This window comes from Mustela nivalis (assembly GCF_964662115.1).
Source record: "Mustela nivalis genome assembly, chromosome: 8".
Classification (NCBI taxonomy): Eukaryota; Metazoa; Chordata; class Mammalia; order Carnivora; family Mustelidae; genus Mustela; species Mustela nivalis.
In genome coordinates, this window is record NC_139027.1 from 29782876 (window position 1) to 29854964 (window position 72089).

General features: G+C 39.5%; 1 long non-coding RNA gene across 1 annotated transcript; it reads left to right on the forward strand.

The window, feature by feature from the left end:
- Positions 1-37071: 37071 nt before the first annotated feature.
- On the forward strand, positions 37072-38088 carry LOC309871068. The gene is made up of 2 exons (XR_014315005.1): positions 37072-37132; positions 37639-38088. It is a non-coding gene; the product is annotated as an uncharacterized lncRNA (long non-coding RNA).
- The last annotated feature ends 34001 nt before the right edge of the window (positions 38089-72089 follow it).

A 72089-nucleotide genomic window follows, 5' to 3' on the forward strand; every position in this document is an offset into this window, starting at 1 on the left:
GAAAGCTTCTCAAATGATTGGAGCATGGGGCCAAGGATGGAAATCGGACACCTTCCCTCTGCTCTGCTTTTGAAGGTGTGGGACATACACCACGACTCTCACGTTTCTGACAACCTGGTCTATTTCAGTGCTCTCCAGACCTGTGGGGTGGACAGGTAGCATGACCTTAAAGATGTAAACCTGGGAGTATCTGTGGCCTGTGAGTGGGAAGACTTCAGTTGGCCAGCAGGAGGCACAGGTAGAAAGAATAGCCAGCCTTCCTATGAAGAAATCAGGAAGGAATGATTCTCAGTTTCCTGACTGGCTTGGACAGACACGTTTCATTCACTTATTCACTGAACAAATATTTGCTGAACATCCATTCTGCGCCAGGGGCTATTCTGGGGGCTGGATTAAGAGCTAGCCCTTGGCACGTGGCAGGGGCTGGTGATGGAAGCAGAGGCAGAGCGTTACCCCTCCAAGGGCCCAGCCTTGAGCAGTGGCTTTTTGGAGATGTGTGCATTGTCAAAGCACTGAGGACCTAGAAAAGGTGCTGCCAGACGTGGTTTTCTTTGCCCACATGACTCACACACGGAAAGAATGAAACTAATTTGTTTTTCCCTTTAAAATTAAACCTAGCCAGCATCTGTAATCCTGTTGGGATGAAGGTTTACAAACTATAGAAAAGGGTAATCATGGCAGATTTTTTTAACTATGGCTTGGCGATCGGGAAGAGAGAAACAGCTCTAGATGCATGTGTTCTACTCTGGCAAAACTGGCCGCTCGGATGCCCACAGAGGTCCGTCCCTCTCTGCGCAGAGACATTCCACGAAAGAAAGCCAGTGGATAGCTCGCATTCTGAGGATTTTTTGAATAGCATTACTAGCATTTTCCATTGTTTTGTTTTAATTCAAGTGGGTTTTTATTTAAGATGTAGAGGTCATAAGTTTTATGTCCTTAGGCTTGATTTAAAACCTAGCCATTGACAGAGAGTAAACAGTGGTCTCATTTTCTTGTAACAATAGTTCATGACATTGTGGTAAGAAACTAAACTTGGCAGCTGAACATAACCAAGTGTACGGTCTTTAGAGCTGGATAAACCCAAATAAGAGTCCTGATTCTGTCATTTGTATCATTGAGATCCAAGACAAGTCACTCAACCATTTTGTGCCTCTGTTTCTTCATCTTTAAAAGGGGGAGAGCCATGTGATAAAATAAACACATGCCCAAACAGCATCTAATACGGAACTGGTTTTTTTGATAAATAGTATTCTTTCTTTTTGTCATGACAGGATGGTACCACCTCAGGGCCCAGGTTCAAGGAGGCATAGAACACACAAACGATCTTGGTTGATAAACATGTATGGGAGACAAATGGCATGTTTCTTATGTGTGTAAGTTACATTTGATTTTTTTTTTTTTTTTTTTGGTGAACAATTGAATGGTAGGCAGACACATGGCTTTATGTTGAAATAATAAGGAAAATAATCATCCCTGTCCATAGAGCCTTAACTATGTGCCAGGTACTTTCCACGTGTTATCTTAACCTCATAATTCTCAAAGAGAGGTGTTACAATCTCTATTATTAAATAAGGAAACTAGAGAATAGACTAAGGGATAGACAGTCTTTCCCAAAGACCCACAGTGAGTGGCAGAGTTGGGATTCCAAGTCGAGGGTGTCAAAAAGTCATTGAAAATGGCAGCTGTTATACCAAGAATATTATTTCTTTTTTTAAAAAAAATTTATTTATTTATTTGACAGAGAGAGAGATCACAAGTAGGCAGGAAGGCAGGCAGAGAGAGAGGAGGAAGTAGGCTCTCCGCAGATGCTCTCCGATGTGGGGCTTGATCCCAGGATCCTGGGATCATGACCTGAGCTGAAGGCAAAGGCTTTAACCCACTGGGCCACCCAGGAGCCCCAAGAAGATCATTTCTTGACTAAACTCAATCATGAGGTTGGTGTTCCAGCACCAATATACTGGAACTTGCGGAACAAATCACTAAGTGGAATTAGTTCTTGCAACTCAGGAGTGCTTAACTGTACGAGAGGGTTATTTCCTAACTGAGGCTTAAGCTGAGTGAGTGGAGCAATGTCTCCTAAAGGACCCAGGGTTCTTGGGGACAGTGACATCTGTGATGCAAAGACTGATTCTACACTAATAATTTTAATGTTGGCCTTACGGTTCGTTGATTGGATTGACAAGTGTTTCCTTAATTATTTTGCCTTTGTTGGACATTTTGGTTGAGTATGATTTTTTCATATTATCAATGGACTCTTTTGGATACTTTCCTGAATACTTACCCATTTTGGTTTCTTAAATGGTTTTTGCAAGTGTGTCTTTTGGGTGACAGGTACTTGATATTTATGTTCTAATGACACCTAAAGGCCTTAAGACTTACAGTAAGGCTAAGATTAACCAGTGAATACATTGAGCAACAACAGAACATGTACTTTGTAATGATAAAAAGTCTTAATCATTTTTGTGGTCAGTCTAATGGTTTCAACTAATCATTAATATACATAAGCCTAATTCCTATTAAGAGAAGAAAGTTTGGATTCCTTTCAGGTTTCCCTTCATACTTATCTTCAATAATTTAATCTTTGAGTATCAGTCTGTAGTTGGTATGCTTTCTCCATTTATATGCATTTATCCGGGTCAAAATGTGGTTAAAGTGATGACATACAAAGGCAATTCAGGACTCTTGACCCAGAGCCAGAGGCCTGAATAAACATTCCTGTGTCTGAGATTTTGGGGTTGGAGAAGGTCTTTGGACCTGTCCCCTCAAAATGTCAGAAGCTTATTGCATTTCCAAAAAAGGAGGATGCCTAGAAGTATAGCATTTGGTGATAAAAAAATACCTAGTGATCCTTACATGGATATTTAAGATATCTGGCTTTTAAAAAATTAGGCAGATGAAGGTAAAAAGTTGGTGGTGGCATTGATGACCAAGAGTGGTTGGTGAGTAAGATCTAAACAATAGTCCTTCGTGGAGGCAAGTAAACAAAATCCAAAAGACAGTATTGGGGCAGATACTATTAAAAGCATAACAGCACACAATTCACAGGGCTCAACACAAATATAGCCCAAACCAGGCTCCAGCCCTACTTACATAATTCTAGAAAAGACCCGGTAAGGGGATTAATTGGCTATAGAAGGTGTCCATGGCCAAGAGGAACTGACAGGGTCAAAATGTCCAGGACTCCTCAGATTTCTGGTTTCCTATTTGATTTTATCCCTTGTTGCAAGCAGTAGGATCTGGCAAGATGGACACAACAGACTCTGAGAGTCAACTTTCAAAAGAACTGCAGAAAAAGCAAGGCCTCTCTGTTAATAATCCTCTGTGTTTTAGACCACAGTGTGAGGCTTTGGAAGTAGGAGAGCAGGAGGAGGCTACATCAGGAATCTTGGCCTAAGATCAGTTTTAGGGAGTTTTGCATAAAAGTATTTACTTTTGGAAGATAATATTAGCTCACCCATTTCCTATGGAAACTGAAAAATAAACACCTACTTAAAAATAAATGCATGTACATACTTAATTTCTACTTGTACTCTTTCCTTGCCTCGTGAGTGAGAAAGGTGTGTGTGTCTGTGCATGCACGTGTGTGCTTCTTTGTGGCTGTTTCAACTTATTTCATGCCGACCGCCAAGTAGACACAGATGGGTGGATTTTGATCAGGGTAAAGGCAGTCTGCCCATTATCTGCCAGTGTGGGACTCGCGCCTTCTAGTGGGTAGGCCTCCCTGAAGTTCGGCAATGTCTGTCAGCATTCCGACGAAGCAAGATTGATGTGTTTTGAGGTGGAATTATTTTTCAAAGTCTGTTGGGGCTAGCTCCTGGTCTAGTGCCATGTCTTACATAATATTGTATATCATGAACCTTCACTGAGAAAGAAACGATAGGCCCATGCTTCCGAAGTGCTCTTCGGCTTAGGACAAGCCCGATTACCCAGGCACCGATGATAAGATTCTTTTTCCAGTAGCCTTAGCGTGGGTCCACGGTGCAGAAAAGAGGAATGTGTTGTGCTTGTGGGTTTAGCAGTTTGTCTGTCACCGCTCCTGTGCAAGAGCCAGGCTGTCTCACTGGTGATTAATTCAATGCCACTCTTCTAGGGCAGTGGGGAGTCACTTACTGCTTGTGGTTTAGTCGGTCTCTGAAGTAAAGGAAGGTGTGCTGATTTCTAGATAGGAGCAGTGAGCCCTGCCCTCTCCAAAAGGGAAGAGTTCTAGGGTTATTAAAAAGAACAATAGTATCCCAGCTCCTTCTTCCATTGACTTTTTTTTAGACAGTTTTAGGCTTATAGAAAATTGAGCAGATAGTACAGAGAATTTCCATCTTCCTCTCTCCGTCCACGGATTTTGAGCACTGTATTAAGTGTGGTATTGCCAGGGGGTGTTGTACTGTTTCTTGTACAGCGCATCAAATCACTCCACAGTTTCTGTGGGTCAGAAATTTGGGAAGGGCAATGGTAGGTGGTTCTGGTGTGGGTCTCATAAGTGACCGTAATCAGACAGTGGCTAGAGCTGGACCAGTAGGCATCTCTAGGAGCTAGAGTCCGGCTGAGCATCTCTCTCTTTCTTTCCACATAGTCTCAGGGTTTCTCCATGTGGTCTCTCCACCTGGGATAATTTAGGCTTCCTCACAGCCCAGTGGCCTCGGGGAGTTGGACTGCTCAGGGCTCTAATGCAAGTGTTCTAATGAGCCAGGGGCAAGTCGCCTCACCCTTTCAAACTAAGCTTGGCAAATCATGCAGCGTCACTTCTGCCACATTTCTGTTGGCTCCAAAGTTGGTCACAAGTGAACTGAGAAATAAGGGGAGGGAACACAGACCTCACCTTTTGATGGGAGGAGTATCAAGGTCATTTTATAGTATAGTGTGTGGGATGCTGCCATGTTTGGAAAATATAATTTGTCATTGATACAGCACTGCTCAAGACAAAAGAATTACAAGAAGGACAATGCAACTGGCAATTGGCCATTTAGGAAGCTCTAGGATCTCAAAATCTTATAAACCAGTTTGAATGGTAAAATATCCTTGGGTCATTCTGCGACATCTAATTTTTTTCATATTTAGAATAGAATAAGTTTTATTGAAGTATAATTTACATTCAATAAAATGTACCTATTTTAAGTATATAGGTCAATAAATTTTGATAAATGTATACAGCTGTGTGACAACCACCCTAGTCAAGAAACAGAATATTTCTATAGCATCCCCCAATTCCTCATTCTTTTGCAATGAATTCCTGCCATCCTTGGCCCTAGGCAAAAAACTGACCTGGCTTTCTCCTACTATCAAATTAGTTTTATGTGTTCTAGAGTCTCATGAAATCTTTTTTATTCCCCTGTTTTTTAAAAAATTAACATATAATGTATTACTTGCTTCAAGGGCACAGGTCTGTGAATCATCAGTCTTACACAATTCACAGCACTCACCATGCACATACTCTCCTCAGTGTCCATAACCCAGTCACTGTATCCTTCCCCTTCTTACCCTCAAGCAACCCTCAGTTTGTTTCCTGAGATTAAGAGTCTCATATGGTTTGTCTCCCTCCCCAGTCCAATCTTGTTTCATTTTTCCCTCCCTACCCTCCATGACCCCCCACCCTGTCTCAAATTCCTCATATCAGAAAGATCATATCTCATGAAATCTTATATAATCCTTTGTCAGCATATTTTTGAGATTCATCCATTTTGTTGTCTGTATCAACATAATTGCTACATTATTACTCCATTGTATGTATATTCTACAATTTGTTCATTCATTTTCTAGTTGGTAGACATTTGAGTTGTTTACCGTTATGGGTTATAATGAATAAAGATGCTATGAACATCCATGTACAAAGTTTTTTTTTTAAAGTTTTTTTTTTAAAATACTTTATTTAATTTATTTGACAGAGAGATCACAAGTAGGCAGAGAGGCAGGCAGAGAGAGAGGAAGAGAAGCAGGCCCCCCGCAGAGCAGAGAACCCAACGTGGGGCTTGATCCCAGGACTCTGGGATCATGACCTGATTCAAAGGCAGAGGTTTTAACCCACTGAGCCACCCAGGAGCCCCTCCATGTACAAATTTTTGAGTGGACATACATTTTTATTTCTCTTGGGTTAATACCTAGGAGTGAAATTGCTGGGTCATATGGGAAGTTTATTATAAGTTGAACTTTATAAAAACTGCCATTCTGTTTTCCAAAGTGGTTGTTTCATTCTTTCAAACAATTTATGAGAGTCCCAGTGGCTCCAGATCCTTACCAAACTTGATGCTGTCCATCTTTAGTTTTAGATAATTTAGTGGTGTGCAGAGGCTTAAATATGCATTTTCCTGATGATGATCAAAGATATAGAGCATCATTTGGTGCATTTAGTGGACATTTGTATATTTTCTTTGTAAACTGTCTGTCCATTTAAAAAAATTATCTTGGTCTTCTTCCTAATTGTAGGTGTTTTAAAAATATTCTTGATACAGGATCTTCAGGAGGTATGTGTATTGTGAATATTTTCTTCCAATCTGGATTATCTTTTTATTCCTGAATGGAATTCTTGGACTAGAAATCTTTAATTTTGATAAAGTTTAATTTATGTTTTTTCTTCTTTTGTGCTTTTTGTCTGCTCTAAAAGAATCTTTACTTAGCTACAAGAAAATAAGGATTTTCTCAATATGTCCTTCTCTGTAAGTTTTATGTTTTAGCTTCTATTTCTATGATTAGTTTTTTTTTTTTTTTAAGATTTTATTTATTTATTTGACAGACAGAGATCACAAGTAGGCAGAGAGGTAAGGCAGAGAGAGAGGAGGAAGCAGGCTCCCCAGCGACCAGAGACCCCGATGTGGGGCTCGATCCCAGGACTCTGGGATCATGACCTGAGCCGAAGGCAGAAGCTTAACCCACTAAGCCACCTAGGCACCCCTCTATGCTTAGTTTTGAGTTAATTTTTAGGTATTGTGTGAATTTCCATCTGTTATCATTTTCCTTCAGCCTGAAAAGTTTCTTTTTACATTTATTTAGTGTAGGTCTGCTGTTCTTAAATCTTCCTAGCCTGTGTTTATCTCAAAATTACTTCATTTTGCTTTTAGTTTTGAATAATACTTTTGATAGTGTAGAATTATAGATTTACTTTTTTTCTTCCTTTCCATACTTTTAAGAATGTCATTCAACTGTCTTTTTGGCTTACTTTGTTTCTGATATGAAGTCAGTGACTTCCTTATCTTCATCTTTCTGTATCAAATGTGTCTTTTATTCCCCTCTGGCTACTTTTAGTATTTTCTATTTCCAATTTTCAGTAATTGTAATACGAGGTACCTTAATATGTTTTTCTTTTTCTTTGTGTTTATACTGTGTGAGCTGTGTTGATACTCTTGAATGTGTAGATTTATATTTTTCATCAAATTCAGAGAACTTTTGGCCATTATTTCATATAGTTTCTATTTGCATGTCTTCACATTAACTGATCTTTTCTGGTGTTTAAGCTGCTGTTAACCACATTCAGAACAATTTTCATTTCAGATAATGTATTTCTCAGCTCTAGAAGCTGCATTGGTTCTCTTTTATACATTCAGTTTCTCTGTTTTTCTGTGTTTATATTTTTCTTTAAATCTTTGAACATACGCAAATATCACTTTAAAAAGTTAGTGAATTCTGTCACCTCTGTAATTTCTGTGTATGTTTCTATTGAGTGATTTTTTTTTTTTTTCTGGCTACAGGGCCCATTTTCTTGCTTCTTAACAGTTATTTTTGATAAGCTACTAGACATTGTGAATATCACATTGTTGAGTGGATTTTGGTATCTTCTTTTAAAGATTGTTGGACTTTGTTTTGGCAGACAGTTAAGCTACCTATATACCAGCGTTGATACTTTTGAAGTTTGTTGAAGCTTTTGAAGTGTGTTTTTAGTGCAGGTCTATAGTGGCCTCACTCAAGTTTAGCCCTAATGCCTCCAGTGTCTCCTCTAAATGCCTGTTTGTTCAATGAAATTTCTCCACCACAGCTGGTTAGAACTTGGATGACTCCCAGCCCCATATGAGTTCTGGGAATTATTCAGTTTACAGCTCCTTCTTAGTTGTTCTTTCACTCGTAGTTATTCTTTGCCTGGTTTCGTGGTGTCTTACCACACATATGCAGAACTGGATATTCTGCCAAAGACTCAAAAGGGCCACCTATGCAGATTTCTGGAACTTTTTCTCTGTGTAACTCTCTCCTCTCTGGTACTGGGCTTTGCAAATTCAAGTTGCCTTAGCTTCTCCAAATTCTGATACTATTTCTGATTTGATGGGGTTGTGAGTTCTACTTTTACACATTCTAGTCTCCAGGTAGAAAGCCAGGGTGTTTTTAGGGCTTATTTGCTTCCCTTCTTTCAGGGATCAAGTCCTGTGCCATCTGCAAGTCATGTTTGAAAAGAGTTATTTTATATATTTTGCCCTTTCAAAAAGGTAGTTTCTAGTGGGAAGGCAAGTGTATTTCCAGTTACTATATGATATACTGGAAGTAGAAGTTATGAAACTGGATTTTGAGGCAAAATGGAATAATCTTTTTCCATGACTTTTTGTAAGCATACGTAATTTTATCTGATGACTGGTTGACTGAAAAACAATCCTCTTAGCTCAATGTTTAGAAAATAAAAATTTCCAATGGGAGAACTAGACTCTTAGAGTTGAATTAATTTGATGTATACTTTGCCTACCGGATAGGAGTTTGAAATGATTTGGTAGGAAACTTGGCTTCATTCTCTTTTAACAAATACCAAATATTCTTCATTTTCTCAGTCACTGTGTTCTTGTCTTTAGAAAATGAATTCAAAAGAGCTGGAGAAGAGGCTTATTAGGTCAGGAGAGATTGTGCTTCTCTGAACTGCCCGTTACAGTACACAAAACACATTGCATACATATTTAGACACCCACTAGTGTGGTACAGGAGGAAGGTCTCTCATAGCTATCTTGGCTAACATTGTGGTTTTATGTTCCCAGAGTTTGGAAGCTGTGACTTGGGAAAAGCCACGGTACCTGGCTGACAAACTAATTGACATAAATGTGCTAACCATATACTGGCAGGTGGCCTGGTCTACTAGCTGGCTTCTGGGAACTGATAAACACAGAGGCCTCACAGACAGATCACCACTATCTCCAGCCTCTGAATGTTCTGGAATCAGAATCTGGAGCAAGTTCATTGCTCTCTGTTTTTACTGGAAGGGGACCAAAGAAACTGCCAAAAGCTTTTTCTGTGTCTAATACCCACTATACAATGCAACACTGTTTGTCAGGCTGTTGGGCTCTTTATCTGGGTGGGCCTTGAAAGTTAAATATACATATATACATTATCTACTATCTGAATATATACATGCTATAGGTATATATATTACCTTTTTAGTTTATATAATGTTTTAATATACAGATGAAGTTAGTGGAAGATAGTTTCTCAATTTCCTATAATATAGAGATAATATTAATTCTTGCTGCAAGGGATAGAATGATACAATGGATTAATGCATGTAAATAACTTAGTGTGAGTATGTAGTACAATATGCTTTTACTACTGTTATTATGTATTATAGGTGCAAACTAATGCTCTTGGTTACCCTAAAACTTTATAGAGCTTGGCCCTTCTCTGGCCTTACTTTAGCTTTTTTTGTGGTATTTATCTGAAAACTCTATTTAGCATATATTTTAGGAAACACATTTTGATGGTTGAGGTCACAGATCTACCTGAGTGTTCAGATTTATCTGCCAACACCAAGAAGAGAACTGAGGTAAGAGAATTCAAGTTAAATTGTGGTCATTTATAGGCATTGGGTAGAGAAGCAGACTTTTCATTTTGTAGGTGTAATTCTCTTGTCTGAGACTGGGATCCACATGTGAGAGGTAAGAGCGGAACTGTAAAATGTTGAGTGAGAAAGACATGAAAACAGAAAGGCATTGTAAAAGACAACAAGTCTATTTTAAATGGAACTGAGAAATATACCAGTATCATGCTTATCACTTGACTATTGAGTCTGAGCCCCAAATCCACAATTCTATATTGTGTTCTCTGCTGCTGAGGTTCAAGCTCTGCCAAATAGCCATCCCAGACTCTGGCCAGTTGACTTCTATTGGGTTCTATTAATAGCTTTCACCAGAGGGAGAATGGAAGTTATGAGTTGAGGAATAAAGACCTTGTTTCAATTGGTCTTGTCAGTGTTGCCTTGACTCTGGAAGTTTACTCTTGTCTTTGGCTTTGGGCTTTGTCAGAACTAGCCATATCTTACCTGCTCAGAGATATCATTGGTGGCCAGGTGTTCCCCTTTTCCCAGTGCCATGGAATCCTCTGATCTTTGAGAATCTCTCAGGAGCTGAGAAGTACTCCTCCTTCAGAGGACTAAGCCCTATTTTAATGAGTATCCCTCTTCTGAATCGCAGGTTTTAATAATCCCAACCTCCTCCCTTTTTCTTCAACTATTCATAAATGTTGTAGATTCTTCCTTTAGTTACCCCATCTAGGTTCTCAGGTCTTGCTTTTATTCTTTCATTTCTCCAATAACTGTGAAATCAATTCCATACATTAAACATCTCATGTAATTCTTTCTTTCTTTCCTTCTTCCTTCTTTCCTTCCTTCCTTCCTTCCTTCCTTCCTTCCTTCCTTCCTTCCTTCCATGGATAGACCGTTTCTAATAGGAATAGTCCTATTAAACAAACTATAAATGGTGGAATTCTTGGATGGTTGTTTGGTTTTGACCTTGGTCTTGAATGTAGCACTGACCTCTTTTCCAAAGAAAAATGGGATACTCTTAATCCACTGCTTTCAGTGGCAAAAATCCCTAAATTATTAACTATGGTCACTTGGGATAAAGTTCCCATTCAAGTTCCTTGGGGGAGAAAGTGACTGCTACACTTGACTGTTACATTGTACTAATAATGACTACAAGGACTGTTGCATGAGATGGCTTTTTCAGTCTACACTGCAGGAATAACAAAAAGAAATTTACAAGCTCAGGATCAAAAATCTCAGTCTAAGTCTCAGTCAGAGAACCAGAAAAATTCTATGGTTGTCCTGTAAAAGACCATTATATTTATTATAGTTGTGGAACAAATACTATTGAAAACCAAATCCCAAATTTAATTGTGTGGATTGCAGAATTACAATGTCAGTTAAAATTAGACTCACCAAATTTCTTATGTGAAAGTTAGGGATGTGGTTGGGAAGCAGTTTGGGCCCTGAGATTTGGAATGAAGATGTTCTAGGTGAACTCAGAAAAAGCTGAAGTTTTTGAATCCCTCTCTAGTGTCCTTGACTCTATCTTGCTAGCAGAATGGGCTCTTTCCCCCAAGTTTGAATTGATCTCTCCTTTGCTTGAAAACTCTGTTTAATCTCACTTAAATCCTGTTGCTCAAGATCCACTTTTCATTGTTTCTAGACTTACAGTTAGAGTCAGAGCCCATCATATATAGGAATACAAGTGTGAATCTTATCTGGGAAGATATAGCCTTACTCCAGAATGCATGATCTGGTTAATTTATATCATCTAGAACCTGGGGAGTATGGTGTATGTGGGAATAAATTCTTGGTGTATTAAATCAAGGAGAACAGAATATAATGGGTGGTCAGGCTGAATTTATTGAAATGGATGAGTTTACCAGAGATTCTGGCTTTACAGTATTCACTAACTAAAGAGTGTGCTTAACTGACTGACAGAAATTTGGACTAAACATACATTCTATGAGGTTGAGAAGAACTGTGGCATAGTGTAGGGCAGGGGTCAATGGATTGTGGTCCATAGGGCAAATCTGTAAGCCAAGAATGATATATATATATATATATATATATATATATATATATATATATATTAAAGATTTTATTTATTTAGTCAGAGAGAGAGGGGGAAGCAGCCTCCCTGACGAGTGGAGAGCCCGATGCGGGGCTCAATCCCACAACCCTGAGATCATGGCCTGAGCAGAAGGCAGAGGCTTTAACCCACTGAGCCACCCAGGTGCCCCAATATTTTGAAGGGTTATAAATAGAAGAAGGGTTGTAAGTAGAGGAAGAAGGGGTCAGGAGGAGAGTGGAGGGAGTGGATCAGGAGAGAGAACATACACAGCTTGCAATGCCTAAAACATGTGCTGTCTGGACTTTTGCAGGAAAAGTTCAGGACAGCTGACATGGAGAAAGGAATCAGTGCTTTAAGGTGGAAGGGATAATGGCGTAGTTTTAACATGTACAAACTCATTTTGACATCGTCTTGGTGTCAAATAGTAATGGTGTCAATAGTAATGGTGTATGTGGGCTCAGGCCAAACATAACTGGGGAGAAGTTGGTTCCCTTTACTCCTCAGTGTTTGTGTGGAAGGGAGAAGAATGATATACAAGACTCCTCCTAGCCCATACCCTTGGTCGTTGGTATGCTTTGGAAGATGGGAGACATGGGATGTTAAAAACCAGTGAGCCTTCGGATAAGGACTGGTTATCTTTTGGGTCTTTTCTTCCTTTAGGAGACCTGCTTCCTGGGAGGCTAGGGGAAAGATTCAGATGTTACTGGGACCCATCCTTCAAAATATCTTGTACAGACTGAACTAAAATTTCCCAAGATAAAGGCATTATGCATGCTTCTGTACACCTCCTTAATTAATAGTGGGGCTGACAAAGTGATTGCTCATTGGGTGCCTGGTTTCCATGGTTCCCACAGATTCTTTTTGAGAGAAATTCCATTCCTTTTCTAGCTTACCTTTTCCAACTCACACACTGTTAAAAAAGCAATGTTTGTAGTTCCTGCCACTCCAGTGTCAACGAAAGAATTTATTTTATTATGTGTATGAACTGGCAGCTTCTCCAGGTTGGGGGGGGGGTGGGAAGCATTGTTGTCAGAATGAAGTCATCTGTTTGGTGAGCAAAACCTCAAGTATCATTCAAGGGGCGGGAACCCAGTGCCCTCTGTACGCTCAGCCCTTTGGCATACAGAGCCATTGTCAAAACCTGTTTCCAAAGCAACTGGATTCTCTTCTGAAATTACTTGGCAGTTCCTTGCCCTAAGGGTCTGGAGTTACTCCTTTCAAGGGCTTTATTTTAAGGCAGCTTGTCCCTAATGGAAACCAAGATCACTGCCAGCTAAAGAATTTAGCAATACCCTAAAGTGGGCTCACCTAATAAATTTTTATAGTCTACAGGCTAAGGTGTATGTTCGGGGATTGGGCTCTATTCGATGCCCCTATCATCTCAGAAATATGCTGATGGTCAAAACAGCACCTGGCCTTTGGGTTATTTTCAGAATAATATTGTATCTGGATATAAAATGCTGAGAAGATAGTGTTTGAGGGTAGTCCTACCAGGCATTCACCCAAACCGAATGTGAAACGATGCATTGTATACTCTGTTTTCTGACTGGCACAGCCGGGTTTGGGGAAAGAGAAAGCTAGGTCTCTCTTGACTTCTTAAGTCTTTACTTTTTGAAAAAAAATTCTTTAAAAAAAAATACCCACAATAAAAGCTTAATTTAAAAACGGATGTCTAGGCTGAAGTGCTGGGTCAAAACTAACAAAAGTGGAATTTAATATAAGTGTAAAAATCCTGCGATTAGGTTAAAAAAATCAGTTTCCTAAATAACTACCAGGTGGAGAAGCTCTCGGTTTTACAGTCATAGGGAATCTTTTTTTATTAAAGAAAACCGACTTGCATACCCCTTCTTCTACTGACTTCCCCCCTGACCACCCCTGCCCCAAGCATCTCTTGGGCTATGTGCAAAGAATAATTTAAATCTCATTAAAAAAAAAGGATTAAACAGAATCCTTCATTGTTGAATGGTATCCATTAATTAAAAGCAAAAGAGTAAGAGCATTTTAACCATACAGCTGAACTAACAAAATTTGATATTTAGGCTATTAAAACTTAAAATCCAGGTCAGTCATTGAAAATAAAATTGGACATATACATAAAGTAAAACACCACTGAGAAAAGGCAACTGGCTATCCTGAGAAAAGAAGGCATGGGGGACCCACGGACAATCCTCTATGTGCTGAGGATGTTGGATAAACTTAGGTCTCCTGATTAAACCCAGGCTGGATTGGGCTTCTGTGGGGGAGGAACGGGGAACATGGGTTCCATTAGGTTACGGGACAAGGGCTGCAGCTGATCAAAAGTAAGAGCCATCAGAGAGGCAGTGCCTGACGGATCTAGAAGGGGCCTTTCAAGGGCGGTAGTACACTCCAGCTTCAAAGCACCTTCACCTTCATTGCCTCTCTGGCTCCTTCTGTTGTACACCTATGGTCACTGAAGGACTGAGTGAAGGAAGTGCTTTGAGTCCCAGAGCCAGTGAGCCTCGGGGCGAGGGCTGCTCTCCTCTACCCTTTGCGATTTTGTATCAGTGCTCTTCCCTACGAGACTGCATCCTTCAAGAGATTAGTATTTTATCTGGCAGATGTTAGCCCTAACTTAACATTTTATGTGCCATCATTCCACCTTGAATTAAACTTGACTGTGGGTCTAAAAGGGCGTTCAGCGTCTCCCTCTACAGTCTCTCTTCTTCTCCGGGTTGCTCTGTGAGTGGCCCATTATGTCTCTGAGTCTCTGATTCTTGCTTCTTTGCAGTTCCTCTTGTTTGCAGATAGGCTGGGAGTTGGCAGCATGGGCTGGTGTTTTGGGATTGTTGAGGCTTTGTTGCTCCTTGTTGAACGATTGGAGCCTGGGATACTCTTTCTAGAAAGCAAGGGGACCCACAGAAGCTGTCACTTTGCAGCAAAAGGCCCCAGTCTTTCCAGACAGCAGAAATTCTCATGGGTACTGAGCGTGGGGGACCTTTGCCTTTTTAACTCCTTTTCCTTTCTTCTAATAATCACCCCTCTTTCCCTGTCATCGCTCACAAGTCTGACTAATCCAGAATATTCTCTCATCTTTGTATACTTGGCAGCACTGGCTTATTAAGGAATCCTTGTACTCCAGCTTTTGAGGTGGGTTTGGGGTTCTCAGCCATATATCCTCACCACTGGTCTTGATGCGGATTCCCATGATGTCATCTCTGGCCCCTGCTGGGGCAAATCTCAGCCTGTCAAACCAGTCCTGCTGGGTCCCAGTCTCCTTTACCTAATTACTCCCTTCAACACTGAGCTTCACTCCCACCTCTCCCCACTTTGGCCATGTGTCCTTCCATATCTCTGGGTTGCAGAAACTTAACAGCAGGGCTGAAATTGCATGGATTCAGTTTACTCAATCATACAGTACTAACATGTATTTGTTAAGGGCCTTGTTGAGTCTAGTGGTATGTACATAAAGGGGCCTGATTTAATGATGTGAAAATAATAATCCCTTATGTTTTATGACAGTTAATGCTGTCCTACCCATGATCTCTTTTAACACAACCACTCCAGCCATTTATGACTCAGAACATGTGCGAGACCTGGGAGACCGAGGACCTTGCCTGCAAGGGGAACACCTAAGTCTTCTGGGCAAAGAAACTACACAGAGGACCTCAGGGACCAAATGAAAGGCGTTTGGCATTTTCTTTGCCTCTGAATTTGAGTTAAAACACCATTGGAAGGAACTGGGGGTTGGAGGACAAAAGTAAGAGTGGTCCCCTCCCCCAATTTAGGATGACGAGAAGGTGACTTTGAGGAAGAGGAACAAGTATGGCATGGTTTAAAGCATTGTTTAACGTTCCAGGGTTGGTCCTATGTCAAGTAGCCAAAGAGTCAAACACTTAGACTCTTGCTACACTCAAAAAACCATCTTACTCAAAAAAAGGATCTTACTCATTAGTGAGATGTTAATAAGAAAGACACAACAAAGAGGCATCCAGGGTCAAAAGAATTTAGGAAGTGAGATATCCTTGACACACATTAGCATACCAAAAGCTCTTTGAAGTCCTGTGAAGGAAACTCTTTAAACCTCGTTTGAACCAGGGTTTCCCAAAAGTACTAGATCTTGGAACCTCTTTGGGAAGGAGTGCCTGTGGACACTTGTGTACCACCGGTAGAGTTCTCTCAAACTCATCTTGAGAAGTGCTGAGTTTTGACTAAGTTTTGTAACAGAGGGAGATGTAATAATGAAAGAAACAGTCTTAGGGATGAGGAGGAAATAAGATAGTGCCTGTGAGGAGAGGCAGAAGGACTGGACTGGACAAGGTAGTCAAGGTCTTGCTGTTGTTGGCGGTGGGGAGGATCTCACGGTCCTTGTCTCACTGTGAGTCTTTGGGGAAAGGTCGATTGTTTTTTTCTTCTGGTCAAACCACCTTCATTTTAGGGGGAATGTCAGAAGGTTCGAGGGTTGTTTCCTGGTACAGTTTGAATCTGGGATCTCTGGGATTTCTTTGCTGCACAGATAGCCAGGAAACAGATACTCGTTACAATTTACATTGTTGACCCTTTGCCTACTTTTAGGAATCCTTTTCCAATTTTTGCATGATTTTCTCTGGAGGAGGTTTGGGATCAGGCTGCTGCCAACCTACCCATGACATGTACCTAGAGCTGCTATTTCTGGAATTTCTTGACCATATAAAAATATGTGAAATGTTTTTTTCCTTGTCAAAATATAAGACCTGGTCTTAGTGAGATTTTAATCATAAACTGATTTTGCTTGGAAAGGCCCCAATATTTGCTCTGTTTTTAAGGACAGACTTTAAGGTTCAGTTCTCTTGAACCTTAAGGCTTTAGCACATGTTCTTCAACAAATAACTTGATGTATTTGAATGGTGCTCCTAAATTTCTGAAACAGCACTAAAGGATGTTATTTTTTGGTGTGGCTGGGAATGAAAATACCCTGTTAAACTTTTGAACCATCTGTCCCTGTGCCTAACTAGCTGGGCAGATCAGGAGAGAGAATGCCGTCTTTTTCTTCTTCTTTTTTTTTGGAAGGGGATGGTACCAAGTGAAGTATTTTCTCAACAGAGTTTTGCTTTATTTGAAGAAGTTTATTAGACAAGACTACTCTTTAGGCAATAATAAAGATTCTTTAAGGACCAAATATTTACACTTTGAACTAGCTGTAGAAATATTTACTGATTTCTGTGACTTTAGCTTAGATCCTCTTACTCATTGTATTCAAGTCATGCTTTTGCTCATAGGAATGAAGTTTGAGGCAATTTATGAAATATATAAATAACTAATGTGATGGGAAATATTTTTACATTGTGAGACAGTTTTTCTATTAAGAAAGGGATAACTTAAATCTGAGGCTGGTTTTAAACTTCAGACTAAATTTTGGGGGGTAAGAAAGATACTTTAAAAAATATGCTTTCATTGAATTATCTCTGTGACTCTTTAGATAAAGGTTAGGACTTCAAGGAAGGATTCTGGAACATTTAACAGCTGAGGTCTATTTTCATTATCTTTGATTTGAACTCATTGCTTTGAGTTTGCCAGTTTTTTGCTGTTGTTTTTACATGGGTAAATGAAGGGCATTCTAGCCCTCAGTGTTTTGACATTTTTATTAGATAAATTTGAAAATCACTTATTTATGCCAATCCCATATCCTCTGGAGCTTTGAATGAAAGTCTGCAATATCCCAGTCATACAACACCTCAAGAAGGACTTATATTTATATAAAGAAGGAAGTTTCATTTGGAGTATGTTTGGCTGACATATTGCAGTTCTGAAAACTTGTATGGACGAGCATTTTGAAAAGATTACTCCACCAATTTAAAAGTGATTCTATAAGATCTGGGAACTCAGTGTACATTTCAAGAAAAATACTGCTGGCTTTGTCCTCATGCTCAAGTCACACGTTAAGCCATGAAACCCAGAGATGTCCTCCTGAGCTGTCACTATTGATTCTTCAACTGTCCCATCTCTCTTTTATGTTTCAGGGCAATGATGGCATATGAATGAAATTAGAATTTCATGTAGTATAGGTTTTAATGAAAAAATATAATAACATTCTTCTAATCTCTTTTTGTCCAAGTATCAATATCTTTGGTTGGGTTCCTTCAAAACCAGAATTCCCAAATCTTCAGTACAATTATACATTAAAAACAAAAGGGGACCTAGGTGGTGTAGTTGGTGAAGCGTCTGACTCTTAATTTCAGCTCAGGTTATGATCTCAGGGTTGTGAGATCGAGCCCCATGTTGGGTGTAGAGGGGGAACTGGTGCTCAATGGGAGTCTGCTTGAGATTTTCTCTCTCCTTTTGCTCCTCCCCCACCCAGCACATGTGCTCTCTCTCTCTCTCTCAAATAAATATTAAGACAAAACAAAACAAAACAACAAAACAAAAAGCAAAGTGATCTCGGAGTCCTTCAAATTCATCCTACTTTGGATAATTTTATAAACTGTCTCAGACTGTTATTTTATGGAATGATTTTCTGATATAGCAGTAATTGGGCGGAATTTCAGGGTTTATAGACTACTGTTGATGTATGTCATTAAGACAACAACAACAAACAGGTTGCTCTGTAGGTAATTAGAAAAATTCCTGGTTAGGAAGGGTGTAGGGTGATCCGTTGTGAAGTAGAAACATAGTTCTGGGCCCTCTTTGTTTTGAAAGAACAAATGAGGGGCACCTGGGTGGTGGTTGGTTAAGCATCTACTTTCCGTTCATGTCGTGATCCTGGGGTCCTGGGGTCCTGGGATCAAGTCCCACATGGGGCTCCCTGCTCAGCCGAGCGAGTGCTTCTCCCTCTCCTTCTGCCACTCTCCCTACTTTTGCTCCCTCTCTCTCAAAAATAAATAAATGAAATCTTAAAAAAAAAAAAAAAAAGAAAAAGAAAAGAAAGAAAGAACAAATGAACAGGTAGGAAGCTAACCAAAAGCTTCCCTCTGACAGAGCCAAGCTATGGAGACACTTATTTAAACTCTATAAATGTAAATTTGAAGAGAACCAGTCCTGTTATTTTGTCATATACAACACATTTCTGTGTCTTAATGTCCTCTTTCTTTCACCCTCCCTTAATCCAGACCCTCATTACCTCGTACCAAAGCCACTAGTACACCTTCCTAGCTGGTCTCCTGTCTCTAGTCCCATGTATATCCCAGTCCAGTGGCTCTGGCTGGCTAAGAAATATTCCTAAAATGTCAGGTTCATCCTGTAAATCCTTTTGCAAGGATCTGCAGTGGTGCCCCACTGTTGCCCTCATCAAACTGGAATACCTTATCCTATGCAGCAGCATGAGGCTCTTAGGTAGATCAGCTGACCATGGCCCTGGGATCTTCTCATGCTCCCCCCCCACACACCCTTTGTTTTGGTTAACATTTTTAAAAATATTTTATTTATTTATTTGATTGAGAGAGAGAGCGCACATGTGCAAAAGAGAGCATGAACAGGGTGCGGGTGGGAGGGTGGAGAAGATAGAGAGAGAGGGAGAAGCAGAACCCGCTGAGCAGGGAGTCTGATAAGGGGTTTGATCTCAGATCCTGAGATCATGACCTGAGCCAAAGGCAGATGCTAAATTAACCGAGCCACCGAGGTGCTCCTGTTTTGGTTGAATTTTAACCCACCAAGCAATTTGACAGTATGTACTGGGTCTTAAAATTTTTCCCATTCTTCTGGAAATAATTCTTCATATAGAAAAATGTTTAATATGAAAAGATGGCCATTATAGTTATTTATATAATTACCAGTTAGAACCTAAATGTTCAGTAAGGGAGGAAAAAGTAGGGCACATTTGTAAGATATAGAAAATAAAAATGAAGTGTACAGATATGTTAACATAAGCAAATACTTATCGGGGTGCTTGGGTGGCTCAGTGGGTTAAACATCCAACTCTTGATTTCATCTCGGGTCATGATCTCAGGGTCCTGGGCTTGAACCCTGAGATGGGCTCTGCGCTGAGTATGGAGCCTGCTTAAGATTGTTTCTCTCCCTTTGCCTCTCCCTCTGCCCTTCCCATCCTGCCCTCTGTGTGCATCCATGCATGTGCTTACTCTCTTTCTCAAAAAACAAAAAGAAAAAAAAGGAAAATACTTATGTTTCAATAAAAGAGAAAAAAAAAAACCCTAAAATCTATGTCCAGTATGAACTCAGCTATTTAAAAAAATATATTTTTTTAAAAAAGCTTCCTAGAAATCCATATTCCAAAACTGTCAAGAGAGGTTATGAATGGTGAATTGAGGACTACTTTTAATTTTTTTTAAACTTCTTTTGTGTTGTCAATATTTTAATAAAAAAATTCACTCATTTAAAAATTTTTGTGTCTTCATTGATTTTTCCGATAATGTAGGTATAAACCATACCCACTGTTAAAATTTCAGACAATACAAAAGTATATCCATTTTTTAAAAAGATTTTATTTATTTATTTGACAGAGAGAAATCACAAGTAGGCAGAGAGGCAGGCAGAGAGAGGGGGAAGCAGGCTCCCTGCTGAGCAGAGAGCCTGATGCCGGGCTCCATCCCAGGACCCTGAGATCATGACCTGAGCTGAAGGCAGTGGCTTAACCCACTGAGCCACCCAGGTGCCCCAGTATATCCATTTCTGAGAAAGTGAAAATCACCTATAGTTTCAGTAAAAAACCAAAAAACAAAAAACCCAAAAAACCCCAAAACAACAACAACAAAAAAAACCCCACCACGCAATAACTACTATATTTCTCAGGTTTGCTCTGGTGACAACTGACACCCAATCACGGTGGCTTAGCCAGCAAACATATTTTTCCTCGCAGGTTACAGGAAGGCTGTGGTCAGCCGTCACATGCCCCCAGGTTCTGGGATGTGTTCCACATGTCATCTCATCCCAGATCTCTGGCTAAAGAAGCAGCCGCGCTCTGGGATGTCCTTGTCCTCACAGCAGAGGGGAAGAGCGAGAGGTTGAACCAAAACCATAGCGTCACACTTAAAGCATTAGCTTGGACTAAGGGCGCGTGCCCTCATATTTCATTGTTTAGCACAAGTCCCTTGGCCAAACCCAACATTACTGTGGCAGGGACGTGCCCTCCACCCAGAGCAGGAGAGAAGACTTATCTACCTTTGCCTCCAGCAACATTTTGCTGTACACATCCTTTCTGACTTTTCAATAGACAAGGGCTTGTGTGTGCACATATATAATTTCTAAAAATGGGATGATTCATGCTCTAAAATTACTTGCCTAAATTCTTTTTTTTTTTTTTTTTTTTTTTGATGGACGGCTTTCTAAGTCAATATATGTATTCTTACATCTGCATTTTGTTTGGCTACATAATATTCCACTTTATAGCTCTGCATGGACATCTGTGTTCATAGATCTTTGAACATATCATTAAGATCCATTAGTACAAGTAGCATCACTGGGCCATTTGGATCTCACATCCTCAAGGCTTTTGGTGAAAGTTTCAGTCTACACTCCTGCTAAAAGTGACAATCTTCACTTAAAAACGTATGGACTCTTCAAGACCAAGCTTAACTTCAACTTTTTCAGAACTTGTTTTCCTAGTAACTCCAGCTAGAATTAATGTAATGCCTTGAATTTTGTATTTAATATGCACAGTTGTGTGTGTTTGTGTTGTAATCTCAATGACAGTATAAATTTTGGAAGGGCAAGGACTAGACCTTGGATTATTTTAATTCCTCAAAATAATGAGGAATTATTATCCTCACCCCCGTCCTACCTCAGTCCTTTGGGTTCTGGTCCCTCTATCTCCCCACTCCGTGCTCAGGCAGGTCGGGTAATTCACATTCCCACAGACCAGGTGCAGGGGAGGGGATGGGGATGGTAACACACAGGCAGAAAGAGGACAAGCCTTTCTCGATTTTGTTCTTAAAATTCTAAAGCCTAGAGATGAGAGAGGATTTGCAAGCCTAAAAGCAGCAAAGGAGAGAGTGGGATTTCTTTCCCAATTTAGGGAATGATTCCTTGGACCAGAGAGGGCAGTGTAGGGAGCCCTCTGGGGGTTGTCCCCTGCCGCCAGAAAGCAGTGCGGGGAGGGGCCTCACTCAGGCAGCCGCGGGCAGAAACGGCCCTCAGACGGTCTTTGTTTCCTGTATGCTTTTACATTTTTATTGATTTATTTTATTTTAAAGAATTCATCAGCATTTAGAGCCCTGCGGATTTACTGGGCGACATTCCTACGTGGAAACTCTCTATAGGGTTGGGACAGTCCCATTCCCTTCAGAGGGGGCCCGCGTGATCCCGCCCACTACAGTTGCCTTGGCTCTGGAACGTCCTCTGTCACCTGACTTGGCGGTTAGGCCAGGTCTACGCAGCATCTCAGAAACATCCTGTGTCCCAAGCGTGGATTAGAAACAGCAGAGCTCTCCTGGGCAGCTCAGCGCCCTGTGTTGGGACTGTTCTTGTAATGATCGGAAGTCTCTCTCATAGCTCTTGGCTGAACCCTGGGGAGGAGGCGGGACCCAGAGCTGATGGGGGCTGGTTCCTGTCAGCTCTTTGAGGCTGTTTTGGAAAGATGAGCTCTGTCATCTCATGCATGGTTGAGCTTGTACATCAAGCTTCATACCTTGTTCACACTTTAAAAATTCATTAAATGTTTAGTGCATGCTTACTATGAACAGGCACTGATAATAGGTACTTCCACCATAGCTGAGAATAAGAGACTCCTCTCCTTGTGGAGTTTATGTCCCCCCAGAAAGACAGCCCTCATCTCACTTGACTTATCAAAAGCATTTGATAAAGTTAATGGTTCCCTTTTTCTTTTTCTTTTCTTAAAAAATTAATTTAATTTAGAGAGAGAGCGAGAGAGAGCATGAGCAGGTAAGGGTAAGGGGCAGAGGGAGAGAGAGGGGAAACAGACTCCCTGTTAAGCCAGGTTTGATCTGAGAACCCTGAGATGATGACCTGAGCTGAAACCAAGAGTCGGTGGCTTAACCAACTGAACCACGCAGGTGCCCCATTGGTTCCCTCTTTCCTTTTTCTTTTCTTTCTTTTTTTTTTTTTTTAATTCTTTTTTTTGGTTCCCTCTTTCTTAGAACACTTTCTCTATTTGGCTTCCAGAACATACACACTCCTGGTTATCCTCTCATCGGCGGCTCCTTCTTGTCTTCTTCACTGGTTTCACCTAGTCTTTCTCACCTCCTACCTTTGGAGAACCCAGAACACAGTTCTCCATGCCTCTTTCCTCTTATTATACCTACTTTCTTTGGGTTATTCTTTAGTCTCCTAATTATAAATACCACCTGAATGCTAATGACGTTCACATTTGTATCTTTAGCCCAGATTACTGCACTGACGTCGAGATTTTGGTTGTCTCCTCAGCCTCATCACCGGGCTGTCTAATGAGCATCTCCAGCTTGCTGTGACCCTGGTCTTCTCTAGAAGACTGGCTTGTCCTGAAGACTTTCTTGTCTCAACTAGAGACACTCCATCGCCTCAGTTGCTCAGACTAAATAACATGGAGTCATTCTTGAAGACCTTCTTAAAATTCCATGTCCAACCTTTCTACAAATGTTTAGACTCTACTATCCCAGAGCTACCAGTGTGGCCCAAGCTACTGTTGGCTCTTACCTGGACTCTGAGAATAGCCTCCAGCTTCTCTTCCTGCTTTTGTCCTTGTCTCTCTACACCCTGTTCTCCATACAGTCCTCAGAGTGATGCTGTTACCACGTAACTTATATCAATGACTGAGACCTCAATGGCTTTTTATTTATCTCAGAGTAATTGCTGAGGGATGACCCTTGTGGTCCTGTATTATCTGGCCCCAAGTTACCTCTGATCTCATGACTGGTCACTCCCCTTCCCTCACCTACTCTCACATAAGGGCTCCCTGCCCTTCTGCAGGACCTTACCTTGGTTGTCCTTTTGCCTGAAATCCTCTTCCCTCACATATAGTACCTTCTCAGGGAGGCCTCCCTTGACTACCATATTTATAATTGGGATAACCCACTCCACACAACCACCTATATCCCCTCCTTGACTGGTGTTTCCTGCAGCACTTAATGATACCTAAATCCCAGTATTTTACTTACTTATTTTATTAATTATCTGACTCCCTCCACTAAAATGTGAGCTTCCTGAGGAAGAATTGTTGTTTTTGTTTCTTCTGCATTCCCAGTACCCACATTGTGCTCAATAAATATTTGTTGAATGAATAAATAAGTGGGTGACTCTCAGTGCTGTACCTGAATTGAAAAGTCAGTGATAGAGAGGAGGTATTTTTGTTTATTTCACACTCATTTATTGAGGTTTTGCTATCCATGGGGCACTGAGATCATTACTGGGGAAATAAGAAAATATAAGACCGTCCTTCCTTCATTCCAAGTCCATGTGGGGCCACGGCCCTGATTATTCAGAATTGGGTCTAGAGGTCAAGCCCGGTTTATCTAGGTTATGATGCTGTGGGACAAGTTTTTCCATCTTTTTCCCTTTGAAAATGTCAGGAACTGTGTCAAGGGTTTTTGGAAGCTATTTTCCAAAACCAGATTTCATGGAAATTTTCCATCTACCTAAGGAAGCTAGAGATCAGAAATGAGAAAGAGACAAACGTTTAATAAACCAATTTTACTCTCAGAATGTTATATAACCGCTTTGTTGCCTAAACTTAAGAATGAAGTTTGGGGATTATTTTTTGACATAAATGTCATAAATCCTTATGAGCTCATTTCTCTGTCTCTGGGATAATAGAGATGTGGCTAAATTGTATTTTTTGGTAAGGGGCAGGCCAGGTGTATTCAAATTTGAAATGTAAAAGGAACCTCCTACTCTCACGACAGCTCTGAGTCAAACGTAGCATTGGGTAGCTGTAAAATGGTTGACTAAGAATTATTGGGTTCAAATATGTTTCTCAATATAGGTTTAAAGGAATCTGGGAAAAGCCAGAAAACTGACAGGGAAAATAGAGAACTCATCCAGATTCACAAGGGACTTCGTCAATAGTGAGATCAAGGTTCTCAGTCAGATAAAAATTGTGTCCTGGGAGGCCCATAATATTTATGAAAATGACACAGTGTCCTAAACACCTTTCTAGGATGTTGAAAGGGTCACGTCATAAACTGCATGGTGCCGAAAGCATTGCATGATAGCATGAGTAGCATGGAGAAATGTACTTTTTGACAGGAAACGAGACAGCTATTGCAGGAGGAGAAAGAGGGTTCTTATGTCCATCTTCTATGCTAAGAAACTTGAGATGAGGATTTTGCATAAACATAACAAACAAATCAGAGACACACAGAAAAGAAACACAGTTTTCTCTCTCTCCATCCCTCCCTTCTGCTTTCTCTTTTTGGGGTGAGCCACTGGCACTCGCCTTTTCCATAATTGTATACCAAAGATTCTTTGGCATTTAACAGGAAAATAGAAAGCTTCAGAAGACCCAGGTAGAGGTTTGGTGGAAAAGACTAACAAAGGCTTTAATCTTAGACCCTGGGAGGTGTCTCGCCTCTGTAAGTAGAAGCAGATTTGATATGATTCCTTTAATTAAAACCATCTGATGCACAAAAGCCCTTCTCAGTTGCCCTGAATAACTTATTTTCCAACTCTGTCTTCAAACAGTTTGTCTTCCAATAAAGCATGTTATCGTTTGTTCAGAAGACTGATAACCCAAGAGTCGTGAATAATGGAAAAATGACAAAACTTGCTCATACAGTCAGTTGGCAAAGGAAGGAGAAATAACAGCTGCCCCACTGTGGTAACATATATTTTTAAACTGATTTGTAAGTCAGGATGGATGCCAAGTCACAGATTTTCTTCAATAATCTCAAGATGGCTCAAGGCCATGCAGATAAGAGTTCGTTGGTGGCTTTCTTCTGCCCCACAGTCTTTGACTTTGGAAAGATACTGGGCAGGGGAAAGGGTGCTTCTAGAACTAACGTTGCTGAGGGTCCCGGACCCTTCTATGTAAATGCCACTGGAACCAGACAGTGATGTTATTACAAATTTTTGATGTTATTACACATTTTTGTCAGCTATCCAGCGTCAACCTCTGATTTTAGGTAGGCACCGATTTATGGGGAGCAAAAAACCAATGGTATCTTAAGAAGTTGACTTGTCAAATTTTGGTAAATCAGAACAAATATTCAATGCAGTAATAGAACTTACTCTTTACAAGACTCTGGATAATCATTTTGCAAGATAAGGAATTTTTTGGAGGAGCATCTTGGTGCAGGAGTCTCAGTTCTCCTTTCTGGCACTGTGAGGGTTGATAAGGGGTTTAAACTTGAGGAACCTGTATTCTCGTCTATAAAATAAACACCATACAGTCTTATTAGGGAGGGTCTATCAAAATGAGATCATGGATATATAAGTGATTTGTTGATTTTGTTTGTTTTTATTAAAGTTACAAAGTTGAAAAATACAGAGACTAACCTGAGATATCCATGTATCAACCACTAGATTTAAAAATCTATCTATCTATCTATCTATCTATCTATCTATTTGTTTATTTAAAAAGTCAGGGGGAGGGGCAGAGGGAGAGAGAGAATCTCAAGCAGACTCCATGCTGAGCCCAACCTGGGGCTTGATCTCACATCCTTGATATAACGACCTGAGCCAAAATCAAGAACCCGACGTTTAACTGACTGAACCACCCAGATGCTCCCCAACCACAAGATTTAAAAAATTAGTAACATTTGCCCAATTTTTCTCTTTTCTTTTTTTAGAAACCAAATATTAGCAATGCACATGATGGTTCCTTATCACTTTTGTTACCTTCCTTCACAGAGTTAACCGCTATCCTGAAATTGGCATGTATTCTTCCCATCTGTACTCTTTATATTTATTCTCTATGTATGTGTTCCTCAACAATATAAAGTATATTTTTACAAACTTCACATATTTATAAATCAGCTAGTTTTACATCTTTCTGCAATCACCTTTCACGGAATATTGATTCTGAGATTCAGCCATGTTGAAACATGCACAGGTAGTTTTATTCATTTAATCTGCCGTCATGTCCTACTCATGTCCTCTTATATGTCATTATTCATTTCCTCAGTGACGAATTTTGAGCTTGCTTCTAAGTTTTTGCTGTTGCAATAAGGTTTCAATGGACCTCCTTGAATATCTCTTCTTGGGCCTGTGTAGAATTTTTTTAAGGGGTGTTCCATCTAGAAATAAAGTTCTGGGCCTTAGGAATGTGCCTTTTCAGTTTTGCTCGATACTTATAGTAGAATTGCTCATCAAAGTATTTGTACCTGCCACATAGGAAAGTTCCAGTTTCTCCATTTCCTCCTCAAAAATTAGTAGTTTAAATGTCTTATTTTCCAGAAGTGCTATATCACATCAACTTGCTTTTTTTTTTTTTTTAAGACTTTATTTATTTATTTGAGAGAGAGAGAGAGCAGGGGGAGCCACAGAAGGAGAGGGAGAAGGAGACTCCTGGCTGACCAGGGAGCCTGACATGGGGCTGAATCCCGGGACTCCAGGATCATGATCTGAGCCAAAAGCAGATGCTTACCCGACTGAGCCACCGAGGCACCCCTCCACTTGCATTTCCTTGATAGTTACTGAGACTGAGAAATTTTTGGTATTTTACTTTTCTCTCTGTGACTTGCCTGTTCATACCATTTACTCATTTTATTATTGTATTCTTCATATTTTTTAAGTATTATGCCCATTTTTTATTTGATGTATGATAAATAGCTTTTTTCAAGTATATGATTTGTGTTTTACCTTAGTTTGTGGTATCTTCTCTCACAAAAATTTATATTTCATATAATCAAATATTTCATATAATCAAATGCAATATAATATAAAAAAAAGAAAATCAATTTTTCCCTTACGATTTGTGCCCTTGGCATTTTCTTTAAGAAAGCCATTCATTTCCGTATGTTCACAAAAATATTCTCTCCCTCTTTTTCTCTTTCAAAGTACTAATATTCACATTTGGGTTTTTAATCTGTCTATGAAGGGAGGTTGGAACAGTTGTACTTTACTATCTTTTGTATATGAACCACTTAACTGCAGTGTCATGCATTCCATAGTTGGTCCTTTTCCACTGACTTGTAATGACCCCTCACATACATGCTTTTTTTTTTTTCTTGCCTGGGCTTTCCTTCCATTTCATTGGCATATTTTCTCTTTTTTGGACAAATACCACATTTTCTTCAAGTTAATATAACTTTATTTGTTTTCATACTTGCACATCTTCTTAGTCATCAAGAAGTTCTTGGCTTTTTTCTTCTCCATATGACTCTCATTACTTTGTCAAATTCTGCAAAACAGCATGTGGCAATTTTATAGGGGTTGCATTAAGATTTATAGATAAATATGAGAAAAATGATATCTTAATGATACAGAATCCCCTTTCTGTTACCATTATGTATTTCTCTATATTTCTCCATTTAACCAGTTTTTTAAATGTCTTTAATAAAGTTAAAATTTTCTCTAAAATCTTTTTTGTTTTAAAGATTTTATTTATTTATTTATTTGATAGATCACAAATAGGCAGAGAGAGAGAGAGAGAGGAGGAAGCAGGCTCCCTGATAAGCAGAGAGCCCAATGTGGGGTCCGATCCCAGGACCCTGAGATCATGACCTGAGCAGAAGGCAGAGGCTTTAACCCACTGAGCCACTTAGGCGCCCCTTCTCTAAAATCTTGAACGTCTTTTATATATATTACCATTACTTAATTTTTTTTGTTGTTGCTTCTTTGAGTGGATGCTTTTTTAAAAATCAAAATTTTCTCCTTAGTTCTTGCTTGTAAATCAGATTTTTACTACTTTTTTCATATTTTATCAAGCCACTTTACTGACTTAAGTTCCAATTATTTGCTGTGTATTTTCTTGTATTTTTGTTTATTTAAATTGTTGGAAAAGAATGACAATTTTTTTTCCTAATCCTTCATTTTTTTTTAAATTACACTGGCTAGAACCAACAATATTATCATGAGCCAAAAAGATAATAACAGATATCCTCATCTTGTTCCCAATTTTAAATAAAGTGCTTCTGATATTTCACAATTAAGTATAATGTGCGCTGTAATGAAGCACCATGTATTAGATTAAGGTTAATTCTTTCTATATATAGATTGCTAAGAATATGTTTTGCTTTTTAATCATGAACCAATTTCAAAACTTATTGGATATCTTCTTTTTGGCATGTATTGGGATGAATTTATGGTTTTTCTTCTTTAAAAGGTGAGTTATATCAATAGATTACCAATTGAATTATCCTTGCATATCTGGGATAAACCCTATTTGGTCATAATTAAGCACACACACAATTGGATTTATTTTGCTAGTATTTTATATCATGAGGGAGATTAGTCAGTCACTTTATTTTTCATACAGTAGTTAGCTAATTTTAGCATTAAGGTTATATTAGCTTTGTAAAATGAGTAGTGGATCTTTCTTTTAAACTCTGAATCCTTTATACAGAATATGAAGTACCTACTACATGAAGATTTGGTAAATGTTGCTTGAAAGCCTTTTGAGACTTTTTTCATGTGTGTGGTTAGATCTTTACTGATCACTTTGAAACTTTATATAGAACTATGTTGATTTTCCATTTTTTTCATTAGTCAGTGCTGATAATTTATATTTTTCTAGAATCTTCCTTCAAGTTTTACATTTATTGGCATACAGTTTTATAAAATATTCTCATAAGCTTTAAGAAAAACTCCATCCTATCTACTCATATACCCTCTTTCTTTCCTAACCTATTCCCTTTCCTTTGTTGCCTGTGATCAGTTTTCCAGAGTCTTGTCTTTCCTTTAATCCACAAAGAAGGATTTTTGTTTGTTTTGTTTTGCTGATCAACTATAAAATGTCTTTGTTTTCTCTTCTATTAAATTCTGCTTTTGTTGTTGATCCTTCCTTTAGGCCAGCTCCTTTGCTTTTTTCATTTCTAGAGCTGCCAGGCTCCTAACTCTTTTTTTCTTTCCTACCAAGTGCATTGAAAGGTGTATACATTTCCTTTGAAAGGATACTTAGGCTACTTCTTACCAATTTTGTGTTATGTTTTCATTGCTATTCATTTCCAAGGATCAAGAATGTCTTCACTCATTACGAATGATTTGGAATCATGTGTTTAAATGTCTAAATGCATATATTCTCCTATTTTCAGTTGTTGGTTTCTAAGTTTATAGCATTTTTATAGTCATTTTAATACTGTTATTTTATGTCTGTTTCAGATTTTTCTCTCTTCTTTTCCCTAGCCCAGGGTTCCTTACTGACCCTGCTTGTCATGCTTGTTGATTTTCCCTCCCTGCAAATCATTTTCAGGCATTGGTTGGGTTTTTCACTGTGAACTCATCTTCAGTGGGGATGGCTTCACATGGGCTTCCTGTTTCTTTGGCTGTGAACATTTCTTTATGGGGTATTTTGCATTTGTTTTGACTGGAAGCTTCAGGATTTCAATGGTCCAGGACCTGTTTTTAGGTGAATTTCTCAGCTTGCTATTTCTTTATCACACAACTAGTATAAATTTTTCCTCCTCATCCATTTATGTCACAATTTTGGGATTTGACCTTTTACTCACATAAGCTTCCACCTCTCCCTAGAAGCCCTGTGGGTGAGAAGCCATTACTGCCCTAATGGACTAGTGAGAGGCTACCCTATGGATTTCCTGTTTTGTAGGAGATTCAGTTCTAGCCTCTGCTCTATCATGGGATCAAGAAAATGTCTTATATTTCTGGGTGGACATTGAAACTCCAGTCCCAGCCAGGAGGCCCTTTGGACCACTGAAGCCTTCAGCTTGCATGGTTACAGGTCTAGTGTGGAGTAACTTCATTTTGGCAATTCCTTTTTGAGATCAGCAATATATTTAAAAGTTTAGATTATATTTTAGAATTTTTAATTTCCTAAGAGTAGGAGAGGATGCACTGTCAGATCAGATAAACTCGCTACAACCTATATGGAACTTTCTAAATGTAAACTAGAGATACTTCCTATCTTGAACTGCAAACTACCATTCCTCAAGTAAATTATTATTGTAAATAATTGTTTTTGTGTAATAGCTTTGCCTAAAGCAGGGTACCCATAATTACTTTAAGTTAATTTCACTTTGAGAGGGGAAATCTCAGTATGAATTACAGTTCTGTTCTAAGATTGTCATAAAGCTTTGGGGGGGAGGGAAAGACAAGTCCTGGCTGCAGGGAGAAAAACGTGACTCCATTCACTGCTGATTTATAGGGATATTTACATTTACATCACTGTTAATTCTCTGGACCAGGATCAATCAGACCCTGCTGGGCAGTGGAAAGCCAAGAAGCTCCAAGTGAGGTGTACAGTTTTATATGTCTAAAATGTTGGATTTTGACATTTTGATAGATTGACAAGATTTGCTCTTGTCTGCTTTTTCACTGAGTTCTAAACATAGAAATGAGCTTTTTTCCCCACATGGAGAATACTAAGAATTTATTTCCCAAAGAACATTATTTTCCTATTCTGGGCCTGATTCTCTCTGACTGGATGGGGTTTTGTCAGCAGTAGATACTTCTGGTGGTTGGTCAGAGTGACAAGAATCCTGAAACATTAACTAATTCAAGTTAATAAGGATCCTCCTTCCCTTTTTAATTATTTATTAATGCTAGATTTTTGCTTTGCATTGTTACGGCAACTAATTTCAAAAAGGAGAGGAACAGCCAGTCAGCTCAGATAATTTCAGAGCTGTTTATTATTTTGTTTTGAAAAGAACTAGGCAGCTTAGAAAAAAATCAGTAATCTGATTATATGAGCTGATACTGCAGGTGTTACCTGAATTTAGGGACTTACTATGACAATAATCTAGTAACAAGTTTGAAAATTCATATGTGTTAATCTATTTAAAAGACAGAGCTCCTTTAAATAATTGGAAAAAGAAATATAAACAGGATCCTAACTAATGAATATCTAATTGTTTTTCCCAGCTTTTGACACTGGTGAATATTTAGTAGCTGAAAAAAGAGTGACCATTGGGGATACCTGGGTGGTTCAGTGGGTTAAGACTTGGACTCTTGATTTTGGCTCAGGTCGTGATCTCAGGTCAGGATTTCAGGGTTGTGGGATCAAGCCCAACATAGGCTCTGTGCTCAGTGGGGAGTCTGCGTCTCTACCTCTTCCTCTGTCCCTTCCCCAGTTTTTGCAATTGCTTGCACTCTCTTTCTCAAATAAGTAAGTATATAATTTTAAAAAAAAAGTTTTAAAAGGAAGAGTGACCGTTGGCTTTACCTTCTGTGATAAGCTTGTTGTCTGATTGAACCGAAGGACTTTAGAGGAGATTGGGCTGAAGGTGGAGAGGAAGTTAATCAATGCTATGGAGACCAGGATGTGCTCTCATTTCTGGAAATGGTCTATGTGAGGCCAGCCCTGCAGCATCATCAGAGAATCTTCAACTTCGGCAGAGGTGGGCATTGACTTCGTTCAAGAGATGAACCATCTAGCAATTGGTTCTATTGAGTCTTCTTGACACTTTCTACTTACTTCAACTTCAATTGTCCTTATTTTTGACCTTTCACTTTGTCTGAGGCTCTTCCTCCCACCCTCCACACTGATTTCACAGTGCACAACTAGTCAAAAGAACTTTTGATACTTTATATGCGAGTTGGTGTAGGTGATTTCTATTCCTGAAGTAATACTATCATTAGCATTATATAGAAGCTATTTGAAACTCCCCCTCAAAGACACCTATTGCAGTGGTTAAGAAGAGAATTAGATCATCTGGATTAAAATCCCAGCTCTGGCCCTATCTAGGGTTTACCACTGACAAAGCTATATCAGTGTCTCATTGTAAAATGCAGACAATAAGCATACTACCCTCTCTGGGTAGTTGGGAGAATATACATAGAAAGCACATGTGTCCCACAAAATGAGCATTCACTGTCAGCCTTTGTAATTAAATATGCATATATTCCTCATGGAAGCACTCTCAGAGTGGCTGAAGGATAGCTCTTACCAACATACTAATGGTTGAAACCTATTTGCCATTCTTCTCGGAAATAAAATCTTGATTTCTCTCCCGAGAAAGCAAGTGATCTATCTAGAGTGATGATTCTGTGGAGGGAAAAAAAAAAGCAACACAAACTAATAATGCCTGTCCTTTTGGCTATTTCAACCTCTTTAGGAGTGAACCATAGACAACTACATTCAAATTTTAGCTCTAGCTGTGCTTTGCTGATTACTCATCTTTCTAATCCAAAATTTAATGAAAGAAATCTGATTTTCACATCTGGGCAAAGCAAGCTTAAATATCAATTATTTTTATTCATGCTGCCTTGTCCAATTCCTTTAATTGTCTTTGCAGTGTCATTGTAATGCCTCTCTCCCTTCCTCTTGCTGTTCGGAACCGAGGCTTTTCCAGTTGGAACTATCCACTGCGACTTGAATGCTAGCTTTCCAGCTGGGGATGGAGTGTGTGTAAACTGTGGAAAGCCTGCGTTTGTGAATTTCTGGTTTGCATTAGACCATCATGGTTTATTGTTCTGAAGGCTCATTCTTGGAGGAGGGTCCCCACGCACGGGGCCATGCAACCTCTCTAGGTCCAGCTGCCGCTTCAAAAAGGCTGTTCACTTGACATTTCAGAGTTTAGAAATCGCCTGGGTAAATCTTTAGATACAGTTCATCACCATCATGTATCAAATGAGGATAATCTGAATCCCTTGAAAGCATGCATAAAATATGTAATTGCCCTTGAAAATAAGCACAAATAATTTACTGGTAAATATTTGTTTTACCAGACCACATCCCACTTCCCCAGGCTGCAATCTGTCCTCCGCAAATGCTAGTAAAACCCACATTTTTTTTTTTTTTTTATTGGTTCACTGTGGTCTTCAGTCAATGACTACTTCTAAAGCCTTTTTTTTAACCTGAGTCAAAAAAGCAATAAGAAAGAGAGTGAAGCATCGTTTATTGAGTCCACCGTTGACTTCCCTGACAGTGGTTTCCATTCCTCTCTGGGCTGATGTGCTGTTGCTCACTAGACCTCAACTAAACTGTTGGCATTAAGACCCTCTACAGCTGACTTTTTTATATTACCTTTCTCATCATCCTGACTTTTTTTTTCTCTCTGCAGAAAGGAAAAAAAAAAATGCAGATCTCATGTCAGTTGTCCTTATTTGTAACCTCTTACTTCATCTGAGGATCCTCTCTCCATCTAGCTTTGCATGCTCACCTCTAGCTCTCCCCGATCTCTGGTTTAAAAATTCTGTGGCCTTTGGTCATCAGGCCTGCATCCCCACTGAGAAGTTGCTATGTCCTCTTTCACTGACCTAGACATTCTGGAGTTTTAGAAATCAACCAGTGTGTTGCAGTGAAGAATCTTATCGTATATTGCTTTGGATTTCCAGCATTCCCAGTGTGATCGCTGGCAGCCCCATCCCTGACACAGATGCTTTTATTTCTTTGGCATTGTACACTGAAAAAAAAATACTTGACCATCCACATCTGTACATATATTTTTTTCACTGCCTCATCTGGGTCTGGTGTATCTCTGTTTTCAAATGAGTGTTATAGTGCACGTTAAGCATTTTATTATTGAAGGCAATGTCCAGAATAAATTCTCAGTTGTGTTCTCTTTCAGATATAGCATAAAAGCAATATGCTGTCTAGACTTATTATCTTGCCTGCTCATGATCTAAAAATCTAGAGGAAAAGTTGGGCAAAGATAGCAGGAGAAAATGAAGAGGCTGGAAAAACTTTGTCAGAGAAAGTCAAGGATGGGCTGCAGGGATAGGTTGAAGATGCCAAAAGGAAAAAAGGTTTTCCCACAATATGATGTGTCCACGTTTGCTTGTTCATTTCTCTTCCATAGTGTTGTCTCATCAAACTAAATCCTTACGAGAGAAAAAAAAAAAAAGCTGGTGTTAGTTTAGGATGTTTAGGATTTTAGTTTAGGATGTTGTTTAGGATGGTACCTTATAAGAAGTTTTTTTATTTGTATTTGTGGATATATCAATTCAGTCTTCATGAGATCAGAGTTCTGAAAAGGGTTAATGAATTAATTTGACTGCAGTGTACCTGCTTAGTCTGCTAATGTGCAGTAATTTATGAATATTGCAATTTTTCATAGCTATTTAAGAATGGAGAATATTCCAAGCATGCTTAACAAATTCATTATCCGTGAAAAACTGTATGTGTTTAGATGATTCCTGGGGAAATAGCATTCTCCATTCCACATGTTTGAAGATGTTTCCTTTAGAGTTTCAATCTGTCACAGAATCTGCCTATAGACCCCAGTCGTGTCTGCTTACCACTGAAAGAAGGTTCTTTGTATCCAGCATGGGTCTTCTTAACTTTACTGTCCTTGGAATTAGAAGAAAAGGAAAGAGGAAGGTAGGCCATCTTTAGTTGTCAAGATGGGTATGGTCTCAGGAGGCACTTTGTATTAAACTTCTGAAAAAACATTTTCTATCATGCTCCTTGTAGGGAGTTGGGATAAAGCTAGGAAGTGGGCAAAGCCTTCTGCCGATGTCTGTGGCTATTGAAGCTTTTGAAAGTCTAGAAATGTGCCATGATCACAAACTTCAATATATTTTTAAAAATTCCTCCATTAATTCCTTCAAGATAGAGGTCCTGAGTGCCTCTGCTGGGCAGGCACTGCGCTCGGTGCTGGGGCAGGGTGATGAAGAACACAGTCTGACCACGTGGGGCTCACGTTCCAGTGGGGGAGACAAGTGGTAATAAACAGGGCTGTAGATGTAAACAGCTGGTTCTGTTTGTCTGGAGGACCCAACTAACACAGAAAGTGAGGAAGACTCTAGCGGAAGGAACCGCATGTGCCAAAGCTCTGCGGTGGAAGCTGGTGTTTGAGGGAAAACAAAATGGACGCTCTCGCTGAAACATGGAGATCTAGTGGCTGAGGGGAGCAGCCGGGCCAGAGTTCCATGCTGTGAAGGCTTTCCTGCAGAGCTGACACTTTAAACCAGATGTAAATATTAATACTTTGAATTTGCAGGAGATTCTATTCTTTTAAATCCACTCAAACTTCAAAATTTTAAACAATAAAGTATTTATGTATTATACATTCTTCAACTTTTCTTACTACCATGTAAGATTTCTAGAAATCACTTACATGGACTATAAGGTTCATTCTTCTCCCTCTTCTCATCTCTCCCTTTTCCTTTGTAGATAGTGTGGTGCCTCCCCGGACATTCCCTCTTTTGACCATCAAGTGACTTGTGCACTTGAGCCTTTCAACTGAGTGTTGGGGTCCAGGATCGTACCTCAGATCCACAGTTTATCCACTCAATCAGTTTTGCTCCCGACGTCCTTCACGGTGATGTTTAGCTCTGGGGCCCTGGCTTTCTTTTGATAAATGATCCTTCTCTCATTCTGGACTGTCTCGGAGTGTTGGAGATCTGCGCTAAAGGTGCCTTGCCCTTTTTACACTCAGGTATGGGATGTAGGCATTTGAATCTTGGGCAGGAGAGGAGGTGCTGGGCTGATCCAGCCTCATGGATCTCCCTGAAGAGACGACCCTATTTCTTAACGCTTCTGAAACCTGGCTTTTCAGTTTTGCCTTTGGTGCTGTAAACCATCCCATATACCCCTAGTAAACTCCTCCCTGAAGTTAGCCAGAAAGAGTTTCTGTGGCTTATAGCCTGAAAAGCCTATGTTAGCTCCAGCATGAAAGGAAAAATGTGGAGAGTTTAGAGATGAGGCAGTTTGGGAGCAGGGTTTAAAGAGTGACAAGGAAAGACCCCGAAGAACTTGGAAATAAAGCTATCTTCAGAGAGGACACAGTGGAATGAGAAAGAGAGAAGCAGGAACCCATTGGGCTCATGAGTGAGTTTGCTATTGAAGAGTTCCAGAATTTCTCCCAGAATTCCCAGGGAGATGCAGTCTCTGGGAAATCATGTGAATGCTGTGTGCAATGTGGGACCTTTGCTGTTTCAGGACAGCAAAAAATGGCTAGTCAGCCTGGACTGTGGAAAATGGAAGCCCAATAAAGGTGTGTTATGGCAAACAGGTCCCTGTGTGTGCTACAGTACCCGCAGGGACAGGAATGGGTCTGGTGGTCACTGCCAAAGCCATCTTTCCCTTAGGGTCCCAAATGGCCAAACCATTCATTCTCCCAAAGGAACTCCATGGCCATAAAGAAACTTACTATAAAACCTCCATTCCTGTGACTCTGCTTCTGGGGGAGCAATATGTCGAGCGAGGCCAAAATGAGGATTAAGTCTTGTCTGGCAGATAGGATTCAATGAAAATTAATATGCTGACAGTTTCGGTTCCTACATGAATCTGGTGGGATTAGCTAATGTGAGTCCATGCTGAGATACTGATTGAATTTCTGAGCTTATGAATCTGAGAAGGCTGTAGACTGCGATGAGTTCATTCATTCAAGTAACATTAAGAAGCCAGAACGTCTATGCGTTTCCATAAAGCCACATTTTTTTTCTATTTTTATCTTAGGCAAGAAGCCTTTTTAGGAGGGGAGTGACCCAGTGGAATTACAAAGAATCTTAGCTGCAGGGCAGAGAGACTTTGGCAAAAGAAAGACCAGGTAGGAGATTATTGTGCTGCTTCAGCGAAGGCAGTAGAGGTCGGAGCTAAGGCAACAGCAGCAGGGAGAGGATGGAAAGCCAGCTGCTGGACTGAACTTGGGTCCTTAGATCTTGATGCTCTATTGATATAAGAGAAGAGGGATTGGCTGGGATCGTGGACTAGCTAAAGAATGTCTTATTTGTCATTTTTCTTTCATTAAATAACCTTATCTGAATCCCCACAAACAATGCTGTACGAGTGAAATCGTGACAGTAGGAGACACAGAATCTGAATTAAATTAGTGCTCTGTCAGCCCATCACACGGAATCACGAGTTCCCTAAGAGGTTTAGCAACATATTGGGTAAGGTGAAATTAATCCGTGAGAGCCACAAGTTGACATATGCATATGCTATGAATCCATAAACTATACTGTGAGCATTAGAAAAGGAAGCTAAAAAATGCAAGCGAACACATCTGTATTCTGTCCTGCAAACAAAGCTCACGATGTCATTTTTCTTCTGCAGAGCCGAACCAGGAGGAGGCCCCAAACCCTCACACTTGTTGACCTTCACAGTCTGACCTGTTGCAGATTACGCCCCCGCCCAAACTTGATGAAGCTCTGCACTTGGGTCACTAATATGATTCACTACCCTAAATTTAGAAAAGGCTGTGATTCTAACAGCAAGTGACAAAAACCAGAGAATTTCGAGTTCTTGTTGGCTGCTCCGGGTTACATTCCCTTCTAGGTGAAGTCAGAGCTGCCAGTGCATTCATGAAAATAACCAGCGTGCGCCGAGAGGAATTGGAAGGGGCTGCAGATAAGAAGTGGCAGAGAACTCAAACTCTCCTTAAACGTTTGGCTTCAGCGTCAAAATATTTGCTTTGTTTTAAATATCTTCACGAGCAAGACCTGCGAGGGAGCTTTGTGACTTTTCGCGGGCTTGCATGAAATAAATGGTTGTGTGGTCAGGTGATGAAGTTGGGATCGTGACCGTGGCGCGTTCTGACATCCAAGAGCAGGCTGTCAGCGTCAGCCTGGGTGAGACAGTCGCAGATTTGCCACGAAGTCATAGAATACAGTAGTCCTTAGGAGAGCCTGGAGCCCCAGCCACAGACATTCTGAAAATCAGGCCTCCCTGCTGCATGCAAGGACCAGAAACCGGTCTCGTCTGATTCCTTCGGGCTTATTGATACTTCGCTTTTAAGGGTACAAACAAGGCTTTGTGCTGTTAGGTGGATGGGCTCTGCCGGGAGGGAACGTGGATGGCAGGGAATGTGCCAACAAATGGAAAGAGAAAAGAAACTAAAAAGACAGTGTAGATACGGCCAAGATGTGAAGTGCCATGTTTTTAGTCACTCTACGGGGCCACATCTTTATTTATCAAAAGGCCTGCTTTGCTGCTTAAGCTAATGTCTCCCTTCTTCTTTATATTCTCTTCTGATTACCAACCCTACATTTAACATGCTTCAAGCGCCAGGATGCTGAATTTTATTGAGAAACATCACACGTGTCTCGATTTGAGATGTAAAAATGATATCCCCTCTCCTGTTGGAACCTAACGGGTGCAGAGAGAGCTCATGGGGGTTGTTGGTGGGGTGATTTCCTGGGATCTGACCCTTCAGCTCTGGGGACTCAACTTTTTTGCATTCCATGCTGACTTTTGAGTCCCAGAAATCTTGATGGCCAATCTTTAAACACGAAGCTGGTTCTAATGACTCCGACTGCAAAACCAGTTTTTGCAGAGTCTCTAAAAGTACCTGCAGTTAATGGCAATGGTTGCCGTTCCCTTCAGCATGACGTTGCTGTGTCAGCAGACTGTCCCGTCGACCTTCTTTTACATCCTCATGGGGTGAGTGTATCACATTTCCAGTAAACATACTTTCTTTGAATACTCTGCTTCTCTAAACTTGCTCTGCACCCGCTCTGCAAACCCACAAATCTTAACATTCCATCTGGCACGCATTGCTGGAATGGTGAGTTTTACTCTGTTGTAGCAAAAATAAATCATCTACAGAGATGAAAACTTGGCAGTGTATTTACAGGGTTCTTGAGCATGCCTTAGCACTCCGCCTTCACAAAATATTGGCATCTCAAATAAGCTCAAGCAAGTCGCAGGAGTGCTGTGCCTTGATTTCTGCTTTGGCGAAATCTGAGTGAACGTGGTTTTGTAAAAAGAAAAGCATCGTGAGTCCTCTAAAGGCAGCCCTGCTGCAGGTTGGATTTTCCAGGAAACTGATTCAGAGATGGAGATTAGCACACGGGGAGGGGGAGGGGGTTACTAGGGAGTGTTCTTGGGATCAGCAAGTGTGAAAGGAATGGGGACAGGAGGACATGGCAGAGGGAGAGACTGGATGTGGTTCCCTGATAAGGGCTCAGCCAACCCTGCAGGAAGCGGATGGGCATGGTCCTTCAGAGTTGGACCAGGTTGGAGTGAAGGAGCAAACTCTTTATCTAGAGTTGACCTGTCCTTGAAGAGAGATCTAGAAGGCGGCTGTGACTTTGGATGCAATGGCTCTCTTGTGTCAAGACCATTTCCAGAGAGCAGAGAGCTGTTATCTGGCAATATTCCTAGCAGGGAATATTGGGAAACCAGTGTTTCATTCCTAATGTGAGGATCTAGGCTACACAGCACAATACACATGACAAAAACCGAGCTCAAAGCAGCATATGTGAATAACTTTGCTTCCTTTTATGGTGGTCAGAAGCTTCCATTGGAGACAGAATTATGGCATACATGGTTACAGGGACAATTCTCTCTTCACCTCCAGCACCAAACCATGAAGGTCCAGTATACCCTGATGCTGTCAATCTGGCTCAGAGATGCTAATGTGGAAATTGCTGAAGGATTGTTCCTTGAATTGAGTTGATCTCTTTGCCTTCAATAAGCCTTATCATCTTTGTCCACTCAGTATTACATAATTGGGCTGTATATCCTAATATTCAAGGTGAAACATTTATAACACTATGTCTCTTAAGCCGTGGTTTGTCTATGCAAATGCCACCAGTGGTTTAAAAGAGAGCATTGTATTTAGCTGATATATTTCTTAAATCTTATAAGGTAGGACAGTCCTCCTAATCTCTCCCTTTTTTATGACCTTAACATTTGGAAGAGGACAGGCCAGTGATCTTGTAGACTGATCCTCATTGTGGATGTGCCTAATTGGTTCCTCATAATGTTATTTTACTTGTTTCTCTTCAGGGTAAGAAATTAGAGAAGTCCAAAGACTTGATAGCATTCAATTTCAGGGGATGCCTGGGTGTCTCCGTCAGCTAACGCTCTGCCTTCAGCTCAGGTCATGTTCCCAAGGTCCTGGGAAGGAGTCCGGATAGCAGGCTCCTTGCTCAGCAGGGAGCCTGCTTCTCCCTCTGCCTGCCACTCCCCCTGCTTGAGCTCTCTCTGACAGTTAAGTACAATTTTGAATATGCTTGTTAAAAAAAAAAAAAAGGTTCAGTTTCAGCATTTTGGTAAGAATACTTAATTATATCTGTTTTGGAAAAGAAGAGTTATAAAACACATTTTGGAGCTTTAAAATACATGAAATAAAAATTGACAGAAGTAAAGGGAAATAGATGATTCTAAGATCATAGCTGGAGATTAAAAACTCTCTTAGTAACTGATAGGAAAATAAGGCAAAAAAATAATTAAGGTACAGAAGATCTAAATAAGACTATCAACCACTTGACTTAATTGATGATATTTATAAAACCTTATACCCCAACACTGAAAAATAACCTTTCTTTTCAGGTATACAGTGGTATACTCAAGATCAACGGACCATGTATTGAGCCATAGAGCAAGCCTCAATAATTCAAAAAAGATTGAAATTATACAGAGTCAACTGTCTGATCATAATGGCATTAAATTAAATTAAATTAATAATAAAATAAAAAGCCGATAACATTTTAGAAATTAAACAAAACACTTCTAAATGACTTATGGGTAAATTAAATCACAGGAGATATTAGGAAATATTTTAAAATAAAGAAAACAGAAGCATAGCATGTTCAAATTTGTGGGAAGCAGTTATAGAAATGCTTTATAGAGAAATATATGACTTTAAATGCTTATATTTGAATAGAAGGGTCAAAAATCAGTAACTGAGATCCACTTTAAATAACATAGAATAATAAGAGTGAAGTAAATGTAAAGTCAGTAGAAGGAAGGGATTAAAAAAGATAAGGGCAGAAATGATGAAAGGAAAACATAGCAGTTGGAAATGTCATACACTCTGGAGGAAGGTCTGGAAGTTTCTCATAAAATGAACCCTATTCAACCCTAGGAGCCAGCAATTCCTCCTCTAGGTTTGGATCCAAGAGAAATGAAAAGATATGTTCACAAAAAGCATCTACAAGAATTTTCATGGATGTTTTATCTGTAATAGCCAAAGTCTAGAAAAAAATCCGGTGGAGTATTTCTCAGTAATAAAAAGGAATGGACTATTGATATAGGCAACAACACAGATGATTTTCAAAAAAGTTATTGAAGGGCACCTGGGTGGCTCAGTGGGTTAAAGCCTTTGCCTTTGGCTCAGGTCATGGTTCCAGGGTCCCGGGATCGAACCCTGCATCCATCTGGGGGTCTCTGCTCAGCGGGGAGCCTGCTTCCCTTCCTCCGTCTGCCTCTCTGCTTACTTGTGATCTCTGTCTGTCAAATAAATAAATAAAATCTTAAAAAAAAAAAAGTTATTGAGTGGCAGAAGCTAACTCCAAAAAAGTATATGTTGTATAATTTTATTTATATGAAGTTCTAGAAAGGGCAAAACTAATGTATGGTGAAACACCTTCAAGACAGCTTTTGTGTCAGAATGGGAAGCACGGAAGGGGATTGTTTGGGAAAAGGTCATGAAAGAACTTCCCGGTCATTCTATTTCTTGATAGGGACTTGGGTTACATAAGTGTATGTATTTGTTAAAACTCAGTAAATATAATTTAATATTTGTGCATTTCATCGTATGTAAACTTTCTGCCAGAAGAAAATATTGTAAACAAATATCGAATTCTACTTAATGATTTGCATACAGAATATATAAGGGTAAACTACATTGATACATTTTCTTTGAAATAGGTCAAAAAATAGAGTTGGTTTATAGACAAAGAAGGCATGTGGATAGATGTAAAGGAGTGTGGTAAAACAAGTATAATAAAAAATTAATGGTACCATCTGAGTGGTGGGTGTAGGAGTTCTTTCAACTTGGCTCTTTGAACACTGTCACAATAAAGCGTGGGGGTAAAGACATTTGGGGACAATTGGGAGAAGTTCAATAAAGACTGGATATTAAGTGATATTAGGAAATTTTTGCCAGTTTTCTTTGGCATTTTAGTGGTATTGTGGTTATGCATGACAGCTTTCTCTTAGGATAAGTGAACTAAACCTTTGAATAGTGAAGTATCATGAGGTCTGCAGTTCAGTTGGCAATGGTTCAACAAAAATTTAAATAAAGCAGATGGGGTCCTGTGTTAACCGTGGTTGAATCTAGACCAGGATGACTGGGATGTTTATTGCCCTTTTCTTTCATTATAAAATACTGCAAACATACACAGTAGAAGTAATGAGACATTATATCAAAAGGCAGAGAATAAAAAGAATGGGAAATCTATACCTGGGATATCTGCAGTTGCCAGTATTCCTTCCAAGGGCTAACCTTAGGTCAGTGGCCATAGGGATGGATTGCTGGACCTGGTTCAGAAGGCCAGGTCATTAGCACTTTCTTTTTGCCTTCCATCCTACTAGACTTCCCTGGGCTGCTCTTATTTCGGAGTTTGAACGTGAACATCTGTGTGCGTGACCTTGACATGTTGTCCTGATTCTGGACTACATTGTGTATGCATTTGATACCACATCTTTTCCACCACAAACGAAGATCTGAGTTTTTAGACTCAGTTCGGTCATTGAACCTTAATAACAGAATTTTGCTTTGCTAGAGATCCATGACCTGACAACACATGTACTGCCAAAAAGAAACGTAGGACGAAGAGTGGGTATAACACAGCAAGGTGTGTGGAATTGCTTAGGCTAAGCTGTTGTGTGGCAGGAACGTGAGAGATGACAGGGAAATGTAGCCTGTGCACACAGCTCTGGGCCTGGGGCTGAGGTGAGGGAGCAGATATTCTCACAAAGGCCAAGGAATCATGACCACAGTGTTGAAAATGTATCGGGAAGCAGCGGTTGTCTATCTTCTTGATCTGATTTTATCTTTGTGTCTGTGTGTCTGGCTACACTTCTGGCTGCGTTGGTTTGCGCCAGGAGCTGGAAGGTCTTTGGAGAAATTATGCTTTGCTTCATTTCAGTAAAAATTCCTCAGCTAACATAATTTCCTATTATGGAATCTAACTCTCAAAGGCTTTCATGGCTGAAAATAGACAAATTTCTAGATAAAAATGTAAATATAGTGAATCTCAGAGTATCTCAAGCTGCCTCCATTTTAACTCTCTGCACGGTTTTTGAGGAAAACTTGGGTATTCTTTAGATTGAATACTCTAGTTTAGTGAGACCCCAAACTTGCTATCCTCAACAATTTCATGGAGAGCTCATTGAAAATATACATTCTTAGGTCTACCCAAAATATCTGTAGAATCAGAATCTCTAAGTCATGGGTCCTTGGAAACATTTTTTTTTTTTTTTCTTTTAAACTACCCAAGTCACTCAGATGGGGAGTAGGAAGTTTGTAAACCTGTAGACTGCTTCTTGGACTTTAATGTGTCTGTGAATCGCCAGGCTATCTTGTTAAAATGCAGATTCTAATTGAGTAGAACTCAAGGTTCTCTGTATTTTGAACAGAGCTGCTGCTGCTCTGCAGACCATACCGTGAATTCTGAAACTAGGTTGTGTCTCAAAACCTCTTCCCTGAACCTAGAGTTTCGTCTTCCTTTACAGAGAGCCTATTTGGCCGGGATTCAGCATGTGACAAAGTTTCTTCTTAGTTTCTTGCTTGATATCTCTTTGCTTGAGGAAAGACTTGAAAGTTATCAACTGCTTGCACAATTGATAACTCATGTTAGGGTGACCATCTCAATCTGCCTACCAGAGCTCTGGTTTATACCTACTATCCTGGCGTAATTATTAAAAGATGCTCTGCCACCTTTACTCTTAGAAATGTCTCCATTTGGAAGATAAATTACAGAATGGCTCTTTCTCAACTTCAGACATCAAGAAGGATATGGCATGATGTACAGAATGTAGATTGTGTACCCCAGATCCTGGGTTCAAATCCTTCTTCATTATTCCACACTACATTCATGGCCTTAAGCAAGTCAAGTCTCAGTCATCTCATGTGTAAGACTGAAGTGGTTTATTTTTTCCAAAGATTTATTTATTTATGAGAGAGAGAGAGAGAGAGAGAGAGAGATACAACTGGGGGAGAGGCTAGAGAATCCTCAAATAGACCCCTGCTGAGCATGGACAGGAGGTGGGGCTCCATTGCAGGACCCTGAGGTCATGACCTGAGCAGAACTCAAGAGCCAGACGCTCAACCTATTGAGCCACCCAGCTGCCTCTGAAGTGGTTTATTATGAGGATTTATAGAACTGATATAGGAAGCTTCTAGCACAGTGACTGGCACATAATGGACAACAATTTGCTTAGGCCCCTATCTCCATATAGTCAATGAAATGAACATCTGCTCTACTTTGCAATGATAAAAATAGAGTATTACCATCAAGTTAGTATCAGAAGAAGCTGCAGTATTAAAATGGCACATCTGCTATACTTGTATGTCAGGGCGACCCTCACAAGCCTCCTGCAGAATCTGTCTCTGAACTCCACAGTCCCATATGAGTTGTAGGTTATCATGTACACTTCAGAGTTCGTTGAAAAACCTGAATCCTGAACTAGAGGAAATAAAGGTTTTAACATTTATTGAGTTCCAACTATGTACCAGGTGGAGGGAGTTCCAAACTGGGACCATTCCCTAACAAGGACAAGGAATAGAGAAGTTTGGTCCACCTAGAAACAGAAAGAACTAACAGATTTCCAATGCAAACCTATATATCCAATATTTTAGACCTAAAAATCTCACAAAAAGACTTTGATATAACTTCAAACACAGGAAGAGAAGGTAGTTTGAAACAGAGAAAACTTGGTACCTTGTACCTTATTCAAGTAAAATCCTTATGAAAACAGACCCAGCAAGTAAGGACATTTGAACAAAATATGATCAATAATTGTCTTCTAGAACTCCCATCCAGGAGCGGTGCAGGTTCACCTGAATAATTTCATTACCCTTGTGGATGACATGACTGAGTATTTCAGGGAATTAGAAATTTTGGGAAACCATTTTGTGATGACAGAGTTTTCATTGTTCAGGAAACAGGCATGTGCTGTACATGCATTATCTTACTGAAAATCCAAAATAACTTCATGGGGTGAATGGCATGATTCTCTCCTTTTACAGGGGGAGGAAACAGACATAGGACATTAAATTTCATGGGAAGTCACATGGCAAGTGAGAAATCGAAGTCTGAGTGAGATTCAGACTTGGGTATGTCTAACTCTGAGGTCCTTATTCTTCACCCCCACAGATGGTTTCTGTGTGTTAGTTAATGCTTCCATTCTTTCCACATTTCAAAAATAACATCTTATTACTCTACAGTCTAGTGTGACCAATTTGGGAACTGGGCTCAAGAACAGGGACCATGTGAGATACATCTAAATATGGAGCAAAGACAGCAGCAACCCACTGCCTTGGCTTGGAGTTGGGCAGTTAGACAAAGTGCGTCAATTTATTTTACAATTTTATGGAGGTATCATTATACTCAGAGTGTACAATTTTATCAGTTTTGACAAATGTATACACCCATGAAACCATCACCATAATCAAGTTAGCAATTATTTCTCTCTTCCTAAATTTTCCTCCAGCTCCTTTGTAATCCATTCCTCCCTCTGCCAGGATCCATAGGCAACCACTGATCTGCTTTCTGTCGCTATGGATTAGTTTACATTTTTTAGAATTTCATGTAAATAGAATCATACAGTATATATTCCTTGTTGCCATGCTTTTATTTACTCGGCATGATGATTCTGAGCTGCATCTGAAATTTCAATTTGTTGAGCATACCAATAGTTTGTTTATTTTTCTTGCTGAGTAGTTTTGCGTTATATGGACATACCGCAAGTTGTTTATCCAGTTACCTGTTTGTTGATGGATATTTGGGTTGTTTCCAGTCTTTGTTTATCACAAACAAGGTTGCTATGTACATTTGTCACAAATCTTAGGGTGGGTATGTTTTCATTTCTCTTGGGTAAAAAAACCTGAGTGAGCTAGCAGAGTAGCATGGTGGGGGTACACTGAACTTTTAAAGGAACTGCCAAAATGGTTTCCAAAAATTGTTTTCCAGTTTTATATTTTCAACAGTTCTCCATGCCCTCATCTACATTTGCTACTGTCAGTTTAAAATATATATATATATATACATATATAGGTATATATTTATAACTGTATTAGATAGAGAGTGGTATCTCATGATTTTAATTTGCATTTTCCCAATGACTGCTAATTTGACTACCCTTCCTGTAGGTGTTTTAAGGTAATGTGCCTAGAGTTTTTGTTTATTTTAAACACTAGATTATCTTCTTGCTATTGAGTGATAAGAATTCTTGTCTGCTATCCTTGGCAAATATTTTCTCCAGGTCTGTGGCTGGCTGCTTTATTGTCTTAGTGGTGGCTTTCAAATAGTAAACATTTTAATTTTGTTAAAGACCAACTTATCATTTTTCACCTTCTTATGGCCTGTGCTTCTTGTGTTTTATCTAAGAAACATCTTTCTACTTCAAGGTCATAATTCTCCTATGCTTCTTGTAGAAAAATTTACAGTTTTGGTTTTAAATTCAGGTCTATGATTTATTTTGAGTTAATTTTTATATGTGGTGTGAGAAGGGTCAATAGTAATATTTTTCTGTATAGTGTATCCAACATCACTTGCTGAAAAGACTTCGCTTTCTCCATTGAATTACCTTGGTATTTTTGTAATAAATAAATTAATAAATTAATAAAAATCAACAGACCAAATGTGTGTGGGTTTATTTCTGGATTCTCTATTTTCTTCCATAAATGTATATGACTATGGTTTTTTGTTTTTGTTTTGTTTTATTTTGTTTTTACCAGTATCATACTGTTTTGATTCCTGTAGCTTCTTAAACATTTTTGAAATCAGGTAGGGTAAGTCTTCCAGCTTTTTTTTTTCTTTTTAAAAAGGTGGCTTGTTTTCGGCTAGTCTAGGTCTTTTGCATTTCCATATACATTTTAGTTTGTTGTCTGCTGGAATTTTGGTTGGTATAGTATGGAACTAGAAATCAATTTTAGAGAAATTTGTAATCTTAATGATATTGAGTCAATCTGTGAATATGGTCTGTTTTTCCATTTGTGTATGTTTTCTTTCAGCAGTGTTCTGTAGTTTTCACATAGACAACTTTTATCAGATTTTTCTTTTTAGTATTACTGTAAATAGAAATTTACAAATTTCATTCTTGAATTGATTGCTGATTGTATGTTGGAATATAACATAAAAAATGTCATCTGTGTGTCTTGCTAGACTTATTTGTTAGTTCTAGTAGTTATTTTGTAGATTCTCTGAGATTTTCTACATAAACAATTCCATCATCTGCAAATATAATTTTATCTCTTTATTACTTACTCATTATTATTCCTTTCATTTCTTTTTCCTTTTTTCTCCATCTGCCTTTTGTTTATTACTGCAATGGCTTACATCCCCAGTATAATGTTGAATAGAAGCAGTGAAAGTGGGTACCCTTGCTTTGTTACTAATCTCAGGTAATAACAGTTCAGTCTTTCACCATTAGAATGATGTCAGCTATTCTTTTGTGTAGATGCCCTTGTGAGTTTGAGAAAGCTCTCTGATATCCCTATTTTGCTGAGGGTTATTTTTAATATTTTTAAGTGTTGAATTTCATAAAATGCCCTTTCTCCATCTACTTGAAGCCATCATATAGATTTTCTCCTTTATTCTATTAATATGGTGAATTATGCTTGATTGGTTTTCAAATGCTAGACCAACATTGCTTTCTTGGGATGTACCCTACATGGTCAGATGTATTATTATCTGCTTATATATTGTTGGACTCAATGTGCTAATATTTTGTTAAGAATTTTCTGAACCTATATTCTTTATTTTTAGAGTCTTTCGTAGTTATTTAAAGTTTTTTGAAGAATTTTTTTTTCAGTGGGAGGGATGTTCCCTGTACCATTGTAAGCCTACTCCAGAGCATGTAAAGCCAAAATGTGTCATTTTTTAAAAATTAAAATATTTTCAAGTGGTTCTTGCTGAATGAGAGAATGTGGGCTAGTGATTGCCCAAGGTTTCCAGCTAATCTTCTCAAATATTGGTAAAGAATACACTCTCCTTAAAAAAGATGATATAGGGGTGCCTGTGTGACTCAGTGGGTTAAAGCCTCTGCCTTCGGCTCAGGTCATGATCTCAAGATCCTGGGATCGAGCCCCATGTGGGGCTCTCTGCTCAGCAGGGAGCCTACTTCCCCTCCTCTCTCTGCCTGCCTCTCTGCCTACTTGTGATCTCTGTCTGTCAAATAAATAAATAAAATCTTTTAAAAAATAAGGTGATATAAAATTTTTGTTGTCTATATCTTTGCAGGGTACAAATAGGACCATACTTACTGGTGTTTAAAATAAAAGACTTGTGTAATCAGACTGTAATATGCTTAGGAAAGGAGAATTTTTTGTTGTTGTCCATTCACGTTTTATGACTAATGAATGTTGAGATCTATAAACTATTTGGCTTCTCCATTCCAGGCTTTCTTTTTCTAAGAACTCAATCCCGGATTAGCAGAGGAGCTTGATCTGGCAATGAGAACTCGCTAAGCAAGAAGCAGCTCATTGGTCACTAGTGTGCTTGTGGCATAGTACCAGCAGACTGGGGACGGGTGACCCTGTCTTCCCTGGAGATTTTACATAAGGTCGAACCTCTTTTTTGGGGGAGGGGAGCTCTTACCCAATTATTCTAGTTAGGGATAAAGATTTCAGCTAGAGAACCTTGAGTGTCTACTTCCAACAGATTAAAGAGAAGTCTGAAGCAATGTGACCTTTTAAGCTAAGGTGCCAAAGAAGACTTAGGTGGGAATTCAGAGGGTGTGGGAGTAAATGCATGGACTTTGAGTCAGATGACTATGGATACGATTATTGGCTTTATGACTTACAAGGCATGTTTTTGTTCTGGATACTTCCATTTTTTGAGCCTCAGTCTCCTTTGTATCTGCCCATAAAAATTCTTGGAAAAAATAAATGAACAATATATATAAAGGCCTTGACATACACTAACAAATGTTAATTCCCTTATTTTTTATAGGTTAGTATTCAAAACATTGAAATAGCATATTCACTATTTTTTGAGAATTTTTTTTTAAAGTCCAGACTTCTTGGACAATTTTTCTTCTATTTTTGTGGTTGTGTTTTAAGTCTTCCTCCTTCCCTCTCTTTCTTTCTGTCTCTCTGTCTTGTCGGCTATATGAAGACAACAAACTCATCTACTTGGCCATACTTGGTTATATTCCCAGATATTAGCATAGAACTTGGTACCTAGTAAGCAATAATATTTATTTCTTAAATAAGCAAATACATGCTGCTTGCAAGTCATTCCTATACAACTTCTGGTCTTTGGAAACTTCTTAATCACCTTGTTTCCCCACAGAGAGGCCAAGATACCAGAACACATTCCAATCAGCAAAGGCTATGAGAGTGAAGAAATATATACAGATGGCCAGAGGCAGTTCAACTCATTATTCTTCAGCCCAGAAAATAACTCCCCAAACAGAATACTTCTTTTTGATAGGGATATTTTGTCTTGTGGGCTTGCTAAATAGTTAAGCTGAAAAAGTCTTAGTAATGAATGTTGTGACTATCAGTTTTTATGAGTTTATTTTGAATGGGCAGTGAATTCCTTTTTCTGCTATAAATTTCTTCAGGTTTAGTGTCTATTTAACTTTGTAAAAGCACCTGATGTATAATCCAACCAAAGCTAAAGCCTTATCCGTAAAGATGAGAGCTATTGAGACTCTGGTTATTTAAAATGTTCAAAGGAGGCTTTGAATGACCACACACAAATCCGATCACTACCGGAGGAACTCAAGAATAAAGGATTGCTTTAGTACAGTGATTGGAACCCAGAAGAGTCCTTCTGAGAGGCATACAGGGCTGGTGACAGGAGGTTAATGTAGCTAACTGGTTTCTTGGCTGGCATGTTAAGCCAATTAATGATAAGGTACACCTACCTGGCAGCTGAATTTTTTTCTTCCCATTTCTTTTTTCAAGAAATGTGTATTTAAGAAAGAAAGCAATTTTTAAAAAAGGCAATTGGGGTGGGGTTTTTTTTTTTGCCATTTGTTCTTAAATTTTTCTTTTTTAGAAATAAATGCAAGAATGTTTTTAGAACCATCTGAAGAAAAAAAAAATGTGTTTCTATTTCCAGGAGGACTCAAACCAGATCTGAGATCATATTAAGTTTAATTGACAGCTCTTCAGCAGAAAGACTGACAATTCAAATCCTCAGTCCTCTCTCCAAGTGGAGTTTTTCTAGAAGATTGTCAAATAAATATGTTTTGGGAAGACAGTAATTAAGTGTGAACAGATGGCCATTTTTAGCTGAGATATTAAGTCTAGGTATTTAATGGAATCATTTGTCTGTTGGGGTCAGTGGGTGTGATGTAGCGTACGGGTTGGCAAGACATCAGGTTTGTCAAAGCTAATTGGGAATGGGTGATAAAGATTAGCTTCCTTATATGGTCTTGAGGATGGGGGAAGTGTAAGAGTTGGGAGGAGGATGACGCCACCACACTATCCTCTGCCAAAACCTTACACTGCAGCTCTGTAGACTCAAGAATGCCAAAACAGGAATATACGATTTCCAACAAACAACATTGTGGTAGAGTGAAAGAGGCCCCGGATACTTGGTTCCACTTACTACCATGCTCCTTACCGACCTTGAGACCAGGGGCATATGCCTGAATTCCTCTGTGCCCCCAGGGTCCTCATTTTTCAAGGGGAGAAAGGTTGGAATTAAAATTCAATTTGGTGGGGCACTTGGGTGGCTCAGTGGGTTAAGCCTCTGCCTTTGGCTCAGCTCATGATCCCAGAGTCCTGGGATCGAGCCCCGCATCAGGTTGTCTGCTTGGTGGGGTGCCTGCTTCCCTTCCACTCTCTCTCTGCCTGCCTCTCTGCCTACTTGTGATCTCTGTCTGTCAAATAAATAAAAATTTAAAAAAAAAATCTTTAAAATTCAATTTGGTTATTTTCCAAAGCATTGTCCAGCCAGCAAGTTCTTACTAGATCAAAGGATACTTCTGTGCCTTTGTGTATTGTGGATACTTTTCTCTCTTCTTTCTCTGTCTTAAGTGCAAAATACTACCCAAAGCTTCCAAATACCAGTTTCAGGATGCAGCCTTCTTAATATATCTTATGTTTTGAGGATTTGCAAAGCCCTGTATACATGAGCTGCAGATATCTGGAGAATCCAGGTTCTGAGCTTATAGCTAAGAATATGTCATTATGTTCATTAGTATCTGCCATATCTTAAACCCATCATTGTGAAGCACACGTTCCTGTGATCATTGTCAGGAATGATGTTTGTTACTTAACTAATGGATGCTCATGGACTTAGAGGCAGACAGATGGTAGCTTCTCTGAGAAGGAGCAAGAGGCTTGGGAGGTGACATCCTGACACAGAGCCCCCCCCCCCCCCCATTTCGGTAGAGGGAAGTCAGGGTTGCCAGGGCAATAATCCTACACAGTTGTGGCTGATTCATTCTGGGCACTGGACCACCTCTTCCAGAATATTTGGATGCTTTTCTGTAGCCTGAAGAATTGGCCAGATGGATTACAGGTCTGCCTCGGGTGGTGTTTCTTATGGTTTTAATTAGACCTGAATTGATCCAGTGCATGGCCAGCGCCCAGAATCAGGCAAGGACGAGATGCCTTTCCCACAAGCATTTTCTTCCCTCATAATGTCAAAACACTTCTTGTTTTGTATACAATCCTTCTGACTAATGAGTGAGTCTTAAATTGAGAAGTTCCTTGCAATTTAGTTTAGAACAAGATTTCCCTATTCTGTAATCTCATAGTGTCTCCACGGAGCTGCTCAGTAGCTTAGGTCATGGGATGGATTACAAAGGGTGTCTAGAAGATGGTAATTGCTATTTGGAAATTTGAGGTGATTGGAAAAACAAATGGAAAGATCAAGCTTTCAGAATTTAGTGTCTACCCAATAGTCATCTACATAAATTTTTCACGGGGACTGTGTGTCAGATATATCAAGGACAATCAGGTATGGAATGTAAACAGTTGAGAATCTTACCAATTTTACAAAATTACAGGTAGATGATAGACAGGTGTGCTTTGGTAGTGAGCTTATATTCAACAATCACATCTTTTAACAATTAACAAAACTAAACATGAATTAAAACTTCAGTGTGAAATATACGCATGTTCATTTTCATCTTAACTCATGGTTGATGATTTTAACTCCCATGTATGTTACACGGCTGCCTCCTCGTCTTCCTTGACTACTTTATTTTAAAAACTTCCCATCTAAAAAAGCCCCCATCTGCCTAGCACAGGGTGCAATGGAGCAATTATGTAGAGACTATAACTTGTGCCTTTTAGTCCTTTATTATTAAAATAATAGAACTGAGTTTTGGCTGGGCATCTGACTGCCCAAGTAGACACTGCCTTTCTCAGACATCCTTGTAAGCAGTTGTGGCCCCATGACTAAGTGTGGGAACAAGAGGAATAAAAATAGATCACACGTGGGTCATCTCTCTGATGACGAGATGCCCCGGATATTCTCTATCTCTTTCACACAAACTGAAATGTGGACACAGGTTGGTGACCTTCTCCAATCTTATTTATGAGGACACCACCCTAGGGCATAGACAGGGAGATCGAAGCAAGCGAGGTCTTCGAAGCCTTTGTAGATGGAGTCAATTTCTAGTCTAGGACAGGTCATTTCTGGGAGCAAAAAATATATATATTTTCTTTGAGCATCTGATTTCTGATCTCTTCGTTATTAAAATTGAGCGATAACGTCAACCATACACTCCCTACCCCATCTCCCTATTTCATTTTCTTCCTAGCAGTGACCACCAACTGTATCTTATCTGTTTCTTTCCTTGTTTATTGTCTGTCTTCATATTTCCACAAGAGCAGAGATCCTATGTTAACTTCCCCATCCCAGTGGCTAGAACAGTGCCTGGCACACAGTAGTACTCCATATATATTTATGAATGAATGAAAGAATGAATGAATTGGTCGTAATTAGGAAAGCAGGATTTAGTTATAAGAATACATTTGAGGGTGCCTGGGTGGCTCAGTGGGTTAAATAAAGCCTCTGCCTTCAGCTCAGGTCATGATCCTGGGGTCCTGGGATCGAGCCCCACATTGGGCTCTCTCTGCTCAGCAGGGAGCCTTCTTCCTCCTCTCTCTCTGCCTGCCTCTCTGCCTACTTGTGATCTCTGTCAAAAAATAAATGAAATCTTTTAAAAAAATAATATGAATAGATTGTTATGGGCTGCTAACTATCTGTAAGAATGTGACTTTGGTTTGAGTCACCATCATCATCCTTTGCTGATAAGTCAGACTGTTTCTACCTTGAGCCATACACATCCCAGCTTCCCTCGAAGAGGCCAAAGCCTAGGGCTAGTCTGCAAGTGGCAATTATTTAGCTCTTCTGTTGTTTCAAATGGGATAGTTTGGTGGGATAGGATGAGATGAGAAGAAAGAGGAAAGAGGGTGAGCTAAGTGGTAGTTTTTTGGTTTTTTGTTTTTGGTCGAAATATAGTGACACACAATATTTTGCTAGAGGTGACACACAACTAATGCATTAGTTCCAGATGTACAACATAGCGATTCAACAAGTCTAGATGACATGCTGCGCTCACCACAAGCGTAGCTACCATCTGCAAAAGCAGGATTCTTATTCCATCTAAAACTTGGGGGTCATGAGTCGGGTGACTTAAAATTCAATGGCCAAAATGCACACTTTGGGAGGGCTATGAATAATTTTATCAGGGCAATAAGTACAAATGGGGATGGTTTCAGGCCAACCTGAGCTGTCGCCTCATTAAGTATCCATTCACACAAAAACCTGCCTGCCTTCTTGGAAAGATAGACACCCCATTTGGGAAATGGCACTCTCAAGGATTTAATGAGTGCCAAGCTCCTCAGGAAATACAGAAGTGGTCCTGAATTTTCTCCTATGGCTGATGGTTTTGCTGAAATAGGAGTGGCTCAATGTATCAGCTTCCAGAATGTTTAAAAAACTCCAGATTACATCCACTTTGATTCATTTAAGAATATGAAATAAAAGTTGACCAGCAGGCTGCAATATGAAAGAAATAATTATTAAGGTTTCAAGATGAGGAAAGGCTTTGGTATGACAGAATTCTTAGAAGATTTGCCTTCAGCCATGTTCTAGAGGCAGAAAAGAACACATTTAGGACTTCTATAAGCTGAGAGGAACAGCTGCCAATTCTTGGGAGGCAAAAACATTTGAAACAGAGGGTCATGGAAATGTGCAAAATATGTACACAAAAAAGATGTGCTAGAGAGGAGGATAAGGAAACAACTTGCAAAAGGAGAGATGTCACACATCATGAGAAATTTAGTAAGGTATCAAAACCACAGGGATCAGTTATGGGTTATGGTAAAGCCCATGGGATTTTAGAAGTAGATCCTCAGCAGTCTTCAGTGTGAGGTAACGAAATAGCAGGATTCATTGGGTCATTGACACATTTACTGATGAACTGGGGGTGGGAGAGGGTTTTCTCTTTACTCTAGGGTCAGGATCAACATCAACACATTAATGTACTCTGAGACTGGTCACATAGATTCACACTTCGTAGATCACAAGAGTCGTACAAATGAGGAACTTAGCCAAGAGTGATGTTTACAACTAAATCTGTGATAAGAGGAAGCCACAGAATGGCACGATGCCATGGCAACCTTTATTTACCTATCACGCCTGTTCTGGGAGGTTTTATATTTAAAGGAGAGATGCATTCTTTCTCATGATGAATCAGGACACAATCTGACCCCTCCAGGGCCATACTCTATTCATAAAATGGAGACTTTTTTTATATCTGGACTTTACTGACCAGTGAAATCAGCAAGATCCTTTATCCTGAGTTTCACTGGAATTGGGAATCAGAACAATAAAGCAGATGAGAGTTTACTTGACCTGAAATAAAGACGTATTGTTGGGAGAAAATTAAGAAAGGCAGACAAGAGGTTTCTGTTTGAGTAAATCCTGCTTGGTTCCAGGGGAAATGATTCATTTCAGAGTAGTCTCCAGGTTACAGTGGTTCTTACCACCAATAAGAACATGCTTAAAATGCAGATCCCTCGGCCCATTCCCAGAGACTGCGATTCAGCAGAGTCCAGGGTTAGGTGTAGAAAACTGCATTTTTAAGTAAGCTTTCCAAGTGATTTTTTGAACAAGTCGTTCTTGGACCACACCTCGAAAAACACTGTCCTGGAAAAACCACCCCAATTACCTGGAACTCTCTGATGGCGCTATAGAGACCAGAGACAGGTTTTTGGAACCTGGTACAAACTCCCAGAGGACAAGCTGCTGCTTTAGTTTTCCACCCCTAATTAATAGAATCTGGAGCCTACAGTAGCTGGCACGCGATTTAGAGCTATTTTAAACAAGACAAAACAAATGATGTGCAGCTGGAAACTGCTACCTTGAAATATAAATTCAGCTGCGACTTGTATTCAATTTCTTACAGATGTGGCACAGTGACATGCTCTCTCTTTCTAAGCCCATAAGGCTGGAGTGGTGACCAACAAGCATCGGACAAGGGCAGCCTGTTCTGGGGCACATGTGACCTTGATTATTTCTTAAAGTTATGCCCATGTAAATACGCAACATGACCAGAGCTGAAATGCCTCAGCATTTCCTTCCAACAGAGTGCTTCCATTCCTCTGACTCTAGCACAAACCATCGTCCATGGTTATACTACCTGTGTGATCTTATTTTTCTTGATGGACAACGGTACAGTGGCCATGTTGCATTAAAATTACATCAAAGCAACCTTAACTTTCTTACACTGGTTTGCTATTTAGTGAAACATGCTGGTGGAGAAAGTTGCAGAGAATGACTGTGGCTTGGTGACTCGTAATTCTCTTGGGGTTTCCTCTTTGCCTGTCACTCACCTAGCGGAGCTGCTGCATCTCTCGGTAGACATGTTTAGGGAGTGTATTCTCAAACTTTAGCTCACAGTTCCTTGCATGGTGGTTGTTTAAAATTCAGCTTCCTCAGCGTCATATGCAGACATGCTGATTCAGGTCTGGAGTGGAGTTGAAGAATGAGTTGGTTTTTTTTTTTTTTTTTTTTTTTTTAAACAAGACCTATGGATGATTCTGAGGCAGGTGGTCCACAGATTGCACCTTGAGTAGATCTTTAGATGAGCACAACAGGGAGATGAAAAGAAGTGGAAATTACGGTCTCTGCAATTGGTGCACATAAATCAAAGAGAGAAGGAAAAGACCTTCAAGGTCAAGGAAGACATGACAATGACCAACATTTATTGAGTCCTCACTGCGGTCCAAGCCCATGTATTAACTCACTAACTTCTCAGAGGCAGCCTCTGTTACCATCTTTATTTACAATTAAGAAATTGAAGCAGAGAGATTTTAATGACGTTGTCTAGAATCACAAAGCTATTAAGTAACAAGGCAGATTTCAGCTGCAGTTCTGCCCCCAAAGCACTTAATTCTAACTGCAACACTGGACCACCTCTTGCTAGTGAGCTTTGCTTTCAGAATCCAAATTGCCAGGCATATAGATGGTTGTGTCTTTAGTGGGTGTGTGTGCAAGCATGAAAATTTTTATGATAAATTCTCAATTTTTAACCAAAAGAATTTATGATTGCATTCGTATTAAAATGTCAAACATGCACTGTAATAAATTCTAGCCAGGCATGACACTCAACACTGGAAATACAGACTAAAGACCTTCAAGGGATCATTACTGTGTAATGAGAAATAGAAAGCTGGTCACAGTCCAGAACAATGTACTCAGCAATTATAACTTGGTATTGGTGATTGACACAATGGAGTGCAGCATAGGTTTTTGTGGAAGCATGGGACAGTCAGGGTGGGAATGTTGTGCTGTCCAACCATGGATTGGATCTAGGTTAGACTGATTTAAGAGACTTCATGAAAGAAGAACTCAGTGGCATTTGAAGAATGTACCACTGAGTTCACGAAAATCTCGGTGCCCACCATGTGCTCCTTCCTTCTTTGAGGAAGCTCTTTGCACGTAGATTTGCCATGCATTAGGTCATGTTACTCTGGAACCCTGGTTGTAACTGCCTAGATCAGGTGCCCAACTCAAAGACAATTGTTTAGAAAGAAGATAACAATCCATTTGGTTGGGGAATAGAAGTGGAAACGAACCTAGGAAGCGATGGACAACTGTGTTTGAGGCAACGACAAGATGTCCCAAACACTGCTACTCAAAGCATGATCCGTGAATATATGCTAATCCATGAAATCCTGTTCCAAGTATAGGAAGAAACAAGTCCTGAAATTGAGAGTAAGAGTAGAAACTTCCATACTGATTGAACATTGCTGGAGCACCCAAGCATGTGCCTAGTGGCTGTGTTAGTTACCTCTTTATGCAAAAAAAAAAAAAAAAAAAAAAAAAAAAAAGAAAGAAAAAGAAAAGAAAGAAAATCCCCTAACTTAGAGGCTTTGAACAGCAATAAACATGTATCCTGGCCCATCCTTTCTGTAGTTGAGGAAGGAAGGATCTGCTTAGCAGGATGTTTCTGACGTGGGATTGCTCATGAGGCTGCAGCCAACATGTTGGCTGGGGTTGCAGTCATCTGATGGGTGGATTTTTAAGTTTAAAATTAAAAAAATATAATTTCTGACATATTACAAACATTTATATTTCAAAGAAAATTATTACATTTCTCTTTTAACTGCATTCAATGACACAACTCTTGGATAATTACCATGTCCAGTTAAAAACACATGAACAAGATTTTTAACCCTTAGAAATTTCATATTTTTAAAAAATCTATCATCTATCATCTCTTGATGTATCTCTTCTTTAAGTCACTTTTCCATTTCATTTCACCCAAGAAAATTATTAGAAAGCTAATCTTTGTTGAAAACCTTTTACCTATCACTTATCATAATTCTCAGCTAGAAAAATAGGTATTTAAATTGAAATTTAAAATCATTTTATTTTGTGTGACTTAAGGATCTTTGTGTTAAAAATGTCTGGTCAGAAATGAGTTACCATGGCAAATGTTACTGGTATACAATTGATCAAAATATAATGAATATATTATAGATACATAACTAATAAAGCAAACTTTTCTTGAAATTGCTTCTCTAAATGAGATAGAGCATTTACCTTTTTAGTTCATGATCCCAATGAATGAAATGACTTATTTCCAAAATAAGGAGTTCAGCGTTAATTTTTTTTTTTTAAGATTTTATTTATTTGACAGAGAGAGACACAGCAAGAGATGGAACACAAGCAGGGGGAGTGGGAGAAGCAGAAGCAGGCTTCCCACTAAACAGGGAGGCCAATGCAGGGCGAGATCCCAAGACCCTGGGATCACGACCTGAACTGAAGGCAGATGCTTAATGACTGAGCCACCCAGGCACCCCAACATTAATTTTATTCCTGGTTTTCATTTTTATAGGTGTCTATGTAGACTCTTGTTCTTATAAACAGATAGGTATGGGTAGACTAAGTTTTGTTATCATAATGTCACTCAATTCTTTAGACTACTTTGGCTTCTATATCAAAAATCATAAGAGCTACCATAAAATTATTTTTGATGATCTAGCAGCTGATAATTCGGTTCTACTTCAATTTTGTTTAAAGCAAAGAATTCAAAATAGCTCTGCCTTCCTTCCATGATGTATTTTGAAGATTATTTTTGTCATATTTTCAACTCTTTTATTTTAAAAATATGAAAGTTATTTTATATTCTGTATCATAATTCCACTAATAAATTCGTATATCTCATCCTATTGTTTTATTTTCCTCTCTCACTTATGTTATATTCCTTCCATTTCTGTTCTGTGACTTTTTTTTTTAAATTGTGAACTCATATTGGTTTTAATCCCATTGGTGGGATATTGTTGAGGCTGAATCTGAGCATACATTCTCCCAGGAAAGATTTTTGTTGCTTCTACAAGGCACCTATGGGCCTTAAATCTTAGGCCATGTTAAATTAGTCATTAAAGTACAGTCTGTCTTAAATTATGTCTTTATTTATAGGTTTTAGAAGCATGCAAACAATATAGATCCAGTTCCAAAATGTACATGATGGCTGGCCTGGGCTAATTTATTCTCAAGGAATCTTTAAAAAAATTTCCCCTGCGCCCCCAGGTCCTGGGCAATATCCTTTACTGTTGGCTCATGCAGATTAAGTGGTTTCCCACCTTGTTCACCCTTCCCCTAAAGGTATATTCCTTCTTGGGTACCATCTTTTGTGCAGAATTACTTTACCTCTGGCTCCTCCCTGCCCCCTTCCAAGGCTGTTTCTTCAGCGCCCTCTACGGGCCAATGCCTTCAGCCACTGGGACTCCTGCAGGCGGGAGGGTCTAAGGACTCAGAATCCCAGCCGGTGCCTACTCATATTACTTCACTTAGTTGTTCTCCGTTTCACGTTTGTTTTGTGTTTTTATCCACAAAAATGATGCAAAAAGGTATTGAGCGCTAATGATGTGCTTTGATCCTGTAGATGGTAGAGTAACAAAAAAGAGGCAAAACACTGTTTCTGTTCTGGCGGAACTCATTGTCTAAACAGGGAGAGGGAGAAAGAGTATTAACGTAATGACTGGTTAGCTGAAAACATGGAGGCATTGGAAAGGGCCTGTGGAAACGACTAACCGGAGGAGAGACGGGGCCAGGGATACCAGGAAAACGTCACCTGATACAGTCTTGAAAGAAGACTTGGGCAGCTGCACACAGAGACCAGGGCAAGGGTTTCGCAGGAAGACAGAATAGAGGGAGACAAAGGCCTGGTGGTATAAAACCGCCTGGGACATAAAAGCCAGCATTGGTGGAATGTGGAATATTGAGAATTTAGATTCCACAACCAGAACTTTTGACATTAAACAATTGCTAGGAGGAGAACCCAAACTTGCTTTTGAAACGTATAAGGAGTTCTCTCCATTCTGCTTCATGTGGATGAAAGGGAGTGTTTTTGGCAGCAGAGCAACTATGCAGAATTGGCTGAAGGAACTTCACAGATGCCATTTCGGACTGTAGGTGTTTGGGGCCTTGTTTAATGGTATCTTGGAACACAATAGAAGTCTAGTTAATTTCAAGCATTTGGAATTGGTCCTAATCAGCCTTAGTATTTCTCTATATTGGCCTCAAAATATCAAAGGGAAATAGGAAGAGATAGTTTTATAACTGGTTTATTAAGAAATCGCCCCTCGGTGGGTCTAAAGAATAGTTTTATTTTGTTTCATCCTTCATCCATGCTCTGCTGAATCTCTTTTGCCATCACCTGATGATATCTTGGGCAGACTCCATAATTTTCCAGTCATCTTTTGCAATTACAAGCTGTTTTCAATTCTGTCTACATCTCCCCTTCTCATCTCCCTCTGGTGCAAGTTTTACCTATGACTCCAAGGGCAATCGAGAGAGGGGGGCATGGTCTGTCCCCTCCGGGCTCTCCAGCACTGGCTTGGAGTGCGAGGGGGGACACACCCTCTGTTTCCCTCCTCTTGGCTATAACAGCTCAGCTATTAGGTGAAGGGAGAAGAATAGAAAAACAGGGGGAATATTTTTTTCTTCTGGCTAAGAAGGATACCATCATGTGTCTATTGGTTTTGCTAGGGATAAGTGGAAGGTGTGAACATGCTGGTTTTCTGTAGCGGTCGTGTAGATTCCTCTGAGGGGACCATGGCAAGCCCTTACAACCATAATTTCTTAATGAGGAAGATCCAGCCCCTGCCCGAGCTTTTCACTCTCCCCAGTCCATCTGATTGTGTTTCCTAAAATTTCTTCCATGTCTCTTTGCCTCTGAAGTCCCTAAGAAGAAAGGGTGAGGGAGACTTGGGTATTCAAAGCCCCTTATTTTCAAATCTGAGTTCTAGTCACAAACCTCAGTGCAACAACTACCAAAAGTCCAATTGAACATCTTTCAAAGAAAAGATTTACTTATTTATTTTAGAGAAGGAAGGGGGTGCAGAGAGCAGGAGCATAAGCGGCAGAGGCAGAAGGAGACAGAGCCTCAAGCAGACTCCATGCTGAGTGCGGGGCCCCATGCGGGGCTCGATCTCACCACCCTGAGATCCCAGCCTGAGCTGAAACCAAGAGTCAAGCGCCTAACGACTGCACTACCGCAAGCGTCCCTCAGCATCTTTTCAGTTATATTTTAACAAATATTTTCTTTGGGTTAAGTAGAAGGACCTCTCCAGTTCAGCTGGATTCTTGTGCTTAGTGCTAGTGTTGGATTTTTTTTTTAAAGATTTTATTTATTTATTTGACAGAGAGATATCACAAGCAGATGGAGAGGCAGGCAGAGAGAGAGAGAGATAGAGAGAGAAGCAGGCTCCCCGCTGAGCAAGAGCCCGAAATGGGACTCGATCCCAGGACCCTGAGATCATGACCTGAGCCGAAGGCAGCGGCTTAACCCACTGAGCCACCCAGGCGCCAGCTAGTGTTGGATTTTAAGAGAGATTCTGAAAATCAAATCCCTTTCTCTCCCAATCCCCCCAGTTCCATGCAAATTTAGAGGAACTAGTTAGGAATGCCAGAAAAACTAATGGTAAGATTCAGTGATGAGATATTCCATGGAGGGTAAAATACGGTTAGCTTTTAAAATACAGTTAGAGAATAAAAGATTTCAGGGATTATATAACTGTCTTTAAATATATGATGGATTTTCAGGTATCATAGGGGTTAGATCTTCTGTATCTGGAAAGTTATAGTTAATTTCATTCCATTCAGGGATTCTCAAAATCAAAAGTTTGTAAAGGTGAAATTGACTATCTGAGGAGGCAGTGAACTCCCTGTTATTGAAGCATATTATTAAACTCTAATTTGAACACCACTTGGTAGGGACATTGTCAAGAGGCCTCAACAATAGTTGTAAATCATGAGTTGGCTTTCATTATTGCTTTTCATTTTTTTGGTTCTTTTCCTCAAGAAACTGACAGATTAGCTAACCACAGGAGTCAACACTTAGGAGCATTCAGAATATTGGTGACATCAATACTGATTTAAGTTCTGATTAGAACCTCTTTCTAGCTTTTCAGTTAAAAGCCATAATATTTGCAGTTTTTTGTCTATCTGGTAAAATGACAATATTCTCATGTGTTAGAATATTTATGTATTTATTTTAATATGCAATATATGTTTTTAGGAAAGAACACTTAGGTCTACTTTTTAGGACACCATTTTATGACATCAAGGCATTGACAGAACTAATTCATAACCAAAAGTTTCTATTGAGCAAACACTCAAGGTGGTTTGATGGTTTCAGGAAGACAACTGAGAATTTTTGTTCTTCTAAAATACGCTATTCCTGGAGTAACAGTACGTCAATGCTGACTCTTGTGAAGCAGGTTACAATTCCAATTCCATTTTTTTTTTTTGAACCTGAAAAAGTTATTTCCAACGTTTATTGGAAGTATCTGGAGAAAGACAAAATTTTTGAAAATGAAAAGTTTATAGCCCTACTTATATATTTTATTAAAATGCTATAATTAAAACACTGTAATGTAATACTAATATAAAATGGATTGATACATTAGTGGAAAAGAATAGAAAGCCCCCAGATAGATTCTGTTGTGGTAAGATAATTTAATATATTTCTAAGGAAGCATCATAAATCAGAAATGTGAGAAAGATTTATTTAGTTAATTTTAGTTGCACATACCTACTTGGCAATAGAAGATAGTGGGGGGAAAAAACCAGATTCAGATCTACATTTTGTACAATATTTCAAAATATATCCTATGTTAATTAGGGAAGTATTATCAATAAATCCATAGAAAAACCTAGACTAAAACAGAAGAATATTTTAACTCATAGGGTTAGAAAAGTTTTTATTTATTAATAAAGATTTTATTTATTTATTTGAGAGAGAGAGAGAGAGAGAGAGAGAAGCAGGCTCCCTGCGGACCCTGGGATCATGACCTTGGCAAAGGTAGACTTTTAACCCAGTGAGCCATCCAGGGGCCCCAAGAAAAGCTTTTAAATTAAAAAGTGATAGAAGAAATAACAGAGGGAAAGAAAAATGTTTGTATTATGTACAAATGTAAAACATTAAGAAACAACTTACATAATCAAAGGAAAAAAACTGGTAAGAATAATTGGCAGTATATACAACAAAGAAATGCTTAATTCCTTTACCAGAGAGAGTCCATTCAAATTCATGAGAAAAAGAACTTAAACTAATGGGACAGGAGGCATGAATACACAATTCACAAAAGAGAAAAATCAAAAGGCAAATAAACATATGGAAAAATGTTCAGCCTCATTAAGAAATGTGAATTAAAATGAGGTGTAATTTCACCTTCTAAATTATCCACGATTTAATTGTGTTGAAGAGTAATCACCCTGATGAGAGAGCAGAGGAAAGCAATTTAGTAATATGTGTCAGGAGCTCTAAAATGTCAATATTCCTTGGCCTCGAAATTCCGTTTCCAGAATCTGTCCTGAGAAAATAAAACCAGGAGAGCTGAAGTTTTTCATCCCTGCAGATGAAAAAATGCTTCATGATTTTCAACTAACAAATAAGGCAATAGTCAAGTGAATCATGGCATTTGCACATTCAGGAATCTTGTGATGCTATTAAGATTATGTTTATGAGCAGTTCCTAATTATGCGGGGAAATGCTTGCCTTATCATGCTAGGCAAAAAGATAAAGTATGTAATTCCTTACGATAGGCTTTACAAAGAAGGTTAGAGGGAGGGTCATCAAAATATGAACGAAAAGTTGCCATTGGTGCCAGGGATAATTTCACTGTATTTTGGACCAAGTTGGATAAATCTTATTCATTTATCAAATTCTTATTCATTGACTGTTTTCTCTTGTAGCCTGTGGCTAACCATCTTTCTGGCAACTCGAATTGAATTCCTTGGTCAGATGCTAATCAATTTAATTTGCTCACTTCTTTCTTTTCATTAGTGATACCAGCAGGTAACCTGGACTATGCCTGAGACATGTGGCCTCTTAATCAGGTTTGGGAATCTCCTTAAATTTTTGAGAAACTCATTTACAAACAGATTTGAAGTTCTGAAGATGACTCCTATCACTTATTTTTAGGGTCACTCTACTAGCTTTGGTTTTACAGAATATCACCCTCTCGGTTGGTCTAAAAATCCTGGCACTGTATTTATTTGGAGACCATGGGACCACATCCTCTATCATCTTGTAGCACCCCCTGCTCCCCGACCTAGGTTGATTTTCCCTTTTGTTGGCTACAATGGTCAAGTTGGGCTGTTTGGAGGGCTGCGTGTGCGGGAGGAGATTTTCAAGCAATCTGGTCCAGTTTAGGACTCTTGGTCTTCCACTCAGGAATGCAGGTGGTAAATCCTGCTGTTTGCTCATGGCACGCCATAGAACACATGATTTTTCTTTTTTGAGCCATTTCCTGTCCTGTCAAAGAGAATGGGAATCATGGAGGCAAAAGACCTATTAGCTGTTTCACTGATCGGTAACAGGAATGAAGTCAGCTTGCCCTGTGATTTCCTTTGCAAACTTGTCCTGATTTCTGTAATCACTGTATACTTTCCAAGCACTCATCTTCTGTTTACTAATCCCTCCTAACCTTTTTCTAGGGATACAAGCGATAGTACTTTCATTTTTTGAAAATCAGGAAATCTGCTCATGTCCAGTTTTATTTTTCATGTCTTGCTCTTCATGATGTCTCAAAGGTTATTGTAACTGTAACTGCAGATTATTTTAGTCCGTTGAAACCTCATTAATTTAGGTGTAGAAACCAAAATTCATTTAGCATGATTAGATGATTTCTTTCAAGTTTACCTTACATCAACGTCTTTGATTCCCTACCAATGATGTTTGTCCTGTCCTTTTCAAATAGAAGATCATTCTTGATGGAAAAGATAAAGCCACACTGGAATGAAGTAATTGTTTTCCTGTGTAACCTGTTTACATTCAACCATCTTCTCCAACAGATTCAAGACCTATTCTATTTGTGTTCTTCCTCTACCCATAGTTGACCTATACATTTTTATAAATCCCGGCTACACAATGCTTCTTGAAGATTTGTGTCTTTTGTATGACCTCGGGCAAATTTTTTTAAAAAGATGTATTTATTTTAGATAGAGAGCACATGATCGTGGTTGGGGCGGGGTGGGGAACATATAAAGAGAGAGAGAATCTCAAACAGATTTCGAGATGAGCACTGAGCCAGACTTGGGACCCAGTCACATGACCCTGAGATCATGACCTGAGCTGACATCAAGAGTCGGGCACTCCAGGCACCTGGGTGTCTTAGTCGGTTAAGTGTCTGCCCTTCGGCTCAGGTCAGGATCCCAGGATCAGGCTCCCAGCTCAGTGGGGAGCCTTCTTCTCCCTCTCCCTCTGCTTGCTGCTCCCCCTGCATATGCTCTTTCAAATATCTTAAAAAAGGAAAAAGAAAACTTAAAAAAAAAAGTGTTGGTGCTTAATTGACTGAACCACCGAGGCCTCCCCCACTCCCTTAGGCAACATTTTTAAGCTTGATTTCCTCATCTATAAAAAAGGCATAATAATAGTATTTTATATCATCTAGTTGTAATGAAAATTGAATGAGTCATATTTGTGAAGGAGTCAGCACTACCTGTGTGTTAAATAAATGCTCTTTACAAAAAACTTGTGCTCCCTCGAGAACCCTTCCCTTCACTTTATACCATCTGTTTCGTTCGGTCATTGGTTTTATCGTGAATGAATGGTTAGAATTTGTTTCTTCACTAATGGAAGCTATAGAGTTGCCTCAGCTACTTCGAAACACATCATGCGTATTTGATCACTCGGTGCATTACTCATTCATAAAGTCTTTAAATCGCTTAATCATTTTTATTGTAGCTCGTTAAACTTTTCATAGTGTTTATGAATGATAATTTTTGAAAATGTTTTTATGACCTCTATGTGTTCTGGCTTTTGAATGCCATTTGTCATTCTTTTTTATTTATTTGAGAGAGAGAGAGAGAGGGCACAAGGGGGGGGCACAGGGGGAGAGGGGGAAGCAGGGAGCCTCACATGGGGCTCGATTCCAGGGCCCTGAGATCCGGATCTGAGCCAAAGGCAAATGCTTACTGACTGAGCCACCCAGGCACCCCACATTTGCCCTTCTTAAAGAGAATAACAATAGTTTAGTACAAGGCTGGTTTTTTTTTTTCCTTCTCCACTGAGAAGTGTTTGAATGACAGCAAAATGATTTAAATTTCACCCACTCGGTTATATATGATTTCTAGCCCTTATTTATAAAATGATTAGCAAATTTATGTACCAGAATGTTCTGACACTTTTCTGATTATTTAATATAAATCAATTTCTTCAATTTTTATGTGGAGCACATTTCTTGTCCATCTTTGAAAACCTGCATATTTAGATAGATTTCCCCATCCCAAACGCCCATGGCTTCAACATTGATTATCCAACTTTGATTAAATAACTTTATTTTACAACTAGCTTTGGTTGCCTTTTTTATCAGCTTAGAAAAAGAAGCTGAAATGTGTATATTTAACACATATATTGATGGTGCAACCGCTACGTGTGGAAATACGTATGTATTTTGTCTCCTCTTCCTTTGGAGGATTTGTAAAACTCAACGTTTGTAGGAGTCTCTGAAGTTCTCCTGCCCACCCCTTCTGAGCAGTAGTAGAGAAGCTCTGTAGAAAACGTACAGTGTTTTTAGGGATTTAGAAAATGTGTGGTTCCTTGAAATTCTTTGGGCAGGATTTGTCGAAGTGAAGAACAGAATATTGTGGAAAGACTCAGGAAATGAAATGTCCAGCTCGTCAACGTGGGTGAGGTATATCCCACTTCTGGTCTGGAGGACAGCTCAGGCAGAGGGTGCCTGCTCTCTGCTGGCATTCACAGTCCATCCACATGACCAGCGAAGGGAGGAGTTCCCAGCGCTTCCTGCTGGATGCTTACTGTATGCTCATCACCTCTGTGGAGAATTTGCACAAAAGCTCAGATGGACAGTTAAGCTCTCTTTTCTTGCTTTCACCTGCTTTGCCAGCCTTACAGTCAGAATCCTGGCTAAACTGAAGTATTTCCTTCTTCCTGTATCTATCCAGGCCTTCTGCTATCTATAGCTTAATCACCAACTAGGGCTTTACTAGGTAGTATACTGGGTATCAAGAAACTTTTGTTAATCAGCGAAACTAGTGACTTGTAATCAGCGTGGTGGGTGTTGGGGAAAAAGAGCCCTTTGGTGAAATTAAAAGCATTCACTGCACGCAGTTCGGCTTAAATCCATGAAAGACATGGTCTCCATCTTTGCATGAATGGAGTTTCAGAATCTGTCAAGGTTTGTACCCTATCCCTTTATTTTTTTTTTTTAAGATTTTATTTATTTATTTGACAGAGAGAGATCACAAGTAGGCATGAGGCAGGCAAAGAGAGAGAGGAGGAAGCAGGCTCCCTGCTGAGCAGAGAGCCCGATGTGGGACTCGATCCCAGGACCCTGGGATCATGACCTGAGCCGAAGGCAGCGGCTTAACCACTGAGCCACCCAGGCGCCCGTACCCTATCCCTTTAGATGGTGCCAGAGACTTGCTCCCTAAGTACTTCTGTGTCCAGCCATTGGCTTGGGACAGGGTTTCTGAACCTCAGCACTATTGATATTTTGGGATGGATAACTTTCTGCGAGGGGCCGTTCCGCTGTGCACGGTGGGATGTTAACAGCATCCCTGACGTTTACATACTAGATGTCCGTAGTAGACGCCTCTCCATGTTGCCAGACATTGCCAGTGTCCCCTAGGGGGCAAAGTTGCCCAGTTGAGAACCACGTGTTGAGATTTCTACTGGCATGCTTCTGATTAGAGGGAATGTGATCCTGCCTGAGGCACGTGACAGTGCCTGAAGGATGTGGCTGACAGGGAGAACCTAAGGGATGGCTGTGATTCCTCTGACTCATGGATCGGATGACTAGTTTGTGCTTGCTGTGCTCCTGGAGTTTTGTCCAGTACATCTCCGTCTGGCATAACTGGGTCTGAGCCTCTCTTGTAGACCCTAGAGGAGTCATTTTGTTCTTCCAAGTTCAATATTCTCTTTGGAAAGTAAAATATTAGTACCTCTCAGTGCTCAGCTTCAGGCTTACGTTGTGGATTCTAAAATGGCTGTTACGTGCATTCAACGTTATAGGGATGTCAGAATGAAAGCTGAAATTCCCCTTTCTCCTGCACCCCCCAGTGCTAACCCCCTCCACTTGGTTTTTCTGAAAAGTTTTGATGGAACTAAAAAAATGTGAGGGTAATATAGCAAGCACCTGTGCGTGAACCCACTACTCAAAATTGCCAGAAGTAGCATATTTTCACATTTTCTCCCGATACTTTAAAGGAGTAAAACATAAAGTTGAAATCTCTTTGTCTACTCTCAGTCACACCAGTTGTCTTTTTCCAGAGGCAGCTCCTGTCATAACATAGGTGTGTATGCTTCATATTTTTTAAACAATACATCAATGAATCAGCAAACAATGTAACATTTATTCATACGCATTATAGGCTAGGTATATTGTTATGCAAATTAGCTTGGGGGGTTTTTACTTGATTTACCTTTTCTTTTTATTATGTTTTTGAGATGTTTGTTATAGAAATTTAGTCACTTTAACTTAGATTAGATTTAACTAATCTATTGTATTAATACGCCATGTTTTGTTTAACCATTCCCTAGTGATGGATATTTCGGTTATTTGCAATTGTTATTTTTGTAAGCAAAGTAACAGCGAGCATATTTATCTATGTTTTTCTGCATCTACGTGAGACTTTCTGTCATGCAAATAGTCCTAGGACAGCCATATAGTAAAACTGTTGTGTTGTATTCTCAAAGTCACTAACCGTGACAAAATTGTTTTCTAAATTTAAGTGTGCAAGTTTGTCTCAAATAGAAGTGCATGTGCACGTGTTTGTGTGTGTGTGTGTGTGTGTGTATGTGTGTGTGTGTGACATTTTCCAGATTTTACCTCTCCCTATTTGGTGGTATGAGAGCCTCCATGAGACCCTCCTGGTCCCTTGTTGCAAATCAGATCTCCCCCAAGTAACTTGATGTTGTCTAGCAGCTTCTAATTGTGAGCCAGTGGGCATCTTAGTTCAGTATATGGTAGTCTGACTGTCCATGCTTCCTCTTTCCACTCGGACACAGCTGGGTGTTGGGACAGTCCAGCCCAGGGGCCGCGGCTTTATTTTACTCTCCATTCACCACTAGGGGAGTTCTCAATTCTTCTCAAAAGTGACCTGGTCCCTTTCCCTTCCCTCAGACCCATTACACCCTGCCTGACCTGAATTCTGGCAGTCCCTGGGATTTCCTGTTGGAAACTCAGTAAGTCTGAGTCTTCTCACCTCTGTGTTCTTCTGCTCATTTTCTGCACCAGAAGAATGTTTGTCATGTTTCTGAGCACAGCTATATGTTTTCAGTGCATTAAAGATATTCATTAATGTTATGCGTATACTTGGGGGGGGGGCACAGTTGATAACTTTTTATTTTGGCCAGAAATGGAACATAACCATTTTTAAGATTTTAGAGTTTTTAGACCTTTGTTTAGAATTTTTACGCACACATACACCCCCCCCCAAGACAGATACAAATGCAAGTGTGTGTGTTGTGTGTATGAGTGTGTATATATATATATATATATATATATACATCTTAACATAAATTGAATTGCGTTGTTATACAATTGTTACAATATTGTTATATGTAATCATTCAATGTGTCTTACTTTCTTCTTTCTTTCCTTCTCTATTTCTTACGTCTTATTCCTTGATATTCACATAACAATTTGTTTAACCATCACTTTATTGGTGGACATTTAGGTTGTTTCTAATGGCTCCCAACTTGAAACTCTGCTCTATGAACATACATTTATATACCTATATATTTTTCTGAACATGTGTGAATATTTCTGCAGTGTAGATTCTACAAAGTAGAACTTAAGAAAAAAAGCTCATGACTAATTTTAAGAGACTCTACTGAAGGATCCTTCAAGAGGTTTGCACCAAGTGTGTTTTGTTTCCGCAAACCCTAGACCAGTCTTACCCAGGCTTTATCACAAAGTAGCATTCATATGAAGTGACAATATTTGTACCACATCCCAGAGTAGCCAGAAGATGCTTCTGCACTGGGAGGCAAGGGGCTGGGTGCTCTGTGGGCCTCAAGAATCTCCCCATTACCCTGAGAGTGAAGAGAGAAATATCTCAGCACCTGCCACCCATTCCCAGCACAGCCATGGCTGAGCTCTGACTCAGACATCATCATAATATCAACCTTGAACCTTTGTCTATCTGATGAGTGAGACTATGTCATTAGTATTTGAACTTGCATTCCTCTCATTTCCTGTGAGATTGGTTGTCTTTTTGTGTCTTCTTTGGCCATTTGTCTTTTTTCCTCCACAAATATCCAATTTGCCTATCTTTTATTTCTTATTGATGTGTAGGAACTCTTTTTCATACTCTGCATATTATTCTTTTTTTTTTTTAATATTTTACTTATTTATTTGACAGACAGAGATCACAAGTAGGCAGAGAGAGAGAGAGAGAGAGAGAGGAGGGAGCTGAGCAGAGAGCCAGATGCGGGGCTCGATCCCAGGACCCTGAGATCATGACCGGAGCCAAAGGCAGAGGTTTAATCCATTGAGCCACCCAGGTGCCCCTGCATATAATTCTTCATCTAAAATATGGATATATATCTATGTCTCTTTTTAAACTTTCACATAACATATTGTGTCATAAGGAAATTTAGAATTTCTGAATCAAATGTTTTCATCTTTCGGTTTTGTTTGGGGATTTAGAAACTTTATTAACTTATGTATATTTATCATTTATTTATGATAGTTGACATACAAATATTAGTTTCAGGTATACAACATAGTGATTGGATGAGTCTATACATTGTAGAAGCTTTTTTTAGCCAAATTATTTAAAATAATTATCATTCTTTCAATATTTTTATAGTATTAGAATTCCATATGAAATTTCTAGGGTCCAATTGGAAATAGAAATTTCAGTTAGCCTCTTTTGAAGCATCCATCCCAAGGTCATTTATTTTCTGATTTGAATTATACCTTTATGATTCAAAATCCTCATAATACAGAACTGTTTTTTGGACCCCCTCTACTATTATCCACAACTCACCACCTACTCCCTTAATGAGATCCTCAGTTTTATAGCGTATTTTGAAATCTGCTGGACACTCAGGCTTGTTTTTCTTCCATTCAAACCATAGTCTACTTTCCCTTTAACATATTGCGAAGGTGAGCTGCAGGGAAGAAGGGGTAGCCTACTAGTTAGTCTCTTGTTGGGGTGAAATGCACAGGAGAGGTTTGGCGGCTTGTGACAATGCTGAGACCGTGATTGGTCAGGAGGGAGAACTGATCATTGAGGACCAACGTATAGAAATTCTTTTTGGGATTCCTGTCATGTGGCATATGCCCATCGATCTGGTGGAATTGGGGACAAAATGTTAAAAACAAACAAACAAACAAACAAAAAACAACCCACACAGCCTTCCCAGCATCAGCAGCTCCTGGGTCCTAAGGAGTATCTAGGTTACAGTTAAATTGACTTCAAGTTTTAACTGACTTGGCCTCTGAAGTTTTCTGCACTTCTAATCATCAGATATGCCGAGGCCTGCCTTCATCTAAAATTGCCTAGTTCTACCCCTGCACAGAGAAGTTAAGCCAAAATATTCTAGAAAAATCATGATAATTATAGAACCTAGTAGAGTAATGTAGGGTATGGGCTAGACTGGTGACTTGACCAATATTTTTCTCCTGTATAACAGCCCCATGG